General features: G+C 40.6%; 1 pseudogene; it reads left to right on the plus strand.

Moving 5' to 3' along the window:
• Window positions 1-36082: 36082 nt before the first annotated feature.
• Window positions 36083-36455, plus strand: LOC128572946 (60S ribosomal protein L35-like; annotated as a pseudogene).
• The last annotated feature ends 35634 nt before the right edge of the window (window positions 36456-72089 follow it).

A 72089-nucleotide genomic window follows, 5' to 3' on the forward strand; every position in this document is an offset into this window, starting at 1 on the left:
CTTTTCTGCATCAATTGAGAGAATCATATGGTCTTTGTTTTTTAATTTGTTTTTGTGCTGAATTATATTTATACATTTACATGTATTGAACCAGCCTTGAGACCCTAGGATAAAACCAACTTGGTCATGATGTATAATTTTTTTGATTTGTTGCTGGATTCTGTTTGTTAAGATCTTGATGAATATTTTTGCATCTATATTCATTAGTGATATTGGTCTATAATTTTCTCTTCTTGTTGGGTCTTTTCTTGGTTTGGGGAACAGGGTGATGTTTGCTTCATAGAACATGTTGGGTAGTCTTTCTTTCTTTTCTATATTTTGGAACAGGTTGAGTAATATAGGTACTAGTTCCTCTTTACAGGTTTGGTAGAATTCTGACATGAAGCCACCTGGTTCTGTACTTTTTTTTTTTTTTAAGGAGATTTTGTATGGTTGATGCTGTTTCAGAACTTGATATAGGCCTGTTCAACATTTTCGCTTGATTCTGGCTAAGTCTTGGAAAGTGATGTGCTTCCAAATATTGGTCAATTTCTTTTAGACTTTCATATTTTGAGAACAAAGTTTCTTGTAATATTGATTTAGAATTTTTTTGAATTTCTAAGGTGTCTGTTGTTATTTCATCATTGTCATTTCTGATTGATGAAATTAGAGATTTTACTCTTTTTTTCCTGTTAGGTTAGCCAAAGGTTTATTTTAATGACCTTTTCAACTGTTTGATTTATTAGTCTGTTGTATAATTCTTTTGTTTTCAATTTCATTGAATTCTGCTCTAATTTTGGTTATTTCTTTTCTTCTACTTGGTTTGGGGTTGGAATGTTCTTCCTTTTCCTGTTGCTTGAGATGTCCCATTAAGTTGTTAACTTCCTCTCTTTCCATTCTCTTGAGAAAGGCTTGCAGTGCTATAAATTTCCCTCTTAGAACTGCCTTTGTTTTATTTCAGAGATTCTGATGTGTTGTTCCAAAAATTTGGCAATTTCCTTCTTAATCTCATCTATGATCCAGCTATCATTCAGCAAAAGGTCATTTAACTTCTGTGTTTTTGTATGAGTATGTAGATTCATGTTTATACTGAGTTCAACTTTTATTCCATGGTGGTCCAATAAGATGCAAGAAATAATTTCTATTCCTTTAAATTTAGTGAGGTTAGACTTGTGACCTAAGATGTGATCGATTTTGGAGTATGTTTTGTGGGCTGGTGAGCAGTATGTGTATTCAGTTTTGGGGGGATGAAATTTTCTGTAGATGTCTGCTAAATCCAAGTGTTCAGTATTTAGGTTTAAATCTAAACTTTCTTTGCTCAGCTTCTTATTGGAGGATCTAGCCAACACTGCCAAAGGAGTGTTAAAATCTCCGACTATTATGGAGCTAGAGGAAATCAAATTGCTCGTGTCTGTTAATTGAAATCTCACCATATTGAGTATTACCCTTAACAAATATGAAGTGACCATTCTTACCCTTTTTTACTTTTGTTGGTTTAAAGCCTATTGTATCTGCAAATAGAATTGCAACACCTTATTTTTTCGATTACCAGTGGCCTGAAATATGGACGACCATCCTTTTACCACGAGTCTATATGTTTTAAGGTAAGATGAGATTCTTGTATGGAGCAAATATCTGGCCTGAGTTTTTGTATCCAGTTAGCCAACTTGTGCCTCTTTAGAGGACAGTTTAAGCCAGTCACATTAAGGGAGAATATTAATAAGTCTGGTAAAATTTTGGGTATCAAGTTTTTCCAAAAGTCCAGTGGACATTTTTAAAAGTTTTTTCCAAAAGTCCAGTGGACATTTTTAAAAGTTAGAGTTTGATCAAAAGTTTCTGAGAGAGTTTACTTTTGTGGAGGAGGATTGGGGTGGTCATTATGGAGGATAGGTCTGAGAATATCCTGAAGGGCTGGTTTGGTTATGGAAAATTTCTTCAACATGTGAATGTCATTAAAGTATTTAATTTCTCCATCATAAATGAAATTAAGTTTAGCTGGATACAGGATATGGGGTTGAAAGTTATTTTGTTTTAGGAAATTAAAAGTCAATGGCTACCCTCTTCTGGCTTGAAAAGTTTCAGCAGAAACTTTAGTTAAGATTAGTCTTTAACTTCTGACTTTAATTATCTTTAGTTTTAGTTAATATTAGTCATTCTTATATTCTTCCCTTTGTAGGTTGTGATTTTCTTACGTCTGGCTGCTTTCAGAATTTTCTGCTTCATATTAACTTTAGTAAAGCTAATTATGATGTGCTGGGGGATGTTTTATTCAGGTTGAATTGTGCTAGGGTTCTGAATCTGCTATCTAAATTTCAGAATCTCTTGGCATATCTGGAAAATTATTTTTCATAATTTCATGGAGAAGGGCCTCTGTGCTTTGTGAAGCCACTTCATCACTTTTAGCAATTCCAATGAGCTGGATATTAGCCTTCTTTGTATTATCCCAGAGCTCTCTGAGAAAATGATCCATTTTTTGCTCTCCATTTCTCTTCCTCTTTGAGAGTTTGGGAGCGTACAAAAGCTTTCTCTTCAATGTCAGAAATCCTTTCTTCTTTTTGCTTCACTCTGTTACTGAGGGATTGTACTGTATTTTTCGTATCTTTGAGGACTGCAAATTCTTGCTTCAATGTGTCAAAATCTTTGGTGGTTTTGTCTTTAAATTCATTGAATTCTTGAGACATCTTTTGAATTTCTCCTCGAGTTTCTAATTTTGACTTTTGAATTGCTCCTCGAATTTCTAATTCCAAGTTTTCCTCCATTCTTTTAATCTTGTTTGCAATCCAAATTCTGAATTCGATTTCTGATATCTCAGCCATCTGTTTATGAATGGGATCTTCAGTAACATCTGCCATATCTTTCCTTGGGGGTGGGATTGATCTACTCTGGTTATTCATGTTACTAGAGTTTTTTCACTGATTCTGCCCCATGATTATTTTATACTGTTTGACTTTTCTCCCGGAGCTTTGCCAAGGACCCGTATAGTGCTATGGCCTGAGAAACTGGGGACCTGTTTATTGGGGTGGGGCTAAGTGGCTGTGTCTTATTTTCAGCATTTCTTTGTCCGACCCTAGTGAATCAGTTACTCTGGGTTGAAGTCTCAGCTGTGGAGAAATACCAGCAATTAAGTCACTGCACCCCCACAGGCAACAATTGGAAAAGAAAAATCAAACCTTCGTACAACCGCACACCCAGGGCAACACTTGGATTATCCTCAGGTGATTGGCTCAGTTCAAAAGGTCCAAATCAATTGTCTCAGTCAGCACCTGTCTCAGGTTGAAGAGTTTAAAAGGTCTCTGGCAACTAGATCACAGGGGTCTGCTGACAACTTAAATATGATTTTCTCCAGTGCTCTGTGTGGTCAGGAGGACCCACCCAGCAAATAGATTAGTCTGGGAAGGTTGATGCCTCCTTCCCCACTTTGCACATATGTCACACCCAGTCACCGATAACCCTGCAGAGCTGTGACCCAGTTGCCTCCAATGAGCAGATATTCCAAGGGTTTGCAATGCTTGCATCACAAGGAAATCTATGTCTCCTCAGCCAGCCCGCTGCTCTCTGCCTATATCCGGCAGGGGGAGGTGAGGCCTGACAACCTCGGGTGCTTGATGGAGGCTGGGAGTGTTCACTCAGTTCCAGCCCTGCCCCTGATTGATGTTACTGACAGAACAGAACAACTTTGCAGAATTTGTTTCTGTCCTAGCTAAATTTCCCTGCAGAAGAGAAGCTGCGTTGAGTTCACAGAACTTGCGCCTCAGACCCTGTCTTTGCTGCTGCCTGGTAGTTTGTACTCGCAGCATGGGTAGCTGTCAGTTCTAGCCTCCTTCCCTCTTTTGTCTAGAGTGATGATCCCCTGGGGGCCAGGTGGTCTTAGGCTCAGTAAAGCCGTCCTATAGGTCAGCCCCTCCCTGGGAGTCAGCCAGCACTGCACTTGCGTTTTCTTGTCCCCACACTCCACTCAGGCCAGTACTGCCTCAGGCAAACCCTTTACTCATGGGGCCTACGTTTCCATCCCAGATCTGTTGTACCAGTGGTTGCCAACTGAAAAGATGTCTGGCCTTCTCTGGTTGCCCAGAGAGACAGGGGGTGTGACTCCAGAATATACAGGGGTGAGCCCTATTGGTGCCAAAAACGGCTGCTGCTCTGGCATGGTTCCCTCTCAGCCAACCATCCTATCCTCTCTCCCGTGCCACAGAATCAGCACTGACCACCAGCAATCCAGGCCCTGTCCACAACCCTGAAGAAATCACCCAAGCATCTGGACTCCTGAGGGACAGGCCTCCAGACCTCAGAGTGAGAGTGGAGGAGAGTGCTGGGAGCTCAGAATTGCAGGTTGACAATATATACAGTTTTACACAGTTTTATGCCTGGCAGGAGAGTGCCATGGCACCCTAGTAGGGGAAGTAGGTCCAGTTTTTAGAGGGTCTCTCCTGTGGAGTATAATGGGAGGACTTTTGAACTCTGCTCGTTTGTTTATGGATACTCCCAGCCATTCTCATGGGGGAGGGGACTCCCATCCACTTGGTGATGGATTTTGTACCTTTTGTTTGTATTTATGGGGTTGCAGCTCACCTCAGCAGGGTTGATGTGCATTCTTCAACCTTCTCTCTTTGTGCAGCAATAATCCGCCAGGTTACTTGCTAAATTTCTGTCCTTTAACTCTCCTTCTGGATGGGAGCCTTTGTGGAAAGCTGGCTTCAGTCCAATATTCTCTTCTTGTGTGTGACTTTCCAATGCTTCATCTTCATCTGTCATCTTATGTGACTCTTTCTTTGTCCTAGCTGACGTATGGTGAGCTTTCATTATAACTTTTTAATTTTCTGTTTTGGGTTTTTTTTTTAGAATATTGTTTATTACTGTTACCAGTGATCTTTTTTTCTTCAGTTTTTGGCCAGGGCCGGTTTTAAACACACCACGTCCAGTATATGGGGCACACCCCACTCCTTGAGCCACAGGCACTGCCCTATAACTATTTTCTTACATTTGAGACTGCTCAGTCATTTTCATTGTGCTTGATACCTTCATTTTTCTGATTTTACTTAGTTGACTGTATCATTCCTATTTGATACATTTAGAATTTTCAGGTAGATTATGGTGGAAACTCTTGGGGAGCCATTTTAGAATTTTGCCAACCATCTGGAATTAGCTAGCAGTTGAGGAGTGGAGCTGGACAGGGAGGACAGAGTTCTGACTACCCAGATGGGACAGGATGCTGAGTGTGCAGTGGTTCCCAGGCATAACCTTCCCATTAAAATGCACCATACATCTCGCCTTACTTCCGGGCAACATGAGGATAGACAAATTTCCGGAAGTCATCTGCACATGGTGTTGGAGTCACCTTTATTCAACTTCACTCAGGCATATAACCCAGTTCTATCTGCAGCCACTCACCTCACTCTGATGGGCTTGTGTTTCCAGCCCGTGTTTTCAGCTTGTGTTCCCATTAGATTCAGGTACTTAGCTGGGACTTCAAGGATTCAAGATTTCCTATACCATTCTAATATAACATGCAGATGATCTTTTACCATGTTCAAAAAAATGAGCAAAGCTTTGAAAAAAAAATTGTTCAGGTAAAGTATTAAGCTAATTTAGACATCTCTATTTTTGATGTTTTTTTTTTTTCGAGACAGATTCTCAAGCTGTCATCCTAGATAGAGTGCTGTGGCGTCACAGCTCACAGCAACCCCCAATTCCTGGGCTCAAGCAATTTTTCTGCCTCAGCCTCCCAAGTAGCTGGGACTACAGGCACCGGTCACAATGCCCAGCTATTTTTTGATTGCAGCTGTCACTGTTGTTTAGTGTCCAAGGCTGGATTCGAACCCACCAGCTCATGTATATGTGGCTGGCTCTTTAGCCTCTTGAGCCACAGGTGCTGAGCCCAGAGACATCTCTATTTTTTATGGTTAATTCCAGATTTTTTTTTTTTTTGGTTCTAAGGGTAATGTCCCCTAATATTTTGTATATGCCATAAGCTTTCATTGATATTTGAGGATAAGAAAAGCCACCTTTCACAAACTTTGTGAAATGGCTGCATCGTGCAAGATTCTGCACACATTGTACTAAAAAAGGGAGAACTGTACATTTGGACTGTGTTTTGCCGGTGGAAATGTGTGGTTATTACTTAGTGAAAGCATTTTCCACGTGTCCAATTTAGAGTTTCTCATCACTTGCTAGACCTGAATCTCTCTGTTACACTGGAGTCTCTCTGCTGCTATAATAATATTTTGCCTTTGAATTCAGCACCCCCAGTCTGTCTTACAAACTAGAGCAACATTCCTTTCAGCACTCTTACTGATGAGAGATAGCAACCTTTCTTTGGAAACACCTTCAAAAGCAAGAAGGATTAACACAGGAGTCACTCTTTTCCTTTTCAGGACAAAACTGGGATTTTGAAGTTTACCTCCAATAGAATGGGGACTATTCTATTTTAAAATATCAAATTCTGTGTTGGGGATAAATATGACAAACTTTTCTTTTTGTTCTATATGGCTCTTATTATTATTATTATTGATGACTTTTCCTTTTCTAAGTATATAAAATATGTAATATAATTTGTGATGTATATTCATTGGATTCTGATAAAAAGCCAGTAGCTAAAATTGTTATTGTTAAAATTTCTGGGTAGTGCCTGTGGCTCACAGGAGTAGGGCACTGGCCCCATATGCCCGTGGTTGTAGGTTCAAACACAGCCCTGGCCAAAGACTGCAAAAAAAAAATTTTTTTTTTTCTTTCAGCTCCATGTAATCATTCTACAAAAAAATGTTTGCAATAGCTGGGCACAAATATTTTATTACCACAGATTATCTTAATAAGATACCACAGCTGTGACCCCAAGAATTTAAACTTAACAAAAATATGGGGAACTATGTATGAGTGTAAGCAGCAGAAAGTATATTACACTGGACTTGACCAATGTTTAACAGCTACTCATAGTAATGTATTCCAATGTAGTAAATGTTTGAACATCTTCACACAATTGTGAAACCTAAATAGACATAAGATGATATGTACTGCAGAGAAAACTTCTAAATGTAAAGATATGGGAAAGCCTCCATCATCTCTTCTCACATTACAGAACATAAGATAACCCATATTGGAGAAAAACAGTACAAATGCAAAGAAGGTAGCCAAGTTTTCCAATCTTGCTCAAGACTCCATACTGAAGAGAAGCTCAACAAGTGTGAAAATGATGGCAAATGTGTTAGCCACACATCAAAATATTATAACTATGAGAATGTTGATACTGGAGAAAAACCCTGCAAATATAAGGAATGTGACAAACTTATCAAGCAGTACTTACATATTTCTGGATATAAAACAATTCATTCTGCAGAGAAACCCTACAAATGTCAAGAGTGTGGCAAAGCCTTTAAAGAGTACTGAAGCCTTTATGGACATTGAAGAATTCACTCTGAAGAGAAACCCTAGAAATATCAAGAATATGACAAAGCATTTAACCAGCACTCACACCTTTCTGAACAAAGAATTCACTCTGGAGAGAAACCATACAAATGTCAAGTGGTTGGCAAATCCTTTAACTATTACACAAACTTTTATAAACATCAAAGAATTCACTCTAGAGGGAAATACTACAAATGTGAAGAGTGTGGCAAAGATTTTAACTGTGACTTAAACATTTCTGTACAACAACGAATTCACTCTGGACATAAAACTTACAAATTTAAAGAATGTGCTAAAGCCTTTTACCTTAGTTCAACTCATAGTAACCATCACAGAATTTTTTGTGAAGAGAAACTCTACAAATGTGAAGAATGTGTCAAGGCATTTACGCTGTACTCAACAGTTTCTATATATCAAAGAATTCTCTTGAGAGAATATTCTTGAGAGAAAATCTACAAAGGTCAAAATGTAGCAAAGACTTTAATTAGTTTGTGAACCCTTGTAGACATTTAAGAATTTATTCTGGAGAGAAACATTATAAATATGGACAGTGTAGCAAACTCTAACTCACGAGAGGCGGAGCAAGATGGCAGCCGAGTAACAGCTTCCTTACATCTGGGCACAGTGAGTCTGGGGAGATAGGACTCCAGGCATCTCAGGCTGGTGGGATCTGCCGATCATCACCCCTGAGAGGATACAAGGAGTCAGCGAGAGACTTCTGGACCCCAAGAGGAGGACTAAAACAGTGGAAAACCGGCAAGTGGTTGCGTGTCTTCAATCCATCTAAACCCGCCCGCAACTGTAAGTTCAGTAGCAGCGAGACTGCAAACCAGAAAGACCTTACCTGTGAACTGTTTTGGTGTCTTTAGACCTGGCACTCAGCTGAATTGCTTTGAGGAGAGCCTGAGCGGGAGTGAGGAGAATTTTGGCCTTTGTCTAGGGCCCCAGTCTGAGCCGCTGAGCCAGACAGAGCTAATAGCGTTTGGCTCTGGGTCACAGGGAGCCATTGTGAGCGATCTGCCACTGGCAAGCTCCACCCTCAGGGTCGCAGAGCTAGAATTGGGTGGGAGCTGGTAACCCAGCGACCAAGTAGCCTAAGGGCGGGGTCTGAGCCGCCTTGCAGCCCTAACCCTCCGGGGCAGAGGGAGACCAGTTTTGACACACAGGGTAAGTGGATAGCCACTTCAGCAGTGATTCCAGCGACAAGCACTTCTCTGGGAAAGCTTCTGATCAGCAAGTGAACAAGTTCAAAGTGCCTTTTAAGTGGGCTGAAAAGAGATTTAGGGTGTCTACCTGCTGGGGTTTGAGAAACTAGCAGCCTCCAGTAATATCAGAACTGTGATTAACATCTCATACCCCAGAGGACCATGTGTTGCCCAGACAATATTCAATAACATACACATACTGCTTTGTTTTTCTGTTTTTTTTTGCTTTGGTTGTTTTTTTTTTTGTTGTTTATTTTGATGTTGTTGATTGTCTTTTGTTTTTTAAGTCAAACCTTTTCCATAAAGATCCTTTTTCTTTCTCAATTTTTCTAGTTTAATTATAATTTCCCATTGCTGCCTATTTCAATAATTAGAACTTCATTTTTTTAGTGTTTCTACCACTATTATTTGGTTTTCCTTCCAATTTTATCCCGTAAAGTTTTCTGTTTCCTTGTTTTGGTTTGATTTATAGCATTTTTATCTTTCCTTTCTACTTGGTGGAGGTGGGGTACTGTGTCTGATCAGGTTAGCAAAGAGCTGCTGACCTCAAGGGAACCACCCAACTGGGCACCCCCAGAAGGTGGGGTTTTTTTTAAGGTTGTATCAAAGTACCCTAGTGTACACCTATATTGCTCTGTCCCCTCTTTCTGTGCCTCTCTTCTTTTTGTCAATATTCCTTTTACCCAACCCCTCTCCTTTCTCTATTTTTCTTTTTTTTCTTATCACTCGGTCCTCCTTTCTTTCATCCCTTTTTTGCTCTTCAACCTTCTCACCCTTCTGGTCCTGTAACCCTTAGTCCACAGGCACAAGAACTTAAAGAGCAAGAGGAAGTAAAAGGAAAATTAGGGCAAGGAAACAGATAAAAGAAATCACTCATGAGGAATAATCAGCAGAAAACTCCAGGCAACATGAAGAACCAGTCCAGAACAACCCCGCCAAGGGACCATGAGGTAGCTACTGCAGAGGATTCCACCTATACAGAAATGTTAGGAATGACAGAAAGGGAATTTAGAATACACCTGTTGAAAACAATGAAAGAAATGATGGAAACAATGAAGGAAACTGCTAATAAAGTGGAAAATAACCAAAAGGAAATTCAAAAACAGAATCAAATAAGAGATGAACGATATGAAGAATATAAAAAGGATAAAGCAGAGCTGAAGGAACTGAAACAGTCAATTATGGAACTTAAAGATGCAATGGAATGTATCAGCAACAGGTTATACCATGCAGAAGAAAGAATTTCAGAGGTAGAAGACAAAGTTCTTGAGATAACTCAGATAGCAAAAGAGGCAGAAAAGAAGAGAGAGAAAGCAGAATGTTCACTGTCAGAATTATGGGACTTTATGAAGCTTTCCAACATACGAGTTGTAGGAATTCCAGAAGGGGAAGAAGAATGCCCCAGAGGAATGGAAGCCATACTAGAGAATATTATAAAAGAAAATTTCCCAAATATCACCAAAGATTCTGACACACTGCTTTCAGAGGGATATCGGACCCCAGGTCGCCTCAACTCGAACCGAGCTTCTCCAAGACACATTGTGATGAACCTGTCCAAAGTCAAGACAAAAGAAATGATTCTGCAAGCTGCCAGGAGTAAGAGCCAGTTTACCTACAGGGGCAAATCCATCAGAGTGACCACAGACTTCTCTAATGAAACTTTCCAAGCAAGAAGACAATGGTCATCTACCTTTAATCTACTTAAACAGAACAATTTCCAGACCAGAATTCTGTACCCTGCTAAGCTAAGCTTCAAAATTGACAGAGAAATCAAATCATTTATGGATATATAAACATTGAGGAAATTGGCCACAACAAGACCAGCTCTACAGGAAATACTTCAACCTGTTCTGCACACTGACCACCACAATGGATCAGCAGCAAAGTAAGAACTCAGAAATTAAAGGACAGAACCTAACCTCCACAATGATGCAAAAGATAAAACTAAGCAATGGACTCTGACAAAACAAGACTAATAGAACACTACCACACTTATCAATTATCTCAATAAATGTTAATGGCTTGAATTTCCCACTGAAGAGACATAGATTGGTTGACTGGATTAAAAAACACAAGCCATCCATTTGCTGTCTGCAAGAAACACACCTGGCTTCAAAAGACAAATTAAAGCTCCGAGTCAAGGGTTGGAAGACAATTCTTCAGGCAAATGGAATTCAGAAGAAAAGAGGAGTTGTAATCTTATTTTCAGATACATGTGGATTTAAAGCAACTAAAGTCAAAAAAGACAAAGATGGTCACTTTATATTGGTCAAGGGAAAAATACAACAAGAAGACATTTCAATTCTCAATATTTATGCACCCAATTTAAATGCTCCCAGATTCTTGAAACAGACCTTACTCAGTCTGAGCAATATGATATCTGATAATACCATAATAACAGGGGACTGTAGCACTCCTCTGACAGATCTGGACAGATCCTCTAAACAGAAATTAAACAAAGATATAAGAGATTTAAATGAGACCCTAGAACAACTGTGCTTGATAGACGCATATAGAACACTCCATCCCAAAGATAAAGAATATACATTCTTCTCATCACCCCATGGAACATTCTCCAAAATTGATCATATCCTGAGACACAAAACAAATATCAACAGAATCAGAAACTCTAACTCACATTCAATCCTCACTGTACATAGAAGAAATCACACAGGAAAGAAACCCTCCATATGAAGACTGTGGCAGTGCCTTTACCTGGTGTTCATAACATGCTAAGTGTAGAAGAATTCAAACTGGAGAGAAATCCTGCAAATGTGAACAGTGTCGCAATGACTTTAACCAGAGCTCAAACCTTACTACATATTGGAGAGAAATCTTACAAATGTGAATAATGTGGCAAAGGTTTTCATTGATCCTCAGTCTTAGTAAACATAAGAGAAACCATAGCAGGAAAAATGGTAACAATGTAAAAACGTGGCAAAGCTTCATGTCAATATGCACTGTTTTCTGTACACTGTAGGAATCAGGTTGAAGAGAAAATCTACAAATATGAAGAGCTTGATAACTGTTTAACTAGTGCTTAAACCACTGTATAAATAAGAAACGTATAACACAAAATTCACCTACAAATCCTATGACCAGTACTCATTTCAGTATATCACAAAATTCATAAAGAAATCCTACATATATAAAGAGTGTGACAATACCTTTAAATACATCTCACACTTTTCTAATCCTAATTCAAATGAAATAAATACTCTACAAATGTCAGTCATGTCTCACAGCCTTAAAGTTGTGCTTATCCTGTTATGTGGGGCTAAGGAGAGAAGGGGCAAATGATACTAGGAAATCCTTTGTCCATACTAAGAGAAACAAATTGAGCAGAGGTGATTTCCAAGAAAGAAAAGCTGACATTTCAAGAAGGCTTCAAAAAATTGAACTGATGTTTGTTCTACAGAATGAATGTCAGAGGTAGAGAGGCCACAATGTGGATATGTAGCCAAGGTCACAGAAAAGGTATCGTTGGAGTGGGCATTCAAGTAAGATGAAAGAAGGCTCAAGTGAACCACTTTCATTAACATGGTACAATTCACACCAGTTCTATCATACTCTACAATTATAATGACAAATAGTGCCTGTTGATTACAGGAATGGAAAGGGGAGGACTCTCCATTCTGAAAGGTTTCCCCATTTTCAAGAAAAATATTATTGATATTTTACCCCCACACCACATAACATAGAATTGGAAAATCCATGTAAGGGGAAAATCTTACTAATTCCAGGGTCTTCTCCACTTGAAAGTGTAGATGTGTTCCTTCTGTGGAGTGCACCGTCCTTTAGTAAACGTTGCCCTTTTGCACAATTGTATCTGCTTGTTCTGCTCATTTGTTTCACTGTCTTGGTTGTAATAACCTTTCTTTGGCACCTGGAACAAAAAAAAAGGAACACATACCTCACATCTGGTCCCCTAATATCGAACATTTTGGTGCCACTATCTAAGACGAAAATATGTATCTTCAGCCAGATAAGCTAAATGGAACAACAGGAATTCTGAATTCACTCTACCTGCTGGATATTACTTGTTACTCCTACGTCTCTCTGGCTGTCTTCACTTCCAGGTAATGGAGCTCCTTAAGTGTCCCTGCTTCATCTACATTTTTCTTCCTCAACTTGAAAATGAACTTCATCTCCCAGTTAGTGCTGATATTCAATACCTTAAAAAGGGGTCTCAGGCCCCACACGCAGAATGTTAAACCAGATTTTAAGGTATAGATAACCAGAATGAGGATGAATAGATAGTGAGAGAAAGCCAGGCATAAGCAGATCTTTTTTTTTTTTTCATTTTGTTTATTTATTTATTTTTATTGTTAAATCATAGCTGTGTACATTTGTGCAATCAAGGGGTACAATGTGCTGGTTTCATATGCAATCTGAAATATTCTCATCAAACTGTTCAATGTAGCCTTCATGGCATTTTCTTAGTTATTGTATGTAGACACTTGTATTCTGGGTTTAGAAAGTTTCGCCTGTACCCATTCTATGATGCGCTGTAGGTGTGGCCTCACCCATTGCCCTCCCTGAACCCTAAACCTCCCCCCTCCCTTCTCCTTCCTTGGCCCTTTCCTCATAGTCTTGTGCTATAGTTGGGTTATAGCCTTCATATGAAAGCTATGAATTAGCTTCATAGTAGGGCTGAGTACATTGGATATTTTTCCTTCCATTCTTGAGATACTTTCCTAAGAAGAATATGTCTCAGCTCCATCCATGTAAACATGAAAGTGGTAAAGTCTCCATCTCTCTTTAAGGCTGCATAATATTCCATGGTATACATGTACCACAATTTGCTAGTTCATTCGTGGGTCGATGGGCACTTGGGCTTCTTCCATGACTTAGCAATTATGAATTGGGCTGCAATAAACATTCTGGTAATGGTTCTGGGTGAACTGGCTGGCAATCTGTAAAAGACTGAAACTGGACCCACACCTTTCACCATTAACTAAGATAGACTGTCACTGGATTAAATATTTAAACTTAAGACATGAAACTATAAAAATACTTGAAGAAAGTGCAGGAAAACTTTTGAAGAAATCGGCCTGGGTGAATATTTTATGAGGAGGATTCCCCAGGCAATTGAAGCAGTATCAAAAATACATTACTGGGACCTGATCAAACTAAAAAGCTTCTGCACAGCCAAGAACATAGTAAGTAAAGCAAGCAGACAGCCCTCAAAGTGGGAGAAAATATTTGCAGCTTATACCTTTGATAAAGGTTTAATAACCAGAATCCACAGAGAACTGAAATGTATTAGCAAGAAAAGAACAAGTGATCCCATCTCAGGGTGGGCAAAGGACTTGAATAGAAACTTCTCTAAAGAAGACAGATGCACGATCTACAGACACATGAAAAAAAGGTCATCATCCTTAATCATCAGAGAAATGCAAATCAAAACTACTTTGAGATATCACCTAACCCCAGTAAGAGTAGCCCACATAACAAAATCCCAACACTAGAGATGTTGGAGTGGATGCAGAAAAAGGGCACACTTCTACACTGCTGGTGGGAATGCACACTAATATGCTCCTTTTGGAAGGATGTATGGAGAATACTCAGAGTTCTACAAATAGATCTACCATTCAATCCTATACTAGGTATATACCCAGAAGACAAAAAAATCACAGTATAACAAAGACATCTGTACCAGAATGTTTATTGGGTTTGTTTTTGTTTTGAGACAGATTCTCAAGTTGTCAAACTGGGTAGAGTGCTATGGTATCACAGCTCACAGCCACCTGGAACTCTTGGGCTTAAGTGATTCTCTTGCCTCAGCCTCCCAAGTAGTTGGAACTACTGGTGCCTCCTGCAATGCCCGGGTATTTTTTTTTTTTTTTTTTGGTTGTAGTTGTCCTTGTTGTTTGGAGGCCAAGGCTGGATTTGAACCCTCCAGATCTGGTGTATGCCACTTAAGCTACAGGCACTGAGCCCCATTAGCAGATCTTAAGAAAAGAAGGAAACTTTTGAAATGGTTACTATCACTAGGGAAGTAGGTTGTCAGGCACTGAGTTCCCCTAGAAGCTCAGGCAAGAAGACTTCAGGCCTGAGCCCTTCCCAGTTTTAGTTTCTTGAGTAAAAAATGGATCAGGAAGGGGCCTGTTTGAGGACTATGCCCTCTATTAAGAGAGGTGCAGTGGAAGTGACACTGCCCTCTCCTGGAGACAGAGAATCACATTCATCCATCCAGTGGTTCTACCCGTGGGTCATGACCCCTTTGTAACAATGAAAATACATCGTAGCATTAGGAAGGTTGAGAACCACTGTACACTCTGTGAAATCCCTGAACCAGCACTGACCCTCTGAATCTCTCTGTCTGATGGACAGACTGCAACTTCAGAACAAGCTCAGCTGGGAAGGCTGAGTGTTGGCAAGCTGTCGCTCTCTGTCATAGTAAACAAATTGGTGTGCATAACTTTAGCGCTTCTCCTCTGTCCTCCCTGGACATTCAGGGCCTCTGTTTCCTCTCCTATATCTCTCTTCAAAATGGAAGGTAAAATACAAACCCTTGTGATTGCTAAAATCCCTCTGCTCACTGGTTGATGGTATCTTTCTTTAACTCTTTTGATGCTTTTCAACCGCCCTAACCCATTGTTTGGATAAAGTTTTCTCTTCAGGCTAGAGACCTAAATCTTTTAATTCCACAGGTGTCCTTTCTCATGTTTTTATGAAGAAAAGGTTTAACTAGGATAAAATTTAATTTCAAAATAGAAAAGAAGCAGGAAGGATCCAAAATGTGGAGGTGAAATGTGAAGAAAGTCATGAGTATGAAAAACAATGGGTCATAAGGAACTTTAAAGGGATAGGGAATAATTTTTTATAGAACAAAAACTGGTATAGCAATGTTTGCCCTGAAATAAGTCATGCTTTAATAGAAAAAAATTTGGAATAAACACGAAGCTTCAGCATGTCAAAAATAGTGTATGTTAGGCATAATATTTGCAAAGGTGGATTTATCAACATTTTCTTTTTTTTTTTTTTTGAGACAGAGCCTCAAGCTGTCACCCTGGGTAGAGTGCAGTGGCATCACAGCTCATAGCAACCTCCAACTCCTGGGCTCAAGTGATTATCCTGCTTTCACCTCCCAAGTAGCTGGGACTACAGGTGCCCGCCACAACACCGGCTATTTTTTGGTTGCAGCCGTCATTGTTGTTTGGCGGGTTCGGGCTGGATTCGAACCTGCCAGCTCTGTTGTATGTGGATGGCATCTTAGCCACTTGAGCCACAGGCACCAAGCCAGATTTATCAACATTTTGTATGTCAACAAGTTGGTCTAATTGAAAGGTAGTCTCTAATTAAGAGAACAAAGTGGGCTGGGAGCCTCTAATTCTGCCACTCTAGGAGTTAAAGTTGACTGGATTGCTTGAACTTATGACTTTGAGACCAGCATGAACACAAGCAAGAGCCCATCTCTAACAAAAATAGCAACCTGAGGTAAGAGGATCTCTTGAGCCTAGGAGTTGGAGGTTCTGTGGACTATGATGCCACAGCACTCTACCTGGGGTGGCAGCTTGAGATTCTGTCTCAAAGAAATAAAAAGAAAAAATAAGACCACAAAGTATTCTTTTTGTTATAAGACCTTTTTAAAAACCTCTTCGGATTGCTCTGTATATATTGAAACTGGCAAATAAACTTCATCAATTATTCAGCATCAATCTTCCACTATGGAGTGAAAATAAATCTCCCCCTCTGTATGTTCTTCTGCCTGCCTGAAGCTGTATTTGATTAGTTATGGGTGTTGAGATCAAGATTATTGAACTGTTATCTCTACTTAAGGTCATCAGTTACTCCTTGGAAACCAAAGGAAGAAAAAAAGGAGCTAACTTTATCCTTTAAAATCCCACTCTTTTTTTCTCAACTGCCTGACATTTTCACTCGTTCCTCTGTGTCTTTCATTCAATCATCACACCTATTTGTTTTTTGTTGCTAAGCTAAGATGACAGAACATGTACACGTAACTTCTGCCAAACTTGAACAATAACATTTTATTTCACAAATGTGTATTCTGGCCACATTGCACCCTTTCTGGTTGTGGGACAAACTAGGGACTCCATGCCCTTATTGCTGCCCTTTTTGAGTTGTGACATTCTCTGTTAAATAAGGTGTTTGGACTAGATTTTTCAACTTCTGTATCACTGTGGTCTTTTATAAACCTACAGCCTTGCTCTTCTCTTGGCCTTACAAAAGCTCTCATTAGCCAACCCTCAAAGGAGGGAAATGCTCTGTGATAAACCTCTTCACAGACTCCCTAAGAAAGATCCAGGAAGACACTCCAGACTCCTCTCAGGTTGAATCAATAGACAGCCCTTTCACAGTGATCACTGGTAGAAATCAGAGAAGACAGGGACATCATCTGAGCAAGAGGACTGGGTGAGGCAAAGACTAAACAGAGGTGCAGAACCACAGGTAAATATGAAACTCATGTATGGAGGGTAGGAAGTGGTTAGATACTTGGTAACAGATGCCTCCTGCACCTGGAATCTGATGTGATTCTGGGTGGGAAAATGCAGGGCCTAGAGAACACTGGCCACCTGAGAAGGGCACAACATTGTCCACAGGAATTACTTGGTCCATGACAATCATGCTTTTTTGGGCAGGGACAATTTACCTTAATATCGGTAGGGATTCTTTGCCTAATGGCTAGTTTATACTCTCTTCCCACCTGTGGAAAGCTGTGGGCCAAGACTTTCTAACAAATGCTAGGGATGCATATTTAGTGCTTCAAACTGCACTCTCTCCTATGACTAAACAACCTGGTTCTGTGGCAGGAGTGACAGGACAGCCGGAACACAAATTCTTTCTTAAATTTCTTACACAATGGACTGGAATAAAAGATATGACTCATTTGATTCCTTCAGATGCTTGATTTCTTTGCTGTCTTGCGGAGGAGAGTCTTGTCTAAATTATGTACTCAGATTACCTTCTGTCCAGAGAACAGTAGCCTTCCACAAAGGTATAGAATTAATATGTCTGATAGGTGCTATTCCAGCATCTAGACAAGTGGTTCTCAATCTTCCTAATGCCACAAACCTTTGGTACAGTTCCTGTAGGTTGCGACCCACAGGTTGATAACTGCTGATCTACAGAAAGAGGATAAGTGGTCACAAGTAATCAAAATCCAGGTAAACTTCTCTACCTGGGAAGAGGATACACCTAGGAAAGCCCTCAGGATCACTGCAGTTGAGGCCCACTTAAAATCAGAAGCTCAACCACTTTAAAAAAGTCCATACTTTTTAAAACATGAAACAATAATAGGCATAGCCCCTTTGATTGACAGCTTCATAAGATGTGCGCTTATATGGCCCTGCCAATCTTTGCATAACTCCCCTATTTTTTTTTTTTTTTGAGACCGAGTATCACTTGGTCACCCTAAGTAGAGTCCCATGGCTCACAGCAGCCTGAAACTCTTGGGCTTAAGCAATTCTCTTGCCTCAGCCTCCCATGTAGCTGGGACTACAGGTGCCCACCATAACCACTATTTATTTTTTAGAGATGAGGTCTAGCTCTGACTCAAGCTGGTCTTGAACCTGACAGCTGAGACAATCCATCTGCCTCCCCCACCCAAGTGCTGGGATGAATGGTATGAGCTACCAAGTGAGCCAACACCCCTATTTTTATTGAAAAGCCTGGAATAGATGAACACTTATTGTCCAACACCTAAGGGTTGTGAATGAAGTTGTATTGACATTCATCTGATGGTACCTAACCCTTACATTATTTTAATTATAGTATCTTTAATGTACAATTACTCTGTGTCTCTGACTGTATTCCCAGGGGTACACGTTCCATTTGAAGTCCATTTTCTTCTTGACAATAGGAAACTTGCACACATAGGAGATTAGGGAAGGAGAGAAGTAAGACTTGGCTTTCTGTGTCCTCTGGTTTTCCCTTGGCAGTTGCTGGGTTTTGGAAGTGAGCTGGAAAACAATCCAAGATGGTGGCCAAGTAACAGCTTCCCTGCAACAGGGCATGGTGAGTCTGGGGAGATAAGACTCCAGGCATTTCTGGCTGGTGGGATCTGCCTATAATCATCCCATTGAGGATACAGTAAGTCAGCAAGGGACTTCTAGACCCCAAGAAGTGGACAAAAACAATGGAAAACTGGCAAGTGGTTGCATGTATTCGATCAACCTAATCTCTCTGGCAGCCATAAGTACAAGGAGCAGTGAGACTGCAAATCAGAAAGGCCTTACCTGTGAACTGTTTCAGTGTTTTTGGACTTGGCACTCTGTTGAACTGCCTTTGGGAGAGCTTGAGCAGGAGTGTGGAGAACTTTGGGCATTGTCTAGGACCCCAGACTGAGCCGCTGAGCTGGATGGGGCAAACAGTGTTTGCCTGTGGGCTACAGGGAACCGATGTAAGAGAACTGCCCCAGCAAGGTTTACCCTCAGGGTCACAGAGCAAGGATCGGGTGGGAGTTAGTAACCTAGTGACTGTGAAGCCTAAAGGTGAGGACTGAGCAGCCTTACAGCCTTAAACCTCAGGGGCAGAATGAGACCAGTTTTGGCACACTGGAGCCTCGGGCTGTTGCCCTAGGTAGAGTGTCGTGGCATCACAGCTCATAGCAACCTCAAACTCCTGGGCTTCATGCTGCCTGGACCTCCGTATGAGCTGTGCCGGGACCCCCAACCCACAACACACACATGATGGGCCTCTACATGCCCTGACCAGGAACTGCAGGAGCCGTGCAATGCTGTATCCTCCCTCCTGTAACCTTCCTGCCTCCACACAGGCCCGCCCATCTGGCCAGGGACTCTAGTAGCCACGTGCTTTTCGGAGCCCTCCCTGCCTCTGTGAAGAGCCCTGCTCCTAGCCAGAGACTTCTGGAGCCTTGGGCTCACTGTGCCAAAGCCACTGGGCACCAGAAACTCCCAGTACTGAGCACACCACCTCCTGCCCTGTTGCTGGATAGAGGTGTGTCACACTACAGAGCTGCTTACAAAACCAGAACTCCCTGGCTGGGGCAGCCCCAGAGAAAGCACACAAGGTCACTCCCTACAAAGATCCCGCAACAATAGAGTGATCCTGCTGGGGTCTAATCTTGGAGAGACACCTCCCCAACTCTGAGGATGGCCAAAGGCAACGGTGAAAAACAATCATGAGGCAAAATCAACAGAAAAACTCTGGCAATAAGAATAATCAGAGTAGATCAACTACCCCAAGGATCAATGTGGCAGACACAGCACAAGATCCCATGCACAAACAAATAGCCAAGATGTCAGAAATCAAATTCAGAATCTGGATAGCAAATAAGATCGAATTAGAATTCTAAGCAGTAACCCAAAAGATATTTCAAGAATTCAACAAATTCAAGGACCAAATGAACAAAAATTTTGGCAGATTGAGAAAAGATGTTGCAGCCCTCAAAGATCTGAGAAACACAGTAGAATCCCTCAGTAAAAGAACGAAGCAAGCAGAAGGATTTCTGACATTGAAGACAAAGCTTTTGAATGCTCCGAAACTTTCAAAGAGGAAGAGAAATGGAGGGCAAAACAGATCAATCTCTAAGAGAACTCTGAGAAAATTTGAAGAAAACCAATATTCATCTTATAGGGATCTGCGAAAGTGATGAAGTGACTTCACAAGGCAGAGTCTTTTCTCCATGAGATTATAAAGGAGAACTTTGCAGACATGCCAAGAGATTCCGAAATTCAGATAGAAGACAGTTTCAGAAATCCAGCATGACTCAACCCAAATAAGACATCCCCCAGACACATCATAATCAATTTCACTAAAGTTAATATGAAGGAGAAAATTCTGTAAGCAGCCAGACAAAAGAAAACCATCACCTACAAGGGCAAGAATATTAGAATAACTGCAGATCTCTTTGCTGAAACCTTTCAAGCTAGAAGAAGATGGTCATCGACTTTTATTCTTCTAAAACAGAATAACTTTCAACCCAGGATCCTGTACCCAGCTAAACTGAGTTTCATTTATGATGAAGAAATTATATACTTCAACAACATTCACATGTTGAAGAAATTTGCCATAACTAAATCAGCTCTCCAGGATATTCTCAGACCTATCCTCCATAAAGACCAGTGTAATCCTCCACCACAAAAGAAAATTTTGATCAAATCCCAAATTCCACAGTCACAAAAGGATTAAAAATGTCCACAAAACTCTTGCAGGGCTTATCAATATTCTCAATTAATGTGAATGATTTAAATTGTCCTCCAAAGAGGCACAGGTTTACTGACTAGCTACAAAAACTCAAGCCAATATCTGCTGCATAAAAGTATTACATCTTATATTAAAAGACAAATATAGACTCAAGGTGAAGGGATGGTGTTCTATATTCCAGGAAATGGAAAGCTGAAAGAAGCAGGCATTGCAATCCTATACGCAGACACAATAGGCTTTATACCATCTGAAATAAGGAAGGATAAAAATGGATACTTCATGATTGTTAAAGGTAATACTCAATATGATGAGATTTCAATTATTAATATTTATGCACCCAACCAGAAACGCATCTCAATTTATAAGAGAAACTCTAACAGACATGAGCAATTTGATTTCCTCCAGTTCCATAGTAGTTGGATATTTTAACACTCCTTTAGCAGTACTGGATAGATCCTCCAAAAAGAAGCGAAGCAAAAAAATTTTAGACTTAAACTTAACCATTCAACATTTGGATTTAACAGACATCTACAGAACAATTCATCCCAACAAAACTGGATATACATTCTTCTCATCAGCCCACTGAACACACTCCAAAATTGACCACATCCTGTGCCACAAATCTAACCTCAGCAAATTTAAAAAAAATAGAAATTATTCCTTGCATCTTCTGAGACCATCAAGGAATAAAAGTTGAACTCAATAACAACAGGAACCTGCATACCCATACAAAAACATGGAAGCTAAACAACCTTATGCTGAAGGATAGATGGGTTATAGACGTGATTAAGAAGAAAATTACCAAATTTTTAGAACAAAGCAACAATCAAAACATGGATTATCAGGACCTCTGAGATACTGCAAAGGCAGTCCTAAGAGGGAAATTTATTGCACTGCAAGCCTTCCTCAAGAAAACGGAAAGAGAGGAAGTTAATAACTTAATGGGACATCTCAAGCAACTGGAGAAGGAAGAACATTCCAACCCCAAACCCAGCAGAAGAAAAGAAATAACCAAAATCAGAGCAGAATTAAATGAAATTGAAAACAAAAGAATTATACAACAGATAAGTAAATCCAAAAGTTGGTTTTTTGAAAAGATCAATAAAATAGATAAACCTTTGTCCAACCTAACCAGGAAAAAAAAAGGAAAATCTCTAATTTCATCAATCAGAAATGGTAATGATGAAATAACAACAGACCCTCCAAAAATTCAAAAAATCCTGATTGAATACTACAAGAAACTCTACTCTCAGAAATATGAAAATCTGAAAAATATTGACCAATAGCTAGAAGTACGCCACCTATGAAGACTTAGCCAGAATGAAGTGGAAATGTTGAACGGGCCTATATCAAGTTCTGAAATACCATCAACTATACAAATCCTCCCTAAAAAGAAAAGCCCAGGACCGGATGGCTTTACGTCAGAATTCTACCAAACCTTTAAAAAAGAACTAGTACCTATATTACTAAACCTCTTCCAAAATATAGAACCAAAAGGAAAATTACCCAATACATTATGTGAAGCAAACATCACCTTGATCCCCAAACCAGGGAAAGACCCAACAAGAAAAGAAAATTATAGACTAACAGCACTAATGAATATTGATGCTAAAATACTCAATAAGATCGTAACAAACAGAATCAAACAACACATCAAAAAACTTATACACGACAACCAAGTCTGATTTATCCCAGGGTCTCAAGGCTGGTTCAATATACGTAAATCTATAAATGTAATTCAAAACATAAACAAACTAAAAAATAAGGACCATATGATTCTTTCAATTGATGCAGAAAAAGCTTTTGATAATATCCAGCATTCGTTCATGATCAAAACACTTAAGAAAATTGGTATAGAAGGGATATTTCTTAAACTAATAGAGTCCATCTACAGCAAACCCACAGCCAATATCGTATTGAATGGAGTTAAATTGAAATCATTTCCACTTAGATCAGGAACCAGTCAAGGTTGCCCATTGTCTCCATTGCTCTTTAACATTGTAATGAAAGTTTTAGCCATTGCAATTAGGGAAGAAAAGGCGATCAAGAGTATATACATAGGGTCAGAAGAGATCAAACTTTCACTCTTCGCAGATGATATGATCACATATCTGGAAAACACTGGGGATTCTATTGTAAAACTTTTAGAAGTGATCAAGGAATACAGCAATGTCTCAGGCTACAAAATCAACACCCATAAATCTGTAGCCTTTATATATACCAACAATAACCAAGCTGAAAAAACAGTCAAGGACTCTATTTCTTTCACAGTAGTGCCAAAGAAGTTGAAATATTTGGAAGTATACCTAACAAAGGACATGAAAGATCTCTACAAAGAGAACTATGAAACTTTAAGAAAAGAAATAGTTGAAGATGTTAACAAATGGAAAAACATACCATGCATTTGGCTGGGAAGAATAAACATTGTTAAAATGTCCATACTACCCAAAGCAATATATAATATTAATGCAATTCCTATTAAAGCTCCATTGTCATATTTTAAAGATCTTGAAAAAATAATACTTCGTTTTATATGGAATCAGAAAAAACCTCGAATAGCCAAAACATTACTTAGCAATGAAAACACAGCAGGAGGAATCACGCTACCAGACCTGGGACTGTACTATAAATCAATAGTAATCATAACAGCATGGTATTGGCACAAAAATGTCTGGAACAGAATAGAGAACCAACAGATGAATCCAGCTACTTACCGTTATTTGATCTTTGACAAGCCAATTAAAAATATTCAGTGTGGAAGTTTCCCTATTTAACAAATGGTGCTGGATGAACTTGCTGGCCATCTGTAAAAGACTGAAATGGGACCCACACCTTTCACCATTAACTAAGATAGACTCTCACTGGATAAAAGATTTAAACTTAAGAGACAAAACTATAAAAATACTCGAAGAAAGTTCAGGGAAAACTCTTGAAGGAATCAGCCTGGGTGAATATTTTGTGAGGAGGACTCCCCAGGCAATTGAAGCAGTATCAAAAATACACTTGGGACCTGATTAAACTAAAAAGCTTATGCACAAACAAGAAAATAGTAAGTAAAGCATGCAGACAGCCCTCAGAATGGGAGAAAATATTTACAGGTTATACCTCCGATAAAGGTCTAATAACCAGAATCCACAGAGAACTCAAACATATTAGCAAGAAAAGAACATGTGACCCCATCTCAGGGTGATCAAGGGAGTTGAAGAGAAACTTCTCTAAAGAAGACAGATGAACAATCTACAAACACATGAAAAAAAGCTCATCATCCTTAATCATCAGTGAAATGCAAATAAAAACTACTTTGAGATATCACCTACCCCCAGTAACAATAGCCCACATGACAAAATCCCTAAACCAGAGAGGTTGGCTTGGATGTAGGGAAAAGGGCACATTTCTACACTGCTGGTGGGAATGCACACTAATGCGTTTCTTCTGGAAGGATGTTTGGAGAATATTTAGAGACCTAAAAATAGACCTGCCATTCGCTCCTACAATTCCTTTACTAGGTTTATACCCATAAGACCCAAAATCACAATATAACATCTTTACCAGAATGTTTATTGCAGCCCAATTCATAATTGCTAAGTCATGGAAGAAGCCCAAGTGCCCCTCGACTCACAAACAGACTAGCAAATTGTGGTACATGCATATACCATGGAATATTATGCAGGCTTAAAGAAAGATGAAGACTTTACCTCTTTTATGTTTACATGGATGGAGCTGGAACATATTCTTCTTAGCAAAGTATCTCAGGAATGGAAGAAAAAGTATTCAATGTACTCAGCCCTACTATGAAGCTAAATTATAGCTTTTACATGAAGGGTATAACCCAACTATAGCACAAGACTATTAGGAAAAGGCCATGGAAGGGGAAGAGAGGGGGGAGGTTAGGGTGGAGGCAGGGTAATTGGTGGGGCTACATCTACTGTGCATCTTGTAATGGGTACAGGTTAAACTTACTAAAGGCAGAATACTGATGTCTACATACAATAACTAAGACAATGCCCTGAAGGCTATGTTGAACAGTTTGATGAGAATATTTCAGATTGTATGTGAAACCAGCATATTGTACCCCTTGATTGCACTAATGTACACAGCTATGATTTAACAATAAAAAATAATAAAAAAAACCCAGCAAGCTGGAGGCTCAGCACCTGTAGCTCAATGGGTAGGGCACCAGCCACGGACTCCAAAGATAACAGTTCTAACCCAGCCTGGGCCTGCCAAATAGTAATGACAACTGCACCCCTAAAATAGCCACGTGTTCTGCCTGTCATCTATAGTCCCAGCTACTTGGGAGGCTGAGGCAAGAGAATCGCTTAAGCCCAAGAGTTTGGGTTTGCTGTAAACTGTGTTGCCAAGGCACTCTACCGAGCACCACATAATGAGACTCTGTCTCAAAAAAAAAAAAAAGAAAGAAAGAAAGTCAATCTGTTACCCAAATACCAAATGGCAACGACCCTTACTTTTTGATCTTTTTCTCATTATAAAGAAATTGATTACAGATCTGAGAATTAACTTTGTGAACTTGCACCATACACTTACAGTGGCAGCACTGTACAGAAACTCAGAGAGGTTTCATAATCTTGCTGTATCACTGCCTCATGGTTGTGTTTTAATTGACATGTGGTGGTGTCTTGCTGTGTGGTGTTTATTTTTGTTCTTGTTTGAGTTTGTGTTTTGCAAGAATGTCAGAGCTTAAATTAGAGCAATGAACAAACTTTAAGAAATTTCTTGTTAAACTCTGTGACAGCAGTAGTGAAATCAGGAACAAGTTAGTACAAGATTATGGTCTTAAGGCCAAAAAGAAAATTCCAGTTTACAAATGGATTGAATGTTTTTCTGAGAGGAGAGAAACCTCACTGATGAAGATTGGTCAGGGCAGCCAGTAATAAGCAAAAGTTATGAAAACAATGCAAAAATTTATTTAAGGGGCTGTCAAAATGTTCAGCTGAATGTAAGAAGCATGTTGGAACATGGAAATGTCAAAAGGGAAAAAGTTAGGACAATCTCAACTAAAAATGTTAGCCTCCAACTCAAGGGTCTAGCATCATGATAGTACACTAGTTTACATGACCTTGTGTGTGAGGGAGTATTTAGCCAGTGAACAGATAACTGTATTGGAACACCCTCCTTTCTTTCATAATGGGGCCTACAATACATTTGTGTTACCTGAAGAGAAAGGAAATATTTTTTTAAAAAGGCATTTTATTGGCTGGCTGCCCGTAGCTCAGTGGTTAGGGTGCTGGCCACATACAACAAGTCTGGTGGGCTCAAACCCAGCCTGGGCCTGCTAAACAATAATGACAGCTACAACAACAACAATAAAATAGCCAGATGTTGTGGCAGGCGCTTGTAGTCCTAGCTACTTGGGAGGGTAAGGCAAGAGAAACATTTTACCCAAGAGACTGAGATTGCAATGAGCTATGACACCACGACACTCTACTCTGGGTGAACAAGTGAGACTCTGTCTCAAAAAAATAGAAAGAAAGAAAATGAAAAGTAAAAAAAAGAAGAATTCCAAAACTGCTTTGAAGGGTAGTGAGGTACTGGCATCCATATATAGCTTCCCAAGGGGAGTGCTTTGAATATGACCATAGTGATATTTATTTATTTATTTTTATTTTTATTTTTATTTTTTAGGTAGAATCTCACTTTGTCATCCTGGTAGACTGCCGTGGTGTCACAGCTCACAGCAACCCAAGCTCCTGGGCTTAAGTGATTCTCCTGCCTCAGCCTCCCAAGTAGCATGGACCACAGGCACCCACCACAAAGCCTGGCTATATTTTTGTTTTAGTTGTCAGGGTTGTTTGGCAGACCCAGGCCAGGTTGGAACCTGCCAGCCTCAGTGTGAGAATTTATGAAATAGGCCTCAGTACTGATCTCAAACTGAAACATAAGACAAGTAACTACACGTTGGGAAACATCAAATAAAAGAACATTAGAGAGTGATGCCATTTATTCTTACAAAAATGTATGTATTCTTACAAAAATGTATGTATGTAGGAAGTATCCAGAAGAATAAACACTAACGGTTAATAGTCTCTTCTGTGTAACGAGTGACATTGGAGGAAAGAGATTATCCTGAAGATCTATATAACTTGACTTTATTTTTAAGACAGAGATAGTGGCTGAGCTACAGGCACTGAGCCCATAGTGATATTTAGTAATGAGGTATGTAGCTGAGTCATAGTACCATCAAAAGTCAAGTTATGGCTCGGTGCCCAAAGCTCGGTGAACAGGGCACCAGCCACACACACCAAGGCTGGCAGTTTCCAGCCCAACGTGGACCAGCTAAACAAAAGGACAACTGCAACCAAAAAAAAAAAAAAAAAAAAAAAAATAGCCGGGAATTGAGGCAGGCTCCTGTACTTCTAGCTACTTGGGAGTCTAAGGCCAGAGAATTGCTTATGCCCAAGAGTTTGAAGTTGCTGTGAGCTGTAACACCACTGCACGCTCTACCCAGGGTGACATAGCTAAACTCTGTCTTAAAAAAAAAAAGTCAAGTTATATGATCTTCAGGACAATCTCCCTTTCCTCCAATGTCACTTGATACACAGAAGAGACTATTAACAGTTTGTGTTTATTCTTCTGGATACTTCCTATGAATTTATAAATACACACATTTTTGTAAAAATAAATGATATCACTCTCTAATGTTCTTTTATTTACTATTTCCCAATGTGTAGTTACTTGTCTTCTGTTTCAGTTTGAGATCAGTACTGAGGCCTATTTCATAAATTCTCAGGCCTACTCTCTATTGTAGCTAAACAATTCTTACTTTTAAACTTCATTTTAAACTTCATGTCTCAACACAACTGTAATATGTAAGTTAAAAATGTTATTGCACATGCAGGCACTTGTATTTGAAGACACATTCTGATTTTAAACTGCTTTCTCATTAAATTGTTCTCATTCACTGAAATGATAAAATGCTATTTTACAAGTACAACTGTGGATTTGGGAAGCTCAAGATGAGGATGAAGAAGTAAAGAGAAATCAGACCTCTAATTCACACATGCAGTTACACCAAATTTTATTGTATCCAATGCACAATTACTTAAAATTTAAAATACTCAAAAACATTAATGTTTATCTCATGCTCTGTAATATGGAAATTATTTGGCAAAGTAAAACAAAAGGCTAAATACTATTATTTTTTTCTACATAAAAATTAAATACACTTATAAATATTGCATGATTTCAGTGTAAAGTGCCAATAAAAATAAGGAAATAGAATACACCAAATGTGGCCAGGAACAGAGGCTCTCACCTGTAATTCTGGGAGTGGAGCACTCTGGGAGGCGGATGCAGGAGGATTGCTTGAGCTCTGGAGTTTCAGACCAGACAGAGGATGGAGGAGACCCTGTTTCTACTAAAAATAGAAAAACTGGCTTGGCTCCCATAGCATAGTGGTTATGGTACCAGCAGTATACACTGAGGCTGGCAGGTTCGAACTCAGCCTAGACCAGATAAACAACAATGACAACTGCAAGAGAAAAAATAGCTGGGCATTTTGGTGGGCTCTTGTTGTCCCAGCTCCTTTGGAGGCTGAGGCAAGAGAATCCATTAAGCCCAAGAGTTTGAAGTTGCTGTGAGCTGTGACACCACAGCAGTCTAGCCAGGGTGACAGAGTGAGATTATTTCAAAAAATAATACAGCAAAGTCACACAAATGGCAATACCTAATTATATTTAATATCCCACAATAAAATAAGATAGATCAAAGTTAATTACATGTAAGAAAGTTTAAAATTAGGTAAATAATATTAACCAGGTAGAGAATGTTTGTTTTCTTTTTGTTAGCGACCAATATTAAAAGTATAGAAGGAAAACACAATATAAAAAAATTACTTACTATACCTTGTCTGAGATTTTATACAAAGAAAATAAAAAGTAAATGATAATAATAACATTATTTCACCTTGCTGTTGTTATTTATTTATTATTTTTTTGAGACAGAGTCTCACTATGTGGACCTCAGTAGAGTGTATATCTTCATAGATGACAGCAACCTCAAACGCTTGGGCTGAAGCTTGTCTGTTGCCTCAGACTCCCAAGTAGCTGGGACCACAGGCACCCAGTACAATACCTGGCTATTTTTTGGTTGTACTTGTCATTGCGTTTTGGAAGGCCCAGGCTGGGTTTGAAGTCGCCAGCTCCGGTGTATGTGGCTGGCACCTTGGCTGCTGAGCTACAGGTGCCAAGCCAGAATGTGCTGATTTTCATTACAAAAATCATTTGAAAATTGGAGACTTCCAACTTGAGTCTTCTCCTTTGCTAGAATCTCTGGAACTTTTTTACTCCTTCTTATTCATTTCTGTCTAATGAAATCCTACCTTGTCACTGATCTGTGGTCCATGGGCCATTCTTGGAATCCCTGAGACCAAGGACCTACTGAAGGAAGAAATCCAGTAACATTTTGGGGCCACCTTCCAGGATTGAAGATCTGGGATGGGTAACACATTCTCTCGCCAAGAGAACACCCCACTGGGCTGCATTCTGAAGCATGGGGACCAATCTGATCCCCTGATGATGAAAAAGGAAAGCAGGTTTTCTTTTGCACCCAGGTCTGGCCTCCTTATCAACTTGCTAAGGATCAAGAATGGTCACCAGAGGGTACTCTACATCATGATACCATTTTTCAGTTAGATATATATATATTTTTTGAGATAGAGTCTTATTTACCACCCTAGGTAGAGTGCCTAGGTGTCACAGCTCACAGCAACCTCCAGATCCTGGGCTTAGGCAATTCTTTTTCCTCAGCCTCCCAAGTAGTTGGGCCTAGAGGCGCCTGCCACAACACCTGGCTATTTTTTGTTGCAGTTTTATGGGCCGGGTTTGAACCCACCACCCCTGGTGTGGAGCCAGTGCCCTACTCACTGAGCCACAGTTGCTGCCCCCATTTAGAATTTTTTAGTAAAGAAGAAAAGTGTTCTGAAGTGCCCTAGGTGAAATTTTTCTTTTTTCTCAGAGACAACCCCCAATTATGTAAAATCTATCAGATAGATCCATCTCTCCTGGCTATAATAACTTCCCAAAATGGCCAGAGATTCCAGAAAAAGATTCTATCACCACCCATTTCAAACACACCATCTACTTCTACACCTTTACCTTCCTCTATGCCTTTAGAAAACCCCAAGAAGGAGTCTGTTTCAAGAGTTTCTTTTGGTCCTGTTGGGACACCCAGAAAGCAACTATATCCTGCTTTGTGACACTTGGTTGAGACTGCAAGTGGTGAAAGGGGAATATGTGAGTATTCACTCTATTTTATCTAGCAGGCTTAAAACATATTAATTTAGGAAAATTTTCTGATGACCCAGATAGGTACATATATGTTCTCCAAAGGTTAGGACAAAGCTTTGTCCTGTCTTGGAAAGATGTAATGCCACTACCAAATAAACTTGAACTTTGGCTGAGAAAAGTCTTGGATGAGGCTAGAAAGTGGGACAAATTGTGGTTTATGTCCAATAGTGACAGTAGTATGTTCTATGAGGACAGGAACAGATACCCAGGTGAAGACAGTTCCCTTTAAGGATCCTGAATGTGCCCTGAGAAACAAGGTGACTGGTGGCGTAGATATTTTCTAACATGTATCATGGAAGGTTGACATTGATCCAAAAAAAAGTCTCTAAATTATTCAAAGTTGTCTACCATTTACCAGAAACAACATGAAAATCTTGTCCTTTTTTGAATGGATTATGGAAGCGGTGAGCAAACACAGCAAATTTATTGCCTGACTCCTTAGAGGGCCAGATTATTTATTTTATTATTATTATTCTTTTTTTTGAGACAGAGTTTCACCTTGTGACCCTTGGGAGAGTGCTGTGGCATCACAGCTCACCACAACCTCCAACTCCTGGGCTTAGGTGACTCACTTGCCTCAGCTTCCTGAGTATCTGGGACTACAGGCACTTCCCACAATGCCTGGCTACTTTTTGTTACAGTTTGGCCAGGGACAGATTGGAACCCACCACCCTCGGTATATGGTGCTGCACCTCTACCCATTAAGCCACAGGTGCCACCCAAGGGTCCAGATTATTTTAAAAGAAACATACGGGGGGACTGGCCATCTGTTGCTCAGTGGTGGGTGGGTTCGAATTCAGCCCGAGATTGCTAAAAAGAAAAGTAGCCAGGCACTGTAGCAAGCTCCTGGGGTCCCAACTACTAGGGAGGCTGGGACAAAAGAAACACTTGAGCCCAAGAGTTTGAGGTTGCTGTGAGCTGTGATGCTACACCACTCTACTGAGGGTGATGTAGTGAAACTGTCTCAAAAAATAATAATAAAAATAAAAAGAACTATATAGAGGGTGTTTTGAAAGCCGTTTACCAAATTATCCTCTCAGCATTTAAACTGAAATTTGGGCGACTGGCTGTTCTCTCCTGCCTTTCTAATCATGACTGAGAGTCCTGCTCCCCTTTTGGGGAGGGATATACTAACTGAAGCAGGAATAACCATTTATATGAGTATAGGACAAGTACTGCTACTGTGACTTCCCTTATTAGAGACACAAATTAACCCGAAGTATGGGCTACTGAGGAGAAGATGGGAGCAGAAAAATAAGCTCAATTGATCCAAACTACCTCATGGATTTAGAGACAGCCCTCACTTGTTTGGACAAGACTTAGCCCAACACTTGAGTCATTTCTCATATCCTACAGTGACTCTTGTTCAGTATGTAAATGACATTCTTTTGGGAGCACCAGATGCAGATGAATGCCACAAAGCTACCCAAGCTCTATTAAACTTTCTAGCTGATTGTGGGTACAAGGTTTCCAAGGCTAAAGCCCAATTATGTGTGCCTGAAGTACACTATTTGGGTCTCCAACTTTCACACGGTAAGAGACCTTGAGCAAAGAAAGAATAGAACCCAAATCTTGGACTCTCCAGGCTTCTTAGGAATTACAGGCTTTTGCAGACTCTATATTCCTGGATGTAGTGAAATATCTAGACCACTCTATTTAATTAAAAATACTCAAATAGTGCCTGGTCACTCTAGAATGAGAACTGAGGCAGGTAAGGCATTACAACAGCTGAAAAATGCCCTTTTACAGGCTCTGCATTAAGTCTTCCTACCAGACAACAATTTAATCTATATGTTACAGATTATCCTAGGAGTCTTCTTTTCTTCTTCTTTTTTTTTTTTTTTTTTTTTCGGAGACAGAGTCTCAAGCTGTCACCCTGGGCATCACGGCTCACAGCAACTTCAAACTCTTAGGCTTAAGCAAATCTCTTGCCTCAGTCTCCAAAGTAGTTGGGACTATAGACACCCACCACATTGCCCAGCTATTTTTTGGTTGCAGTTGTCATTGTTGCTTAGTTGGCCTGGTCTAGGTTTGAACCCGGCACCCTAGGTGTATGGGGCCAGCGCCCTGCCAATTGAGCTATGGGAGCCTCCTATCCTAGGAGTCTTGACCAAACACTGGGGTCCAGTTTTACAACCTTTAGCTTATTATAGTAAAGAAATTAACACCATGGCTAAAGTATAACCCCACTAATTACAGGTGGTATCGGCCATTGCCCTCTTATCCCCAGAGGCAATTAAAACAACTTTGCAAAGAGACTTAATTGTTTATACTTTTCATAAACTTTCTGGACTTTCAAATTCAAAAGGCAAATGTTAGTCAGATGATGTGCTAATCAGATTCCTGTCTTCCAGACATAAGATCATCAGGTCATAAAGAGTGAAAGAAGTTCCAGCCCAAGACCTGATTTTGTTGCAGACCCTTAGATCACCCTTTATCTGGAAAAATCCTAAATCTCCCCTTCTATTGATACAGGGTTCCCCCATTCAAGCCTGAACAATGGACTCCAGTTTCCTAGGCCTGGACAATTTCATGAAGAGCATACCCTGACATTTCATCCCAAGCTAGAGGGATCAACCTGTATTTCCAGTGGCACCCACAAATCAGTGGGTAAGGCGCAGGCCACATATATTGAGGCTGGTGAATTTGAACCCACCTGTGACAGCTGAAAAAACAACAATGACAACTGCAACAAAAAAAAAAATAACTGGTTTTTGTGGTGGGCACCTATAATCCCAGCTAATTGGTTGCCTGAGGCAAGAGAATTGCTTAAGCCTAAGAATTTGAGTTGCTATGAACTGTAATGCCATGACACTCTACCCAGGTGATAGCCTGAGACTCTGTCTCAAAAAAAAAAAAAAAGAAAAGGAAAGAAAAAAAATATATAATATATGTATATTTCTAGCTGATTGTGGGTACAAGTTTTCCTCATATATATATGAGGTTTCCCTTTCATTCTGTTTTATGTCTCTGAGCTTAATTCTGTGACTGAGTGGAAATTCTGTCCTTAGTCTCTGTCAATGGGGGGGAGGGGGGAGGAGGGAGAGGCTGTTTTGTTGGAAACTCGTCAGGTGGCCAATCTTGAAAGAGTGGGAGTCAAAGACACATGAAATTCTCAGCAGCACACTGTGTGTACCAAACATGTCAAGCTCTGAGGAGTGAGTCTTTTTGTTACTGTCTACTCTATAATAAATCGATTTCTCAAAGTGAATTTTAGGAATGGGAAATGTCTCCTCTAAGCCCTCTACAAGAATACCTCTAGCTTCTATGGAAAAAACTTCCTCTAAACCTGGAAGAGTACCACCTGGGCTTTCTATAAAGAGACTTATTGGATTGAGTCACTTTTGGAATATATATACCATAGGAAATTCTAACTATGACTGGCTGGAAGATGGATTCTTTGAGCTAGAAAATCTCCTTTATTAAAAGAAAATTTTAGAGAGGTCTCATCTTAAGCAATTGCCTTATTTGTATTTATGGGAAAATCAAACTGAAAGAAAAATATCAGTGTTGTGGCTTGCTTTCAAAACTCCCTTAAAAAAACTGAAGAGCAGAAATATAAATTAGGACAAAATTTAAAATCTGCTTACACCTTCAGCTCTCCCTCAATTTATATTCCCCTCTATCCCCAATTGCCTGTCCCTGATCCTCAGAAGATCTTTTGGATCACTGGGTTTCTGGTCAAAACCAACTTCAAAATCCAATCCTCAACAATTGTCCTTAGGAGCTATTAAAACTATGTCGATGCCAGCTTTTTAAGAAAAAAATTTTAATAACCAGTTGCATACTTTAATCTCTGTATTTCTCCAAAATTTATAGAAGGCACTCAGGCCTGATTTAAAATCTCAAAATATACAGATGCATATATTGATGCATAAAAGCTGATGACCAAGAAGTAGGCAGTTACAGAGCGAAAGCAAAGCTCGGTTTTCTGTCCCCTATAATGCCTCTTATTCTCCCAGCACTGTGTAATCGAATTTCATCACCTCCCTATACAGTGCTCTTTAAGAATGTATCCAGGCCCTCACCCTGAGAATTCATGTTCCCTGGACTGCAGCAGATCTTCTGAATTACAAAACCCCTTTGCCCGTGCTTTCAGAAGATCTCACCAAATTTAGAGGCAAATTAGAGAGGTTTGTAGCCATTCATAATCCCACTCACCGGGATCTTGACTTGTTGCTAAGGGGTGTTCTTCCCACACATGATTATACTGCAGTCATTAGACAAGCTAGAGAGATTCTAGAAGATCCTATCCATAGAGGAAACAGATGGCCAGATCCTCTTCCTGGATCCCCTACAAATGATGAAGAAATTGCTCAGCTATATTCTGGCATTCAGAGTCTATTGGAAGCAAAATTAGAGGCTTTCCCTCCTAAAGTAAACTGGTCTAAAGTTGAATTATGTGCTCAGAAGAAGGGAAAACATCCTAAAGCCTTCATTAAAAGATTTATGAAAGTTTTCCAGAGACATACATCATTTATTCCTGAAGCACCAGAGTATAGAAATCCTTTGATTTTTGCCCTGCTTGGAAATTTACTTCCAGAAATTAAAAAAAATAAAAATTCAAAACAGTAGAGTTGCTCTTTCTTTACCTGGCCAACCATGGGTTGCTATCATGTGAGTTGATATTCACCACAACAAGAACCAAAAGATTTATCACATAGATCATTTACCTAAGGCTGCTGGTCAACCTGTACAGGTTTCTGTCCAGATAGACCAACTCTACCTTAAACCAGGTGGTCCTGAAGATGTTGTTTATGAGTCACACCTGTTAGTCACCACTTTCTCTTTCGTGGATGATATAGAAGATGAAACTTCCTGGCCAGGAAAACAAAACAGCTGACTTTTGGGGGACCATAACTGATGTTGTGTGGGTTCCAGAATTTACCAGCCTGAGAATATGTGCCTTGTGCATGAGCAGCTAGGCCTTCACCCCCATGCTCAAGGCTGGGGACAAGATCCTCACCTTCAGCAAGCTGGCCCTGGACTCTCACAAGTGCTGTGGCACAGTCCTGCTTTCTGGTCCTCACAAGGGCTGGGAGGTATACCAGCATTTTGGCAAGGATGCATGAACCTCACTAAGGCACACCAAACCCTATGTGCACTTGAAGGGCTGGAAGTTCAAATGTGCCAGAGGCTTATGGGCCAACAGAAGCTACAAAAACTTACCCTGGAAACTACTGTCTTATTAAAAAGATTTTGGATGAAAAAAACAAACAAACAGAAAACAACAGTGTACTTGGTGGACTGCTCAACCTCTAAGTATTATAGTAGAAACAGCTACACAGTTTTTTGAAAATAACTTACAAGAGAACAAGAAAAAGAAAGATTTAAAAATTTCAGTCCTTACTTTAGAAATTGAATCACTGCAAAAGCAAAAACAGTTCTCTGAAAGTAAATTAAGGTCATCTTGTTTTATTCCTCAAGATATGTGTAGATCCTGCAGAAAATCTGGAAATTGGAAAGTTAACTGTCCCGTCGTTAAAAAAAAAATAAAGTCTCAATAAGTTAATTTTTTTGTCTCCGTGCCCATAGCACAGTGGTTATGGTGCCAGGCACATACACTGACACTGGTAGGTTTGAACCCAGCCTGAGCCAGCTAAAACAACAATGAAAACTGCAACAAAAAATAGCCAGGCATTGTGGCAGGTGCCTGTAGTCCCAGCTACTTGGAAGGCTGAGGCAGAAAAATCCCTTGGGTGCAGGAGTTGGAGGTTGCTGTGAGCTGCGATGTCATAGCACTCTACCGAGGGCAACATAGACTCTCTCTCAATTAAAAACAAAAAAAGGTAGGTAATTTTTCTCCTGTAGGACAGTGTTGGGGTCTTAGGGAAACTTGCCCTTTCCTCTTAAATTGGTTCATTGAACAGATCGACTCAAATTTATGGCAGATTAATAAGAGAAAGATTTATTTCCAAATACCATTCTCAATTTCTTGAGAATCAAGAATGATTTCTCAAAGTCCCAGTGATAGTGGCTTTTAAAGATGCCTTTTAGAAGGGAAGGGGGACTTCCTCTTTTTCTTGTTCCAGGCAGCAGCGGCAGAGGAGGCTTGTGCAACAAATGGCCAAGTTTAAGGCTCGGGACCTTCGCAGCAAGAAGAAGGAGGAGCTCCTGAACAGTTGGATGATCTCAAGGTGGAGTTGTCTCAGCTCCATGTTACCAAAGTGACAGGCGGAACTGCGTCCAAACTCTCCAAGATCAGAGTCATCTGTAAATCCATGGATTGCCCATGTTCTCACCATCATTAACCAGATTCAGAAAGAAAGTCTCAGGAAGTTCTACAGGACAAGAAGTATAAGTCCCTGGATCTGTGGCCTAAGAAGACACGTGCTGGGCGTCACTGGCTCAACAAGCATGAGGAGAACCTGAAGACCAAGAAGCACAGCACAAGGAACAGCTATACCCACTGCGGAAGTAGGCCATCAAAGCCTGAGTCTTATAGAGTCAATAGAAACACAAAACTGGCAAAAAAAAAAAAAAAAAAAGGGGGGGAGGGGTAGAGAAACTGAAAAGTATAGGTGTAGTAAGTGGCTGCTAGGAGGGATGGGTAGATGGAGGGGAAACAGAGAGACAGATATTGTGCTTCAAATAACCTTATTACAGGTCTACTAGTATCTGATGAGGAGTCTAGCAGCCCTATAAGATAGAGAAAAGTCTTCTTTTAAAGTTCCCTGAATGTGGGCAGCGCCTGTGGCTCAGCAGGTAGGGCACGGGCCCCATATACTGAGAGTGGCTGGTTCAAACCCAGCCCTGCCAAACTGCAACAACAACAACAGAATAGCCAGGTGTTGTGGGCGGGTGCCTGTAGTCCCAGCTACTCGGGAGACTGAGGCAAGAGAATCGCCTAAGCCCAGGAGTTGGAGGTTGCTGTGAGCTGTAATGCCACTGGCACTCTACCGAGGACAACAAAGTTAGACTCTGTCTCTACAAAATAAATAAATAAATAAAATAATAAGAATAAAGTTTCCTGATTCTGAATAACCTTTAATTCAAAATAATCTTTGTACCAGGGAATCATATTTGGGGGTGAAATTTTCTTAGCTCCTTCATTCCCCTCATCTGGAATGTCCCTAGAAGTTTCACACATTAAGAGCTGACTTAGTAACTCTGGAGAGAGAGACCAGGTTAGTAATTTAGGAATAAGATGTTTTAAAAGAGATATAAGAACATAAATTAGAATGAGAATGAATAAGCAGAAAATAACAGGTCTGAGCATATTTCCCCACACCCTATTAAACCAGTCTCCCATTCCCGGGAAGAGGTCAGTCCAAGAGAATGGTTTGCTTCATTAATTTGATGAAGAATGTTTATCTTGTCCTTTAAGAGATGTACATCAGTCTTTATTTGCCCTCATTGATTTACATAAAAACAACATTTTTCCCCAATAACAGCACAAGTTCCTTCTTGTTGAGCTGTCAAGGTGTCCAGGATGTGGGAATTTTGAATTACAACCGATACTAAGCTGTTAATCTCTGGTTGAAGTGTTCTCAATGCCTGTATGGTGATGTTGATCTGTTGTTGTATTACTATGGAGAAGTTCATGACTGTTCAATTCATAAGTTCTGAATGCTGGGTAAAGGATCCTGAGCATTGAAAACAACTTTGAGTTATGATATACAAAAGATTATTTTATAATGTTATGTTTTATATGCTTATAAGGTACAACCTTATGAACAAAAAATTGCAAGGTGGTAATTTGACTGGTATTTTAAGTGGAGTACTTGGTAACACAGGGTGTCAAATAACTAAGTTCACGGCATCCTGACCATTTGGGTGGGAACCATTTGTATAACTTGTTACCACACGAGATAAAAAGACAAGTGTTATTTATGGGTAGAGTCAGGTTAGAACCTGTGACTTTCCAGCCTGGAGTTTGCTGTGTTTTATTCTTCTCACTAGCACATTCACATATCCAGTTGTCATGTGTTTTTGTTAATTTTATAGGAACAAAACATGTTGATGAATATTTGATGTAAAATCAAATACCTGGCTTTGACATTTATACGGTTTGCTGCTGTTGCCTAACCAAGTCAGTCCAGCCTTTTGGTCTATCCAGATATAATTGTTAGTGCCTGGCAGTTTATCGAAGGAAGAGAGTGAACTATTCCAAGTTTCACAGGCCTGGTCTGTGGGCTGTTCATAACAGATGGTGATTTGACATGTATTGTCAATATGTAGGTTAGTGTCGGCATCATCTATGATCTTTTTGAGAGGTACAAGAATGCCATTTGTGCAATTAAAACGTAGAGTTTAATCAGAGTAGTGTTCCAGGATATCACCTAGAAAAGATTAAGCATCATTCCTATTTTCAATGCAGAGGGGAAATTTCTTTTCTAGTGATTTTACCCGAAAAAAAGACAGTTCCACACTTTTTCTGTTTCCAGTTATGCCACGAGCATGTGAAGTCGGAAGTTGCTGCTTCTCTGGAAGTGGATGCCACATCTTATCGTTCATCCATTTTCCACATTGGTTCTACCGGGCTCTCACAACAGTAGAGATAAAAATGAATTCAGGTCTCTTTGAACGATCTAGATGTTGACATAACCAGCAATCAGATTGATTAGTTAGTGTGGCTGGCCAGGGTTTGAAAGCCTGTTGCAAAGGGGTGTTGGGTCTGAGCTTGCCCTGCTAGAGAAATAGTAAAAGTTAATATGAGTAAGGTATACCTTGAAAGAAGAGCCATAGTGGAAGATAAAAGAAGAGAGAATGGAATAGATTGAAGCAACTTTCATTCAGCTTTCAATATGTTAACTTCTGAGAGTGGAGGGGGATGCTTAAAGAAAAAAGTGTTCAAGAGTGACTATTGGGGATTTTAAAAGCAAAGAATATAAATTTAAATGAGGTTTCTTGATCCACGATCTTGGGGACAGTGGTCTACTTTGTGCAGTCATCTCCTTCATGGACCTGGGGATTGGCCCTGGAAATCCTTACTTTCAGGTCACCTGTAGGAATCATCTTTCAACCATCTTGGTGCAATCCAGCATGGCTCATGTGAATCCAGAAGGGTTTTTCTTTTGCTTTTATGTCAGTATATGTGTTTAGCAGTACTTCATAAGGGTCTTCCCAGCAGGATGACAGTGTATGTTTTTTTCTAAAACCTTTGATATATACAAGATCTCCTGGCTGAAAGAGATGGCAAGGCTTATCAGGTGGCGGAGGCCATGCTCTTTTCAGCTGTTGATGATATTCTCCAAGTACATAAGTTAGTGCCTGTATATAGCTGGTCATGCTATCAAATTGTTCGCTCAGATTGATAAACTGAAAGAGAAGCAAGCCTAATTCCATTTTGTTATAGTTCTTGTTCATTAGAATCAGTGGGAAAGCAAAGCAGGTCTGATTCCATCCTGTTATTTTGTTACATTTTATTGCATTTTGAAAAACCAGTTCCACTTGCCTCCCCTCCCATTGCATAGTATTTTAAGTATACTTGGTTAGAACTGTTAGAATTATTAGTATTATGTAGAAATTCACTAACTACCTTTATAACAACAACCCTCTTGATTATGTTAAAGTGGTCTCCATGCCATATGTATATGATATGGAAATGTTAAAAGAACAAGTTTAACTCCATTTTACTGTTTACTCCTTTTCTGTTAAACTGATTTCTCTTGTTTTCCCTCCCATTGTATATCTGTGAATGCATTCAACTAAGATTGTTAGTAATGTAAGTTACTGATGGCACTTGTGAATATATCCCTGGTGGTGATCGCTTTTTATAATCATGCTGTTTATGACCCTCACCTGCGAGTCCCCCACCTACACTATTTTAGGACATTGTAGACTGTGCCTGTTTTGTAAAGAAAAATTACTAATTGCTCTCATGATCATAGCATTGTATAATCTGACTAAGCCTCCTTATCCTCGTGACTTCCTCTGACTGCTGTTTTCACATCTGTAACTATGTTTACTTGCCCTCTGGAAAAATTTTGCCTTATAAAAGTCAGAGCCTTGAGGTAGCAGCTGTAGCTCAGTGAGCAGAGTGCTGGCCCCATATACTGAGGGTGGGGTGGTTCAAACCTGGCCCCAGCCAAATTGCAACAACAACAACAAAAAATAGCTGGGAATTATGGCAGGAGCCTGTAGTCCCAGCTATTCGGGAGACTGAGGCAAGAGAATCACCTAAGCCCAAGATCTGGAAATTGCTGTGAGCTGTGACACAACAGCACTCTACTCAGGGTGATAAAATAATACTCTGTCTCTAAAAAAAAAAAAAAAAAAAAAAAGAAAAGAAAGAAAGAAAAAGTCAGAGCCTCAGCCAACTGAGGGCTGCTCTCAGAAACCCCACATAAGGACACTGAAGCAGTTGCCTGCCGGCTCTTCAATAAAGGGACTCTTCTTTAAATTTGACTCATCTGGTGTTGTAGTTTTGGGGGGACTCCTGTGCATAACAAGATCCCTATACTTTCCAGTCAGTCCAGGAGGTTTAGAGTTACCAGTAGACATAGGATGACCAAACACTATTTCAAAGGGTGTTAATCCATGTCTTCTCTTTGGGGTATTATGAGTTTTTATAAGGGCCAGAGGGAATGATTCTGGGCATTTAAGTCCAGTGTTTTGACATATTTTTGCCAAAGTTCTCTTTAGTCAAGGTTTTTACATTTCACCTGTCCTGAGGATTGAGGGTGACATGGGGTATGACATTTTAATAGGTACCGCAGAGCCTTTGCTAGTAGATGATTTATTTCTGCTGTGAAATGCATTCCTTGATCTGATTCAATCCATAAAGGTATACTAAATCAAGGAATAATTTCAGTTACCAATTTTTTACTACCGTTGTAGCATCTGCACGTCTGGTTGGGTAACAGTCAGACCATCCACTAAACATACACACTTTAACTAAGCAATGGAAAAAGCCTAAAGCTGGAGGTAAATTTATAAAATCAATTTGCCATCCCGCAAAAGGCAATGTGGGTCTTTGACGGCTTCCTAAAGAGTATTTGTCTCCTTCAGAGATTTGGTTAGAGTTGCAAATGGTACACTTGAAAATAATCTGGTGAGAGATTTTGTAGATTCTAGGGCAGAACCAACTATTTTTTAGTTCTTTAATTATCCCCCATTTGCACATATGTCCCATTTGGTGTGAGATAAGTGCAAGTCTAAAAGTTAAAAGAAAAGGAGCTACAGGGAGTCCACTTGTCCAATATATAATCCATTTGATAATTGTTTAACACCATTATGTATACTTTTATCTTTTTTTGATTGTGAAGTATTAATCTGATGACAAATGATGTTAGATAAGGATAAGGAGAGGGTAATAAGTTGAATGGAAAAGGGATGTGGGTGCTATTTGGTGGTATGTTTTACAGCTCTGTCTGCTCTGTCATTTTCTAAAGATACAGGATCTGTTTCTTTAATGTGGGCTGGGTAATGAACAACAGTAACTTCAGAGGGGAGGTGAATGGCTTCTAATAGGGAAGTAATTATAGGCCCATTGGCAATAGGGGTGCCAGGTAATGTTAAGAAACCATGACATGGGCGGTGCCTGTGGCTCAGTGGGTAGGACACTGGCCCAATATACCAAGGGTGGTGGGTTCAAACCTGGCCCCGGCCAAACTGCAACAAAAAAATAGCCAGGCATTCCAGCTATTGGAAAGGCTGAGGCAAGAGAATTGCCTAAGCCCAGGAGTTGGAGGTTGCTGTGAGCTGAGATGCCACAGCAGTCTACTGAGGGCAATAAAGTGAGACTCTGTCTCCACAAAAAAAAAAAACAAAAAGAAGAAGGAGAAGAAGAAAGAAAAAAGAAAGAAATAAAAGAAACCAAGACACTTCCAAATTGTGCCTGCATGACAGACTCCAAAGGTGTAGTGACAATTTTTCCTTCCGCCAAAGTACAGGCTCTAGTGAGAGCTGTAAGTTCAGCAGCTTGTGCTGATATTATAGCAGGTAGGGAGTATGCCTCCAAGGTTTCATGTGGGGAAACTATAGCATAACCACCTATTATACTTCTTTTGAAATCATGTTTGCAAGAGTCATCACAAAAGAGAATTAAGTTTGGGTTGTCTAAGGGAATGTCTGAGAGATCTTCTTGTAGTTTTGAAACCGTATCAACAGTTGTAAAGTAATCATGTGAGATGGAGTGGGGGTCTCCATCATTAGGAAGACGTAGGAGTGTCACTGGTTTTAAGGTGTTACAATGGTGTAAGATAATGGAGGGGTTGTTTAGTAGGGCTTGTTCATAGGTTTGTTATCTAGTGGAGAGATGCTGTGTTTTGTGGACTTGTAAGAGAGCAGACACACCATGGAGAACATACAGATGATAGGGGAACCTAATGTGAAGGTGCTGGCTTTGTCAATTAGAGTGGCAGCTGCTGCTACTGCATGTAGACATGGGGCATGCCAGAGGCCACAAGATCTACTTGACATGAAAAATACACTATAGAATGTATTTGAGAGGAAAAAGTTTTTCCTAAAATACCAGTAGCAATTCCATTGTTTTCATGGCAATATAGATGGAAAGGTTTATTAAAATTGGGTAAACCTAGAGTAGGAGGTGTGGATAATGCTAATTTAAGAATTTTAAAAGAATCTAGGCTCAGCACCTGTGGCTTAAGCAACTAAGGTGCCAGCCACATACACCTGAGCTGCTGGGTTCGAATCCAGCCCGGGCCCACCAAACAATGATGGCTGTAACCAAAAAATAGTGAAGCACTGTGGCGAGGGCTTATGGTCCCAGCTACTTGGGAGGCAGAGGCAGGAGTATCGCTTGAGCCCATGAGTTGGAGGTTGCTATGAGCTGTGGTACCACAGCACTCTACCCAGGGCAACAGCTTGAGGCTCTGTCTCAAAAAAAAAGAAAAGAAAAAAAAGTTTTAAAAGAATGTAATGCCTCTGGGGGCCAGAGGATAGGCTCTTGGATACTGTGAGGGGAGGAAGGAATATAATGATTTAGTGAGGGCAGTAAAAGTTAATGGCAGTAACCAGCTGCTCTTAGACATTTTTGTAGTTGTTTTTTAGTTTTGGAAGGGGGATAGACAAAATTGACTCAAGGCATTTGGGGCTGAGTTTTTGAGTGCCTTGAGATATTTCATGTCCAAAGTAACAGTGGTCTGTACCCACTGCAGTTTAGACTTAGAGTCTTTATGGCCTTTCTTAGCTAGAGCTTTAAAAAGAATGAGAAAGTCTAAGCGAGCACCTTGTTTTGTTTGATTACAGAGTAGATCATCAATGTGTTGATGGTGAACCTGTACTTAAAGGTTATAGAGTCTAGATCAGCCTTGAGAACTTGAGAAAATATTGAGGGAGATTCACAGTATCCTTGGGGTATTCAGGCCTAAGTTAATTGTCTCCCTCTGAAAGTAAAAGCAAAAAGACATTGTGAGTCAGGGTGTAAGGGAATTGAAAAGAAAGCCGAGCAGAGATCAATTACTGTAAACCAGGGTGTATTAGCAGGAATGGAGGTAAGTTTTGTAGCCGGATTATGAACAAGTGTGTGGAGGGATCAGAAAGGGATTTATGAAGCTCTCAGATCTTGTACAAACCAGTAGATCTGGTTTCTATCTGAATCAAAATTTCCTTCTTTTTTTCCTCATAGAATAGGAGTGTTACAGGGTGTGGTAGTGAAAATGAGTACTCTTCACTGTAGAAGGATCTATTATAGGCTCAATTCCCCATTCTGTGTCTCATGAGAGGGGGTACTGAGCTACTCAAGGAAAGGTTGTTTTGTTTTTGTTTTTCCAAGAGATGCTTACAGGCTCTGTGCTTAGTAGTAACCTAAATTCATTTATATATTTTGCCCAAAGGCTGTCCGAGACATCTTCTAGGATTGTGTCATTATAGGAATTTAAATTAGAATGTGTTTCTGCTAATAAGAGTAAGCAGTTTGGAGTTTGATCTGAGGGTAGAGAAATAAAGATAGCATTTTCATTACATTGTAAGATAGCATTAAATTTACATAACAGATGCCTACCACAAAGGTTTGCTGGTGAAGAATCAGATATTAGAAAGGCAGGGTGAGAATTTAGAGGACCTAGAAATACAAGAATGGTTTGAGAGATAGGTAATGAAATAGGCTGTCCAGGAATTCCAATAGCTTGAATAGAATTACAGGTAGAGACAATGCTTCTGAGCAAATGGTAGAAAATGTAGCACCAGTGTTAATTAAAAATTCCAGTTCCCGATCCTCTACTTTTAAGTTTAATGGGGGCGCCTGGGGTGTAACTGAGGATCATTTTTTTCCCCATTAATCAACTGGATATTGTAGTATAGGAGAAAAATTAACTTTCTGATATTTGGGGAGGTTTATCTTTGGGTTTTTCTTTTTTTAGAGACAGAGTATCACTTTTTGCCCTCAGTAGAGTACTGTGGCATCACAGCTCACAGAAATCTTCAGCTCTTGGGCTTAGGTGATTCTCTTGCTTCAGCCTCCAGAGTAGCTTGGACTACAGGCACCCACCACAATGCCTGGCTATTTTTGTTGTTGCTGTTGTTGCAGTTTGGTCGGGGCCAGGTTTGAACCTGCCACCCTCAGAATATGGGGCCAGTGCCCAACTCTCTGAGCCACAGGCGCCACCCAGGTTTTCCTTTTTTGTAATTTTTTGGTCATTGATAGGGGGTCCAGGAGAAGGATCTGGCCACTTTTCCCTCTATGGATAGGTTTTCTCCTAGAGGCCTTCTGGCTTGTGTAATGACTCCAGTATAATCATATGTGAGGAGAACACCACTTAGCAGCCAGTCAAGATCTCTGTGAGTGGATTTATGAATGGCTATAAGCCTCTCTTAATTCACCTCTGAATTTGATGGGATCTTCTGAAAGTGTAGGCAAAAGGGTTATGTAATTCAGAAGATCTGTTGCAGTCCAGGGCACATGAATTCTCTGTAGCAGAAAGCCTAGATACATTCTTAAGGGACACTGTGTAGGGAGTTCTGGGACTGATGGAGTTATATTACACAGTCCTGGAAAATAAGAGGGATCTTGTGGCACAGAGAATCGAGCTTTACTTTGTCTCTGTACCAGGTCTACTTCTTGCTTATCAGCTTTTATGCAATCAACCTTTATGTTCCAGGATTGCAAATCAGGCCTGAGGGCCTTCTGTAAATTTTGGAGAGATATAGATTTTAAATTAGTCAACTGGTTATCAACAAGTTTCCTGGAAAAGGTGGGGTTGAAATACTTTTACTATCTCCTAAGGGTGATTGTTGAGGAATTTGGATTGGATTTTGAGGTTGATCTTGACCAGGAACCCCGTGATCTAAAAGATATTATTGGGGATCAGAAACAGGTAACTGAGTGTAGAGAGGAGTATAAGTCTCAGGGGGATTTGAGATGGAAACAGATTTTAACTTTTGTTCTATTTTAGATTTCTGCTCTTCAGTTTGTTTTTTTGTTTGTTTGTTTGTTTTTTTATTGTTGGGGATTCATTGAGGGTACAATAAGCCAGGTTACACTCATTGCAATTGTTAGGTAAAGTCCCTCTTGCAATCATGTCTTGCCCCCATAAAGTGTGACACACACCAAGGTCCCACCCACCTCCCTCCTTCCCTCTTTCTGTTTCCCCCCCATAACCATAATTGTCATTAATTGTCCTCATATCAAAATTGAGTACATAGGATTCATGCTTCTCCATTCTTGTGATGCTTTACTAAGAATAATGTCTTCCACGTCCATCCAGGTTAATACGAAGGATCTAAAGTCTCCATTTTTTTTAATGGCTGAATAGTATTCCATGGTATAAATATACCACAGCTTGTTAATCCATTCCTGGGTTGGTGGGCATTTAGGCTGTTTCCACATTTTGGCGATTGTAAATTGAGCTGCAATAAAGAGTCTAGTACAAGTGTCCTTATGATAAAAGGATTTCTTTCCTTCTGGGTAGATGCCCAGTAATGGGATTGCAGGATCAAATGGGAGGTCTAGCTTGAGTGCTTTGAGGTTTCTCCATACTTCCTTCCAGAAAGGTTGTACTAGTTTGCAGTCCCACCAGCAGTGTAAGTGTTCCCTTCTCTCCACATCCACGCCAGCATCTGCAGTTTTGAGATTTTGTGATGTGGGCCATTCTCACTGGGGTTAGATGATATCTCAGGGTTGTTTTGATTTGCATTTCTCTAATATATAGAGATGATGAACATTTTTTCATGTGTTTGTTAGCTATTCGTCTGTCGTCTTTAGAGAAAGTTCTATTCATGTCTCTTGCCCATTGATATAAGGGATTGTTGGCTTTTTTCATGTGGATTAATTTGAGTTCTCTATAGGTCCTAGTTATCAAGCTTTTGTCTGATTGAAAATATGCAAATATCCTTTCCCATTGTGTAGGTTGTCTCTTTGCTTTGGTTATTGTCTCCTTAGCTGTACAGAAGCTTTTCAGTTTAATGAAGTCCCATTTGTTTATTTTTGTTATTGTTGCAATTGCCATGGCAGTCTTCTTCATGAAGTCTTCCCCCAGGCCAATATCTTCCAGTGTTTTTCCTATGCTTTCTTGGAGGATTTTTATTGTTTCATGCCTTAAATTTAAGTCCTTTATCCATCTTGAATCAACTTTGTGAGTGGGGAAAGGTGTGGGTCCAGTTTCAGTCTTTTACATGTAGACATCCAGTTCTCCCAACACCATTTATTGAATAGGGAGTCTTTCCCCCAGGGGATGTTCTTGTTTGGTTTATCAAAGATTAGGTGGTTGTAAAATGTTAGTTTCATTTCTTGTTTTTCAATTCGATTCCAAGTGTCTATGTCTCTGTTTTTGAGCCAGTACCATGCTGTCTTGAGCACTATGGCTTTGTAGTACAGACTAAAATCTGGTATGCCCCCAGCTTTATTTTTGTTACAGAGAACTGCCTTAGCTATACGGGGTTTTTTCCGGTTCCATACAAAACGCAGAATCATTTTTTCCAAATCTTGAAAGAACGGTGTTGGTATTTTGATAGGAATGGCATTGAATAGGTAGATTGCTTTGGGAAGTATAGACATTTTAACAATGTTGATTCTTCCCATCCATGAGCATGGTATGTTCTTCCATTTGTTAATATCCTCTGCTATTTCCTTTCTGAGGATTTCATAGTTTTCTTTATAGAGGTCCTTCACCTCCTTCGTTAGGTATATTCCTAGGTATTTCATTTTCTTTGAGACTATGGTGAAGGGAGTTGTGTCCTTAATTAGCTTCTCATCTTGACTGTTATTGGTGTACACAAAGGCTACTGACTTGTGGACATTGATTTTATGCTCTTCAGTTTTTTTAAAGGAGTTTTGAAGGTTAGTCATAACACTGATGTTTGTTTTTCTTTCAATTTGATCTTCCCATAAATACAAATAAGGCAATTGCTTAGGATGAGAGCTCTCTAGAATATAAATTAAGGAGTTTTTCTAGTCCATAGGATCCATATTCTGGCCATTTATAATTAGAATTTTCTATGGTATATTCATACCAAAAGTGACTCAACCTAATAAGCCTCTTTATAGAGAGCCGGGGCGGTAGTCTCACAGGGCTAGAGTAAGTTTGTACCATATAAGATAGAGGTGTTCCTGGAGAGGGCTTAGAGGAGGCAGTTCCCATGATTTCCAAACTTCACTCTCAGAAATAGACTTATGTTAGAGTAGACAAGGACAAAACACTCACTACTCAGAGCTTGACACGTTCGGTACACACATGTCTCAGACTCCCGGTCTTTTCAGACTGGCCACCTGACATGTTCCCGACAAAACACACCCTCCTTTAGCACACTTGTATCTGTTTGTTCTACTCCGGATGGCAGAGACTGAGGGGAGAACTCCCACTCTGTCACAAAGTCACGCTCAGAGACATAGAACAGGACAAGAGGGACACTTCATACAGTTTTTGGTTCAGTGACCCGCAACAAAGTTCATCTTATAAGACACCATCCCAGCAGGAGTCATCTAACTGTTGGTATGTGGGGCCTAGTCTGAATGTTGGGCTAGAGGAGGCTAGGCCCAAGTTTCACCATATGATAAGTGTCTTTAGACAAAACGACACAGAAAGACAAGAGAGAAGACAAAAAATGACAATAACAATAAAAGCTATTTCTGAGAGGAGATGGAATCAAACAATATGAATATTCATACACCACAGAATATACCAATACCAGAGTTGCTTACAAGACTAGTCACCAACAAAAACATTTCTCTTATCAATATTAACTATGTAAAGAACAAAAGATCTTTTACAGTCTGCTCAACCAGAGCCCACAGAGAGGAAGGCTAGGTGGTGACTGGTAATATATCACCATGAAATATATCACCATGTGTCATCTTGGGTCTGTGCCATCTGGGGTCAGCATTCCAATCCTTCCACTGTGGCCTTACTGTAGCATTCTGGGAGAGCAGTCCAATTTTGAGGATCCTGCTCACAGTGCCTGAAAGTGGGGCACTCAACCGGCAGAGATCTCACAGATGACCAAAGGTTGTATGAAAGGTCTTTCTTGGTGAGGGGTGCTGCAGAACAGCACTGAGGAGCAGAGAAAAGAGAGAGAGTGAGTGAAAGAGAGAGTGAGAGCAAGAGAGAGAGAGAGAGAACAGGGAGAGAGAGAGCACAAGAGAGAGAAAAGAGAGAGGGAGAGAAAAGGGAGAGAGAGATTGCAAGAGAGAAAAGAGAGAGAGAGTAGAGAGAGACCTATCTTTATATAGGTTTAGTTAGGGGAAGTCTCAGAATAGTGATGGGACAGTAGAATAGCTAAGAAGGAGTTACTGCTCTGGCAGGAAGAGCCGTTAGGGGCAGGCCATAAGTTTGAAATTTATTTATTATTATTTTTTTTTATTAAATCATAGCTGTGTACATTATTATGATCATGGGGCACCATACACTTGGTTCATAGACCGTTTGACACATTTTCATCACACTAGTTAACAGAGCTTTTGTGGCATTTTCTTAGTTATTTTGCTAAGACCTTTACATTCTACATTTACTAGGATTCACATATACCCTTGTAAGAAAGCAGGTAGCTGTAACTTTAAGAGTGAGACAGCTAGTCTTGGTCAGTCAGTCAGGAAAGGGCTTTCTTGGGGAAGGGCTTTCTCTGGGGCAATTACTAACATTCCTCCCTTCTTGATATGTTAAAAATAGGGGGTTGGCCTTGGGATAGGGGACGTTGAGTTCTCTCTTCTGTAGCTGCTTCCTGCTGAGAGGAGCCAACTAGAGGATAATTATGATTTTTTTCGCTGGGAGGATGTAAGATTTTGCTTTCAGACTGTCCTTTTAGCGGTGGTTGTTTAGAAGTGGTGTTCAGGAACGACGTCTTGTGGACTGGAGTAGAGTGTAGTCCATTCACAAAGAACAGTTTCTTTTTGTTGTGGGTTGGGAGTTGTATCTGGAATGTAGGTTTGGAGTACCAACTGAGTAGTTACCAACTTTGAGAGTTGAGTTTGAATCAAATGAGTTATTCATGGAGCTACAGTCATCAGCCCAAGGATGATAACTATAGGTGTGAGGAAAGGTAGAAGTGCAACCCAGTCTAAGTGAAGTTGAAGTGAAATATTGGTTAAGGTAGATTTTAGGGATCTGTTAGACTTTTTAATTTTTCCTGAAGATTGAGGATGGAAAGGAATATGGAAGTGTTATGGGATACTTAAGACTTTGGTTAAAGTTTGAGAAATGGTGGAGGTAAATTTAGGTTTATTGTAGGATTATAAAGAATAGGGTGCCTGTGGCTCAGTGAGTGGGGCACTAGCCCCATATGCTGAGGGTGGCGAGTTCGGACCCAGCCCCAGCCAAACTGCAACAGAAAAATAGCCGGGCGTTATGGTGCGTGCCTGTAGTCCCAGCTGCTTGGGAGGCTGAGGCAAGAGAATCGCGTAAGCCCAAGAGTTAGAGGTTGCTGTGAGCCGTGTGATGCCAGGGCACTCTACCCGAGGGCAGTACAGTGACACTCTGTTTCTACAAAAAAAAAAAAAAAAAAAGAATTGGGAATTCCAAAGTGGGGAATAATGTTTTTGAGTGTTATAGAGGTAACAGTGGTAGTCCTCTTGTTTGTAGGAGAAAAGGCTTTAATTTAACTTGAGAAGGTATCTACTAATACTAAGAGGTATTTATAACGTTTGATCTTAGGCATGTGTGTGAAATTAAGTTGCCAGTTTGTTCCAGGAAGAAGTTTCCTAGCCTGGTGAGTTGGAAAGGGAAGCAAGACTTTCTTTGTGGGTTGGAGCCTTGGTCGACTTTACAGGATGATATAAGTTGATTTAGAAATTCTGAATTTATCTGTGAGAGGAAAGAAAGCTTTGAGAAATTGTAGTAAAGTTTGAGAGTTGGGGTGGAACAACTTGTGCAGATAGATGAGGAGTTACAAGTGGGAGGTTGATTTGTTTCCTTTTCTGTAGCAGTAATAGGAGTACAGAAAAGTAGGAGGTTAGAGGAGGTGTCAGGAGATGAGTGTTGGAGAGTAGTTGTACGTGCTGCACACAACTGTCGGCTCAGTTGTTACTCTCTGATATAGGCAAGTGGTCAGGTTGATGTAATGCCTATAGTTTTAGGCAATTTAGAAGTTTCTAGTAGTTTGATAATAAAGTGAGAGTTAAGAATAGGGTTACCTTTGGTGTTACCTAAGCCTCGCTCTTTCCATATAGCTGCATGGGATAATAATATGTAAAATGTGTATTAGAGTCAGTATAGTGAGAGATTTATTTCATGCGACGGTGAAGGTTGTGGTTAGTGCTATTAGTTCTGCTTTTTGGTTAGTGGTGGAAGCGAAAGGAAAGTGTGCCTCAATGATTTCATTGGAGGATGCAATTGTATAGTCTGCTTTACTAGTTTCCTTATATATAAAGGAACTGTTATTTGGAAATTAGAGGAGATTAGTAATTGGAAGAGGTCCTTGTTTATGTTGGAGAGGTAAAGGAGAAGAGTATTTAGTGTTTGAAGGTAATCGTGAGTGGGTGATGAGCCAGAGGGAGTAGGCAAGAGGGATGTAGGATTTAGTGTGGGACATGTGTTAAAAGATAATTATGGGTCAGGTAAGAGAGATTTGAAGGTTAAGAATGTAGTATGGTGGTAGGGTTTGAAGATTGTTGTATGTCAAAAGATTAGATAGAGAATGAGGGGATAAGACAGTAGTAGGGGAATTAAAAGAGAGTTTCTTCTATTCTTGTATTACAGTAACTGCGGCTTTCAATGTCTTGAGACAAGGGGTCCACCTCAAACAGTGTGATCTAATTGTTTTGAGAGACAAGCAACTGGAGTAAAGGCGGGGCCTAGCTGATGTCCAAGTAAACAAAGAGCAAACCCACAGTTTTCTGTAATATATAGGAGGAAGTGGCGAGAAAGCTTAGGAAGGTGGAGGGCTGGAGCTTCTAATAAAGCATGCTGTAGAGATTTAAAAGAAGTGGAAATGGAGGTTAGGAGAGGCTTAGGAGGGTCATCTCAAGTAGCATTATATAAAGGAGCAGTTAGGAGAGAAAAGTTGAGAATTCATGTTCTGAAGTATCTAGCTAATCATAGAAAGGAGAGGAGTTTTTGTTTTGTGGTGGGTAGAGGAAAGTCGCGAAGAAGGCTTTTTCTGTCTATGGTAATAGCTTTGAAGCCTGGGGACAAAAGGATATTAAGGTAAGTGACTTCTTGTTGGAATAATTGAATCTTTGAGAAAGAGACTCGATATTCACTATTTGCAAGGAAATTAAGAAGGGAACAGGTGTTTTGCTTAGAGTTATGTAAGATGGGACTACAGAGCAGGAGTTCATCAATATACTAAACTAAGGTTGAAGTAGAGGGATCATAGGACTGGAAGTCTCTTGATAATGTCCGGCCAAATAAGAGGGGGCTTTCACAAAATCCCTGGGGGAGTATAGTCCAAGTAAGTTGAGAAGAAATTTGAGAAGTAGGGTTAGTGCATGTGAAGGCAAATAGGTATTGGCATGGCCCTTGGCAATTAGGATGTAAAGGAATGGAGAAGAAGGTATCTTTGAGGTATAGTACAGAGAAATAAGTGGTTTGAGGTGGGATGGTTAATAGGATGTTTATGGATTAGGGACTACTAGGTGTATAGGAATGACTGTAGAGTTGATGAGTCTTAGATCTTGTACTAATAGGTGCCATTAGCTTTTTTAATTTCTAGTATGGGAGTATTATATGGTGAGTAAGTAGGTCATAAAAACCCTTTTTCTAGGAGATCCTGTTTTCTGTAGGAGACTAGATTGAGGTAGTGGACATTGAGGTTGAGAAGGAAAAACAGAGGGGTCTTTTAGTTTAATAAGAATTGGAGAGCAGGAGGCAATTGAGGGGGTTTTAGTATCTCAAATCTTAGGATTTACTTGTTCTGGTGGAATGGGCTAGGGCGAGGGGTCTTTGATGGCTTGGGAAAGGATGAGGCAGAGTGAGGCAGAAGGAGATGGGTCAGTATCTATCAATTTAAGATCAAAAGTGAGGGTGGTAACTAACTTGAAACCAATGTCATGTCCTAGAAGGGGAACCAGACAGGAAGGCAGCATCTAAAAGGAATGTATAAATGGGAAATTGCCAGTCATGCAGTGTAAAAAAGGAGTTTGATGTGAACGGTGGGAAAAACCCTCTACCCTGACAATAGAGGTGGGTGACAGGGAATTAAGACTGCTGAACTCTTTAAGAACTGAGAAGCTAGCTCCTGTGTCTAATAGGAAGGTGATCATCCTACCTGCCACCATCAGGGTTACCCTTGGCTCCACAGAGATGATCTTCGGTGGGTGAGAGATGTTAGAGTCCCGTCAGTCTTCAGAAGAGGCAAGCGACAGCAAGTCTGCTGTAGGGGCCACAGGTTGGTTGGCCCCATGTTCTCCCTGAGCCAAGGGGCGGTCAGCCTTCCAATGGCCCTTTCTTTTGCAGAGAGGGCATTGCCCTGCCAGGGGCCTAGGATTAGGGCAACATCATACCCAATGGCCTTCTTCACTGCATTTGTAGCATGGTCCAGGTGGTTGAGTCATGAAGTGGCCTTTGGTCCCTGATGACTTAGGCAAGTTAGGAATGATGGCCTCAGTGACACTGTTTGTAATGTTTTGAGCTACTATTTGATTATTTGGTGTTTGAGGTTTTTTATTTTCCATTCAGAAAACATCATCTTGCCCCATATAAATCTTAAAGGCTGTGTCTAAGATCACGGCCTGGGGTGTTAGGGGACCGTGCTCCAAGCGCTTTAGTTTAAGTTTGATGTTGGGGTAACTTTGGTTAAAGAAATAAGTCATGAGAACATTTTTTCCCATCTATTGTTTTAGGATTTAAGTTAGTATACTTAATAAAAGCCTTGGTAAGGCATTGAAGGAAAGCTGAAGGATTCTCAGACTTAACTTGTATAACTTTTCATAATTTATTATAATTGATAGTCTTTTCAGTGGAAGCTCTAAATCTGTAAAGAATGCAGGTAATAAAAATGTTTCTACTTTTTCTCTCAGTATTATTATTATTATAATTTCAATTTGGCTGGGAGTTAGGGACTGAGGTGTCACCTGCAGGATGCTCATTGTTTGACATATGAAATTGATCTGCTGCCTCTTTCACCCTCTCCCGCTATTAGTGGCCGCTTGTTTGCACAGCGAAGGTTCATCTGCCGGGTTGAATAGGTTTGGTTCAAGGAGATAGAGGTTAGGGTATTGGTTAAAATAATAAAATCATCATGTCAGGTAAGTTGATAGGACATAGAAATAAATTGAAACTCTTGAATAATATAAGAAAGATTAGAAGTACAGGAACTTAGTCTAACCTTAAGGTGTGTGAGTTTAGTTATGGGAAAGAAATATAAATATAGATTATACCATCAACTCTAGCTATCTTAAAGAGCAGGGCAAGGAAGTGAGAGGGAGCTGAAGTTTTCTATAATTTTGGAGACTGATGGGAGCAGGAGTGAACAAGGGGGCTGGAGAAAAGTGATGGGTGAGTAGTGGATGTAGTAGAATTAGTTTGCAATTTGTCTACATTATTACACAATGGCACTGTAGGATCATCATATGGAGGAGCTGGAGGAAGAGAGGAGGAAAGAGGTCCAGAAGTATTTCTTGGAGCAGTCAGTGGTGGACTGAGAGAACACACTGAAGAACTCTGAGGGCTAGTTGGAGGGGAGGAGTTAGGAGATGAGCTCAGATTGGTTGACGGGGAAGTAGGAGGGACAGAGGGTGGAGGCAACTGTGTGATTAAGGGAGGAGCTGAATATGCCAGAGTTGGAAAAGAAATTACTCTGGTTTTGGAATCGGTGGCCACTTGTTTGCACAGCAAAGGTTCATCTGCCAGGTTTAATAGGTTTGGTTCCGGGAGATAGAGAGTAGAAGGACCCTTTGCTACAAGAATTTTGGAATTACCTGAACATAAATTAGGCTTGGTTCTAAGATATGAGAAGCCCTGAACATAGGGGACCTCGTTCCATTTCCCAAGGCGCTCACAATAGTTATATAAGTTTCTAATTAAAGAAAAAAAAATGAACTATAGCTTGGCCAAATACTCTGGTTATTTAGCTTGTAAACTGGCCAAAACTGGGTAGAGACTTTAATTAAGTTTTTTGGCTTTAAGTTTAATCCTAATTCTACCAGGTGGTGTAATAAGCATCCCAAGAGGGAGTTAGGTGGGATAGAATGGCCTGCACCCATGGCGATTCATCACAGGAATAAAGTGTGAGCAGAATCACATGAGGACCAGGACAAAGGGTGGACATCTCCGCTGCTTTTTTGCTGGCCGTGAAGATGAGAACACAGTCTAGAACAGTCATCACTGCACCCAGATCAGTGTCAGACCCTTGGGGCTGAGGAAAGCTTGAGACCTGGTGCCAGGAATTTTCATGCAAGGTGTGGAAGCTCTGGGCTAGGCCACGCAAGGTTAATGGGAATAGGGAACTCAAGCCTCAAGAAACAGGTGAAAGGGCGGCTCCTGTGGCTCAGTGAGTAGGGCGCCAGCCCCGTATACCGAGGGTTGTGGGTTCAAACCCAGCCCCGGCCAAACTGCAACAAAAAAATAGCCGGGCGTTTTGGTGGGTGCCTGTAGTCCCAGCTGCTCGGGAAGCTGAGGTAAGAGAATCACATAAGCCCAAGAGCTGGAAGTTGCTGTGAGCCATGTGACGCCACAGCACTCTACCGAGGGCAGTAAAGTGAGACTCTGTCTCTACAAAAAAAAAAAAAAAAAGAAAGAAAGAAATGTGTGAAATGCCAGGAATGTAAGCAACCCTGCCCACGGTTAGGGATAACTCGCTCTCATAGGGATACTCACCAAGTCTGGATGAGGCCAATGTTGAGTGCTGGTTAGAGCGCTTTGGTGAATGGACATAAGCCAATGGGGTGGTGAGCGCCAGGAGTGTGAGAAGAGGATAGGGAGCCCCCTGGAGCTAAAACCCAGTGGAAGGGGTGGAAGCTACCCTTGGGAGCGTTCCCTAATTAGATCCCACTTAATATGCCAGATGAAAAGGGGGCACCTAACCGGCAGAGATCTCACAGACCACCAAGCTTGTACAAAAGGTCTTTATTGGCGAGGGATGCTGCAGAGCAGCACCAAGGAGGAGAGAAAAGAGAGAGAGAGAGCAAGAGAGAGAGAGAGAAAAGTGAGAGAGAGAGCGCGCAAGAGAGAAAAAAAGAGAAAGAGGAGAGGAGAGAGAGACCTATCTTTATATAGGTTTAGTTAGGGGAAGTCCCCGAATGATGACGGGATGGTAGAATAGCTAATAAGGAGTTACTGCTCTGGCGGGAAGAGCCATAAGGGGTAGGCCATAAGTTTGAAACTTTCAGGGAGTAGCTATAACTTTAACAGTGAGACAGCTAGTCTTGGTCAGTCAGGAAGGGGCTTTCTGGGGGAGGAGCTTTCTCTGGGGCAAATACCTAACAGTGCCAAAATTGGTGGGGTTGCAAGGAAACTTGACCTTTCCCCAAAGTTTGGTTCGCTGAAAAGATCAACTCACAGTTATGGTAGATTTATAAGAGAAAGATTTATTTCCAAATACCATGCACAGGGGGGGAACCACAAGAGTGATTTCTCAAAGTCCCAGTGATAGTCAGTGGCTTTTAATGATGCCTTTTAGAAGGGAGGGGGGAGAGAAACTGGAAAGTATAGGTGTAGTTAGTGGCTGCTGGGGGGGTGGGTAGATGGAGGGGAAACAGAGAGAGAGAGACAGATATTGTGCTTCAAATAACTTTATCACAGGTCTACTAGCATGTGATAAGGAGTCTAGCAGCCCTTAACATAAAGAAAAGTGTTCGTTTAAAGTTCTTTGATTATGAGTAGCCTTTAATTCAAAATAATCTTTATACCAAGGAATATTTGGGGGTGAAATTTTCTTAGCTCCTTCAACAATATCCAGTTGATTGACAGGAACAGCTAATCCTCAGTCCCACCCCAGACCCCACCATTAACCTTAAAGTAGAGGATGAGGAGCTGGAATTTTTGATTGACACTTGATGATTTTCTATCATTTGATCAGAAGAATTATCTCTACCTCTCACCTTTGATTCTATTCAAGCTAATGGAGTCTCCCGACAACCTATTTCATTATCTCTGAGGTTAGTCCTATATCTCTAGGTCCTCTTAACACTCACCATGCTTTTCTAATATCTGATTCTTCAACAACAAACATTTTTGGTAGAGACCTGTTATTTAAAATGAATGCTACCTTACAATGTAATGAAAATAGGATCTTGGGCTGCGCCTGTGGCTCAGTGAGTAGGGCACCGGCCCCATATGCTGAGGGTGGCGGGTTCAAACCCAGCCCCGGCCAAACTGCAACAACAAAAATAGCCGGGCATTGTGGCGGGCGCCTGTAGTCCCAGCTGCTCGGGAGGCTGAGGCAAGAGAATGGCGTAAGCCCAAGAGTTAGAGGTTGCTGTGAGCCATGTGACACCACTGCACGCTACCCGAGGGCGGTGCAGTGAGACTCTGTCTCTACAAAAAAAAAGAAAATAGGATCTTTATGTCTCTGCCTTCAGATGAAACTCCAAACTTCTTACTCTCCTTAATGGAAACCAATTCTGTTTTAAATTCCCTTAATGAGGTGGCACCTGTGGCTGAGTGTGTAAAGCACCAGCTTCATATACTGTGGGTGGCAGGTTAAAACCCCGCCCCGGCCAAACTGCAACAAAAAATAGTGAAGCGTTGTTATGGGTGCCTGTAGTTCCAGCTACTCAGGAGGCTGAGGCAAGAGAATCACCTATGCCCAGGAGTTGGAAGTTCCTGTGAGCTGTGATGCCACGACACTCTACCAAGGGTGATAAAGTGAGACTCTGTCTCAAAAATAATAATAATAATAATAAAAATAATTATAAATTTCCGTAATGAGACTATCCTAGAGAGTGTCCCAGACAGCCTTTGGGCAAATCATGTAAATGAAATCTGACAATTACTAAGTGCAATGCCTGTAAGCCTCTCCTGAAAATAAATAAATAAATAAATAAACAAACTATTCCCTCAGCAGCTGAATACCCCCTCTTATGAGATGCAGAATGGGGAATTACACCTATAACAGACTTTCTTTTACAGCAGGGAGGACTCATTTTTATCACCTCACCCTGTTAAACCCCAATTGTACCAGTAAAAAAGGAAGGAAACTTTTGAATCACATGGGAATCAAATCTACCATTTTGTTTAAAATCTGAGAGCCATACACTCCTTTGTAATCCTCTCATAATCTGTTGTACCTAATTCAGCTACAATCCTTACCTTGATTCCTGCTAATGCAGCCTGGTTTACAATGACTCATTTCTGCTGCACTTTCTTTTCAATCCTTTGCACCCTGATTCACAATTTCTCTTTGCATTTACCTTCAGAGGGAGACGATTAATATAGACCTGAATACTCCAAGGATATTCTCAATCTGCCTCAATATTCACTTAAATTTTCAAGGCTGATTTAGACTCTGTAATCTTTAAGCATGGGTCCACTCTGATTCAGTACATTCATGATCTTCTACTATGTAATCAAACTAAACAAGGTGCCCTCGTAGACTCTCTCATTCTTTTAAAAGCTCTACCTAAGAAAGGCCATAAAGCCTCTTATTCTAAACTCCAGTGGGTACAGACCACTGTTACTTAGTTAGGACCTAAAATATCTCAAAACATTCAAAAACTCACCCCAAAACACCTTGAGTCATTTTATCTATCCTTCTGCCCAAAACTAAAAAACAAATACGTAAAATTTTAGAGGCAGCTGCCTACTGCCGCGGATGGATTCCTAACTTTGCTGTCCTCATTAAGTAATTATATTCCCTCCTTCCTGACTGTATCCAAGAGTCTATCCTCTGACCCATAGAGGCCTTAGACTCCTTTAAAACTCTCAAAATAGCATTATCCACACCTTATCTGAGCTTACCCAATTTTGATAAACTTTTCCATTTATACTGCCTTAAAAATAATGGAATTGGTGCTGATATTTTAGGACAGCCTTTTCCCTCTCAGATCTGTCCTATAGTGTATATTTCATGTCAATTAGATCCCATGCCTGCAGGCATGTCCCCATGCCTACCTGAAGTAACAGCAGGTGCCACCCTAGTTAACAATGCCAGCACCCTCACATTAGGTTTCCCTATTCATCTACATGTTCCCCATGTTCTCTTCCAAGTCCATTAACACAGCATCTCTCTACTAGCTGGTGAACCACCTCTGAACAATCCGTACTAACCAACCTCTCCACTATTTTACACCATTGCAACATTTGTGTGTGTGTGAGGCAGAGTCTCAAGCTATCACCCTGAGTATTGCACCATGGAGTCATAACTCACAGTAACTTCAAACTCCTGGGCTTAAGCGATTCTTTTTCCTCATCCTCCCAAGTACCTGGGACTACGGGAGCCTGCCACAACTCCCGGCTATGTTTTGTTGTTGTTGTTGCAGTTGTCATTGTTGTTTTAGCTGGCCCTGGCCAGGTTCAAACCCAGCGGCTTTGGTGTATGTGGCCGGCTCCCTACCCACTGAGCTATGGGTGGTGCCACCATTGAAACATTTTAAATCCAGCTACACTCCTACCTCCCCCTGATGATGGAGACCCCCAGCACATTTCACATGACTGCCTTGTAGCTGTTGATGTGACTTTAAAACCATGAGAAAATTTCTCAGGCATTCCTTTAGACAAACCAGACTTAATTTTCTTTTGTGAAGGTTCTTGCAAACATGATTTCAAAGATAGTGTAGGGATCATGGTGAAAATTGTGCCTTTCCCTTGGTTGATTCACTGAAAGATCAACTCACAATTATGGTAGATTAATAAGGAAAGGTTTATTTCCAAATACCATGCGCATGAGGCAAAGCACAGGAATGATGATCCAAAGTCTCAGTGATAGTCAGAGACTTTTGTAGATGCCTTTTGGAAGGGAGGGGGGAGAATATGGAAAGTATAGGTGCAGCAAGTGGTTGCTAGGGGGGAGTGTGTGTAGATGCGTAGAAACATATTTATGTGTAAATTAAACTGAGAGACAGGTATCCTGCTTCAAATGACCTTGGGGCAAGATCTATGAGCATTATAAAAAGGAAGTCAGCACCCCTTTCTGATTCTCAACCAGGCTGCTGAGATTTTATTTAGATAGAGGAAAGGCCTCCTTTAATGCTTCATGATCATGAATGGCCTTCAACTCAAAATATTTTTTATACCAACTAGTCATATTTTGGGGCAAAATTTCCCTAGCTCCTTCAATTGTATAATATCTGGATATGCTACAGTTTCTCCATATGAAACCCTGGAGGCATATTCCCTGGCTACTATAAAATCAGCACAAGCTGCTGAACTTATTTATAGCCCTTACTAGAGCTTGCACATTAGCAGAAGAAGAAACTATCACTATTTACACAGACTCTAAATATGCCCTTGAAGTCTGCCATGCAGTTGTCATGATTTGGAAATCTTGTGGTTTCTTAACATCAGCTGGCACCCCTATTGCCAATGGGCCTATAATTGCTTCCCTATTATAGCCATTCACCTCCCCTCTAAGGTTACTCTTATTCATTGTCCAGCCTGCACTAAAGAAGCAGGTGATAGAGCAGGCAGAGCTGCAAAACATGCTGCTGAAATGGTCTCCCTTATCCTTTTTCTATTCAAGTTATTACCTTCCCCTTATTCTTATTTGGCATCAGTAATCATCAGATTAATACCCAACATACTTAAAAAGATAAATGGATACATAATCGTGCTAAACAGTTATTAAATGGATTATATATTGGGCCAAATGGACTAACCGTGGCCCCCTTTCCTTTAACATTTTGACTTGCACGTATCCCTCACCAAATGGAACCTATGTGCAAATGGGAGATAATTAAGGAACTAAAAAATAGTTGGTACTTCCCTGGGATATACAGAATCTATGACCAAATTATTTCCCAGTATACTGTTTGTAAATATCACTAAATCTCTCGAGGAGACCAATAATCTCTAGGGAGTGCCCAAAGATATATGTTGCCATTAGTGGCACTCCAAATCGATTTTATAGATTTACCTCCAGTTTCAGGCTTTTCTCACTGTTTAGTTATTCTCTGTGTTTAGTGGGTGGACTGAATGCTACCCAACCAGATGTGCAGATGCTCTGAAAGTAGTAAAAAATATTGATACTTGAAATTATTCCTTCATTTGGTACACCCTTATGGAATAAATCAGATCAAGGAACACATTTGTCTTCTATTATTTCTTTCTTTCTTTCTTTCTTTCTTTTTTTTTTTTTTAATTGAGACAGAGTCTCACTTTGTTTCCCTCTGGAGAGTGCTATAGCCTCATAGCTCACAGCAACCTTAAAGGCTTGGGCTCAAGCAATTCTCTTGCCTCAGCCTTCTAGTAGCTGAAACTACTGGCACCTGCCACAACACCTGGCTTTTTTGTTTGTTTGTTTTTTTGTTTGCTTGTTTGTTTTCCACTCCTGTACTGGGTGCCAACCTAAAAGCCCCTTGCACATGGCCAGTGCCCTAAACATTGAGCTATGGACACCACTCAAGGAACACTTTTCACAGCAGAAATAAACCATCTGATTGCAAAGGCTCTGGGGTACTCATTAAAATTTCATGTCCCATATCATCCTCAATCCTCAGCACAGGTAGAATGTAAAAACCTAGACATAAAGAGAAGGTTGGCAAAAACATGTCAAGATATTGGACTTAAATGCCCAGAAGCACTACCTTTGGCCCTTATAAAAATTCATATAGATTTTTGCTCAAATAAAACAGCTCAAATAGAACACATGGATTAACACCCTTTGAAATAGTGTTTGGTCACCTAAGACTACTGGCACCCCTAAACTTCCTGGGCTGACTGGAAAGTATAGCCATCTATGTGAACAATTTGATACAATGACTAGCTATATACAGGCACTGATTAATGTACTTGGAGCATATTATCAACAGAGAGAAAAGCAGGGACTCCAACAACTGATAAGCCTTGCCATCCCTTTCAACCAGGAGGTCATGTATACATCAAAATTTTTAAAAGAAAACATGCTCTGTCACCCAGCTCAGAAGTCTGTGACAAACTACTCTTAACAGTACCAACACTGTCAGAAAGATAAAAAGAATTCACTTGACACACTCCAGAATTCACCCAGACAGTTGAAGATCGACCCCTACAGGTGACCCGAAAGTATTTCCAGGGCCTATCCCCAGGCTTCTGAAGCAGATGACTCCAGGAAGTAGACAGCTATTTCCCAAGATCACATATCAAGAAATCTCCTTTAATCTATATTCCTTGCCTTTTAAACACCCCAATGGTCACTTTTAAACAATTTTTCCTTTAGGCATCCCTCACTTCCAAAATCACACATTAGAAGTTTTGTAGAAGTTGCCTTAATGTATCCCATTCTCTCTTTTATCTTCCTCTATAGCTCTTCTTTCAAACTATGCCTTACTCTTACTAACATTTACTGTTTTTCCAGCAGGTCAAGCGCACACCTGGCACCCTTTTGTACCAGTCTTTCAAAACCAGGGCACACTAACTAAGCAGTTTGATTTCTGGTTATGCCAACATCTAGATCATACAAAGAAAACAGAATTTATTTATTTTTTTTTTATTTTTAACAGAATTTATTTTTATTTCTGCCAACACGAGTATCTTGTGAAGCCAATCTGGAAAACAGAAGTATGAAAGGATGTGGCATCCACAGCCAGAGAAGAAGCAACATAGTCTTCACCTAATGGTGAGACAACTAGATATAGAAAAAGTTCTGGGAAAACTCAAGAGCTCTCTTTTGTTCAGGTAAAGTCACTAGAAAAGAATTTTCCCCTGTGCATTTAAAATCAAAATGATGCTGGATCTTTGCTAGGTGATATCCTGGAACAATATTATGATCAAACCGTATGGTTTGATTCCACAAATGACATTCTTAGACCTCTCACAGAGACAGTTCATGGTGCTGACACTAACCTTCATAATGACAATACTTCTCAAATTACCATATACTGTGAACAGTCCACAGGCCAGGCCTATGCAACTTGGGATAGTTGACTCTCTGTCCTTCTTAAACTGCCAGGCATTAACAATTACATTAGGATAGACCAAAAGTCTGGATGAACCTGGTTAGGTGACAGCATCAAGCCATATAATTGCCAAAAATACACAAAAGGCCTTTTATATCAAATATTCCTTAACTTGTTCTGCTCCTAGAAATTGACAGGGACCACTGGATGCAGTGGCTCATGCCTGTATTCTCAGCACTTGGGAGGCCAAAGTTGGTGGATTTCCTGAGCTCATAGGTTTGAGACCAGCCTGAGCAAGAGTGAGACCTCGTCTCTAAAAGTAGCCAGGTGTTGGCGGCACCTGTAGGTCATTCAGTAGGTCACCGGCCACATACACCCAGGCTGGCAGCTTCAAACCAGGCCTGGGCATGCTTAAAAAATGACAACAGCAAAAAAAAAAAAAAAAATAGCCAGGCATTGTGGCAGGCACCTGTAGTCCCACCTACTGGGGAGGCTGTCAAGAGAATCAATTGAGCCCAAGAGTTTGAGGTTGCTGTGAGCTAAGAATCCATGGCACTCTACCCAGGGTGACAGCTTGAGAATCTGTCTCACAAATAAATAAATAAGTAAATATTAAACATAAATAAATAAAAACACCAGGCATTGTTGCAGGCACCTCTAGTCCCAGCTGCTTTGAAGGTTGAGGAAAGAGAATCACTTAAGCCCAGGAGTTTGAGGTTCCTATGAGCATAATGCTTTGGTACTCTACCAAGGATGACAAAGTGAGATTCTGTCTCAAAAAAAAAAAAAAATTCACAGGGGCACATGACAACTAAATATGCGAAAGTGCCAGTGAGAAGGAGAAGACACAGCAAACTCCATGATGGAAAGTCACAGGTTTTAACTTCACTCTGTCTATAAAGACCACTGGTGTTTTTCATCTTCTGTAGTAGTAACATATACAAATGATTTCTACCTCAATGGTCAGGACACTGTAGACTTAGTTATCTGACACACTCTGTTACCAAGTACTCCACTATAAATGCCAGTTGAATTACAAACTTGGCCTCTTTTGTTCATAAGATGCCATTTTATAGACATACAAAATGTGACATTGTAAAAAATCCCCTTGTATATATAAGGATCATGGCAAAACCTGCCTTTGTCCCTTGGTTGCTTCATTCAAAGATTAACCCATAATTGTGGTAGTTTCTTTTTTAATTTTTTTTTTGTGTGTGTTTGTGTCTGTTTACAATTATGATAGATTAATAAGAGAAAGGTTGAGCAGTGCCTGTAGCTCAGTGGGTGGAGCACCAGCCACATACACTGAGGCTGGCGGGTTTGAACCCAGCCAGGACCAGCTAAAACAACAATGGCAATATATGCATTACAGTGGGTGCCTATACTCCCCACTACTTGGGAGGCTGAGGTAAGAGGATCATTTGAGCACAAGAGTTGGAGGTGGCTGTGAGCTATGACGCCATGACACTCTACCCAGGGAGACAGCTTGAGACTCTGTCTCAAAATAAATAAATAAATGAGAAAAAGGTTTAATTCTAAATACTATGTGTATGGGTGGAAGCATATGAATGATTACTCGTAGTTTCGGTGATGGTCAGATACCTTTACAGACGTCTTTTGGAAGTGAGGGGGGAGAATGTGGAAAGTATAGGTGCAGCAAGTGGTTGCTGGGAGGAGTGTGTGTAGATGGGTGGAAACAGATTTATTTTTAAATTAATGTCAGAGATAGGTATCCTGCTTCAAATGACCTTGGGGCCAGATCTATTAGCATGTAATAAGGAAGTTAGCAGCCCCTTTTGATTCCCAATGAGGTTACTCAGGTTTTATGTAGATAATAAAAAGGCCTCTTCCAATGCTTCCTGATCATGACTGGCCTTTAATTGAAAATATTCTTTATACCAAGTGTTAGGCCTAAGTGGGCCTAGGCTAAACAGATAAGTGTCAGGCCTACGCTAGAATGGAAAAATACTAGTTAACTCCTGGCAATTTCCAGACTGAAAGTTTTCAAAAAAGAAATGAAATAAGTCTAGTTCACCCCCAAGATAAATGAGAAAGTACTAATTGTTTTACTTCTACTTCACTCCCAGTTTCTTGCTTGGCTATCTCCCATGGGAAACAAACCAACTCTGAACGACCTTTAAACAATACCAGGTGGAGAAAATACCGAGACAAAGATGTATGAAACTAATATGTACACGGGGTGTATGACGTATAACTAAGTCAAAAAATTCTGCTTCTGTACAATGCTTGCTTCCTATCCTGCCCGGATGCACGTGGACAGCCTGCGTGCCAACCAAGATGCAGATCAAGGCTTTAAAACCAACCCCTTAAATACTGGGGGCTGCTCTCAGAAACACCATGTTGAGACAATGAGGCAGTCGCCAAGCGGCTCTTCAATAAAGGGACTCTGCTGTGAAGTCAACTTGTTTGGCAGTGTGGTCTTTGTGGAACTCCTGGGCACAACACAAGGAGTCATATTTTGGGGTGAAATTTCCTTAGCTCCTTCATTTCCCTCAACTGGAATTTCCTTAGAAGTTTCACATGTTAAGAGCTGAGTTGGCACCTGGGGAGAGAGAGAGCTTGGGTTAGAAATCTAGTCATAAGATGTTTGAAAAGAAATACAAGAACATAAATTAGGATGAGAATGAATAAGCAGAAAAGAACTGATCTGAGCACATTTCCCCACAGCCCATTAAACTAGTCTCTCATTCCTGGGAATAGGTCAGCCCAATGGAATGGTTTCATTAATTTGGTGAAGTATATTTATCTTGTCCTTTAAGAGATGTAGATCAGTATTTGTTCGCCCTGACTGATTTATGTAAGCACAACATTTTCCTGCAATAACAGTATAAGCTCTTCCATGTTGAGTAGTCAAAGCATCTAGGATGCGTTGGTTTTGGATTACAACAGGTGCCAGGCTATTAAGCTCTGGTTGAAGTGTTTCCAATGCTTGGTGCATGTTGAGCTCTTGTTCTATTACTATGGAGAAATTCATGACTGCTCTTTCAATTTTGTAAGTTTCAAATATTGGGAAAAGGATTTTGATCATTCAAAAGAACTTTGAATTATTATATAGAAGGGGATTTCTTATAATGGTGTATTTTGTATGTTTATAAGGTACTATCTTATGAACAAAAATAGCCCAAGTTTGTAATTTGACTGGCCTTTAAAGTACAGTATTTGGTAACAGAGGTTGTCGGACAACCATGTCCATAGTATCTTGACCATTGAGGTGGGAACCATTTGTATACTTTATTACCTCATAAGATAAAAAGAGCAGAGTTATAGACAGAGTCAGGTTAGAACTTGTGACCTTCCAGCCTGGAGTTTACTGCGTCTTCTCCTCTTTACTGGCACCTTCACATATCTGGTTGTCATGCGTCTCTGAGCAAAGATATTTCTTGATTTTTCACAGAAGTTTTTCTATGTTCAGTTGTCTTTTTATCTAGTGAAGCAGTATGTTTTTTCTTCTTTGGCTGTGGATACTACGTGACAAGTCTATTTTCCAGATTGGTCTTACCAGGCACTCATATTAGCAGAAATAAAAATAAATTCAAGTTTCTTTATATGATCTAGATGTGGGAATAAACAGCGATCCCACTGAAAAGTTAATGTAGCAGGAGTTTGAAAGAGTTGGGTAAAGGGGTGCCAGGTCTGTGCCTGAATAGGGCTAGTAATATTAAGGTATCATTTGAAAGAAGAGGTATAGTGGAAGATAAAAGGGAGAATGGAGTAGATTGGGGCAATTGTTACTTAGCATCTAATGTGTTTTATTTCTAAAAGAGGGGTGTGCTTAAAGGAAGAAGTGATTAAATGTGACTATTGCGTTTTTTGAAAGGTAAGGAATATAGATATAAACGAGTTTACTTTATTTTTTATTTATTTAGAGACAGAGTCTCACTTTGCTGCTCTTGGTAGAGTGCTGTGTCATCACAGCTCACAGCACTTTCAAATCTTGGGCTTAGGCAATTCTCTTGCCTCAGCCGCCCAGGACACAACGCCTGGCTAGTTTTTGTTGCAGTTGTCACTGTTTTAGTTGGTTACACCGGTTCGAAACCACCACCCTTGGTATTTGGGCCCACGCCCTACCCAATGAGCCACAGGGGCCACCAGGTTACTGAGTTCTTCACGTGCATGTTTTTACCTAGAAATGGCCATATGTATCAAAAACACCTTCACAGCAGAGTCTAACTCCTATTTAAATAATAGGTACCCAAGCCTCACACACACTGAAGACTCAGTACAAAGAGTTTCATTCCTTTGGTCGAAATTTGTTAAATAGTTACTATATGGCAAGCACAGTGGCCCTGGAATATAGAGATGAATAAATTCCTGATCCCTGCCCTTAAATTTAAAAAAAAAAAAAGGAAAAAAGAAGAAACTGCTGTGGAGAAGAAACTATTAGCATAGTTTCATGCCTCTTCCAGTCTCTTCTTGGATGGTATTCTTGTCACTCAAAGTCAGAGAGGTGGGCTCTTAGGCTGTATCCAATCAGGGATGCTCCAATATGAACTGTCCAATCAGATGCACAGAAAGAAAAAGGCGGAATTCTGGGCAGCGTTTGTCTTTTGAGCTGGGCTCTGAGCTGCTGTCTCTTCTTCTGCTGTTCCATCCCCTGGAGATCCCAAGTGTCTCTGCATCAGCCTCTGTCACCCTGTAGGTACTGGGAGATCTGTAGGGAGGACACCGGGACATCCCAGGAGCTGGGAAATGGTGAGTATAGGAAACTGGGTGTCCTGAGTGGGGTGGGGGGCATGGTTGGAGGCAGAAGTGGCTGTGGCGGGACCGGGCAATTTCCTATCAGTTTTAGAGTCTTCAGAATCAAGTTTGCCACTGGCATCTCTTGGCCCACGGTCCTCACTTGGCAAAAGGTGGAGTGGGACAGGGAGTTGGGACCCTGTTTCTCCAAGCGTTTCTGAAGCTGTTACTTGCACCACACCACAGAGGGCCCAGAGCTCTCTGAGCAGCTGGGTGCCTGCAGCGCCCGGCATCCTTCGTGGTGAAGTTAGAAGGATCCTCAGGGAAGAATCCCAACTGAGTGTGTGTGGTTGTTCTTGAGATGGGCTGTAGTCTGTGGGGCTCTCAACCCCTCCATTCTTTTGTTAAATAAACTGAGATCCCGATGAGGTGGCTCACTCTGTTGTGGAACTGCAATGGCTCGGTTACCTGTAGTTGTAGTTAAACACGGGGACTTTATTATGGGCTTTATTATGGAACAGGCTAGTAATTCCGGAGAACAGCAAGAGTAATTTCTAAATGCTGTTTTTTCTATGTAACAAATTTTAATAATTTATATAGGTAATAATTTCTCAAGTATACTAGAAATATGCTTATATGTTAACAATATGTAAACAAGTTAAATACATATAACAAAAAACTAATCAAATATCATCATCAATAAAACATCATTAAACATGCTATTAACTTGTTCTATAGTGCATCATTACTTCCTCGTTTTTTGTTTTCTTTTCAAGATTATTATCTTTATTCCCTATTTCTGGTTTGGCCTATTTGACTGACTGCCTCTTCCTATATTTTAAAATGAATTTTCAGTTCAGAAATAGCTAAGACAGGTTGTGGGGGTGTCTGTGTCTACCACATTCTCACTTTGATTTATTTTATTTTCACATCTGTGAAATTGATTTAAAATGAAAATAATTATAAATAAATTTAAATTTGTTATGGTTAGTTAAATTGACATTCAGGCTGTGCTGGTTAATTTTGTTTGTGAAATTTGTGAAACATGGCTGAGCACGGTGCTGATGCCTGTAATTCTAGCAGTCTGGGAGGCCAAGGCTAGTGGATTGCCTGAGCTCATGAGTTTGAGACCAGCGAGATCCAGAGCTACCCCTCATCACTAAAAAAAAAAAAAAAAAGAAAAGTGGGCATTGTAGCCAGTACCTATAGTCCCAACTACTTCAGAGTCTGAGGTGAGAGAATCACTTAAGCCCAAAAGTTTGATGTGGCTGTGAGCTGTGATACCAGGCACCCTACAGATGATGACAAAGTAAGACTGTCCAAAATAAAATTAAAAAAACAAAAAAGAAATTTGTGAAACAGCGGGTACATATGAATGATATACATTGTATTTTGTAGCATATTAAGAGGCTTATAATATATAACATGAGAATAGCTATAAAGGTACAGACAGGTAATGTTGGGTAATTATGACAATTCTTTAGATAGGAAGTATTGCATATCTGAAAAATCTTGTTTATTTGGACTATGTCTTTTATACATGTTTACTTGTTTTTAATGAGTTGGGAACTGTTAGATACATTGAAGCAGTATATAGATTTTAAAGTTTTTACATCTATGATTGTGTTTTAATAATCAATAATGGCTGCTTGATTTTTTAGTATAGCTTCTCATACTTGTTTTAATTCAATGCTCAGAGTGTTTTTGGCTTGAGAAGTTGTATGAAGGGCCTTGACGATGGCACAGGAAAGGTGGACTGATTTTCAGATTGAATCGAATAGCTATTGTTGGTATGACAAAAATGGCTAAAATGTATTTAGTGAAAAGTTCTGGACCCAAGGATAAAATCATTACGAGAGGCGAGATGAAAGGAAAAGGGAGATCCAGTTCATGCAGTTAATGCAGCCTTTATTCCACCTCGATTACAGGTGGGCTGATTCTTGACTGGGAGAAATCCACACGTGGGCTGTGGCGGAGGTATTAGCAGCAGCTGCCATTTACTTCCCCAGTTAAAGCCACATTTGCCAACATGATAAGCTGAGGTGTGGCCATCTCAGCTTTGGACAGGTTGTGTGCGTCATACAGGTCGTTAGGCAATGCCATGCCAATGCTGCTGCTGCCAGTGAACAGCCCTTTTTGCTCCAGAGGACTGCCCCATTACCTCGGTGGCCGTAAATGTATTCCTCCTTCCTCAGCGAGGTGAGATGGGCCACGCAGCATCACAGCTCTTTCTCCCACTACTTTTCTTTGTTGCTGGAGTTGCAGGGAAGGGAAGGGAGACGGTGTACATTTTGGGCACAGGGGCCCTGGTGGCCCATGAAGGCCCAGGAGTGCGACTGCCGAGGGTGCTCAGAACACTGGCCCTCGGCCCTCTCCCACCTGGACGAGCAGCAGTGGCCATCGCCACAGCCGGTGTCTGGGGCCCAGGGCCTCAGTGGTGTTTGACTTTACCTCGTGGGAGCTGCACATACTAGCACCTTATTTTCAATAATATGTCAGAACATGGTGACAGTTTATGACATTTTTAATTCAAAAGTTAAGATCCCCGACTGTTCAAGATGGGCATCTTTAGGGTGGGAGCTAACTTTAAAAACCAATAAGGATGAGAGACAGGTGGGAAGGTCACATGGGACCTAAAACCACCAGAGTGTCTGTGTCCTCTAGGCTCTAGGCCGGCTGACTCCATCTTCTTCTCACTACATGTGCTTTCAAGAGGTGTGAAAAAGCTTATTTGCTAAGTGGGTCCTGCACATAGGGTGACAGAAGAATTTCTTTAGGTCAAAATTAGGATACAAAAGTATAGGGTTATTTTATATTAGAGAATGGGTGGAAGCCATTAGAAAGCGCACAGAGCAGGTTGTGAGTGAGGAGAAGATAGGAGTGGAAAAGAAAGCAAAAGACAAAGCGTAGTATCCCAAAGGAAGCAAGGAAGAATGTCCAGGCTGAGGTCAGATGGGTGTCTGGATTTAAGTGGAGTGGGGAGTTAATGCAGCTGATTTCACAACGTGTTGTTTCTGTGAACGGTGTGTCCATTTTTCCTCAGCAAAGGTTGATGACAAACATTTTTCAAGGTGTTTTCCATCCTTAGCGGTGATTGTTCATAGTTCCACGTGGGACACTCAGGAATCATTTTGAGCCATAAAGGAACAAATATTGAAAGACAAAATAGCTCAGAAAATGTAAAGAAAAAGAATTTCCATTTTCTTTTGCTTGATTTGTTGGGTTTATTAATGGTTTGTGAAAACAGAAATGCACAGAGGTGAGCGAGCTGGAGGCAAGAGAAAGGAGGTCCGCTGAGAGATTTTAGTCCTTCCTGAAAAACAATGAATTTTTGTCTCTGTGTGTGTTTCTATGTACATATCTATATACAGATATGTATATATACTTTTTGAGAAAAGAAAATGATGTTTCATATATTTAAAGAGGCCGAGTGCAAGGTTCAGGTCTCCCATCCTATCTCTCTGGAAGGCTGAGGTGAGTGGATTGCTTTAGCTCAGGAGTTGGAGATCAGAAGGAGAAAGAGCAACACTGTGTCTCTACTAAGAATATAAAAAGTAGTCAGTGTTGTTGGGGGTGGGGCTGTAGTCCCAGCTACTTGGGAGACTGAGACCTGAGGATTGCTTGAGCCCAGGAGTTTGAGGTTGCTGTGAGCTATGACATTCCTACACTCTAGTTTGGGGCAATAGAGTAAGACACTGGGCCTAAAATAGGTATTTAAACAATGAAAATACTAAACAATTGTTTTATTTTTGCATCTTCTCTCTCTTTGTAAATTTTAGATTAAAATGAGGGTAGAAATGATGAGTTACACGGTTTGTGTTTGTGTGGTCAAATCCCTGTTGTAGATGTGCCCCTTACATTGGAGGTGTGCCATATACTTTTTTTTTTTTTTTTAGAGACAGATTTTCACTTTATGACATACGATAGAGTGCCAGGGCATCACACAGCTCACAGCAACCTCCAACTCCTGGCCTTAGGCAATTCCCCTGCCTCAGCCTCCCTAGTAGCTGGGAATACAGGTGCTCATTCAACACCCGGCTATATTTTCCTTGCAGTTTGGCGAGGGCCGGGTTTGAACCCACCACCCTCAGTATATGGGGCCAGCACCCTGCCCATTGAGCCACATTTGCCGCTCCCCCTCTTTTTTGTTTTTAGACAGAGCCTCAAGCTGTTATCCCACCCGGCCATACAGTTTTACATTGCGCCTCACAGCAACCTCCAACTCCTGGGCTTAAGCGATTCCCCTGCCTCCACCTCCCAAGTAGCTGGGAGTACAAGTGCCTGCCACAGTGACCGGCTATTTTTTGTTGCATCCATCATTGTTGTTTGGCAGGCCAAGGCTGGATTCGAACTTGCCAGCTCAGGTGTATGTGGCTGGATTCTTAGCTGTTTGAGCCATAGGTGCCGAGCTGTTGCTGTTGTTGGTGTTTTCTTTTTTTTTTTTTTGTAGAGACAGAGTCTCACTGTACCGCCCTTGGGTAGAGTGCCATGGCGTCACACGGCTCACAGCAACCTCTAACTCTTGGGCTTACGCCATTCTCTTGCCTCAGCCTCCCGAGCAGCTGGGACCACAGGCGCCCGCCACAACGCCCGGCTATTTTTTTTTTTGTTGCAGTTTGGCCAGGGCTGGGTTTGAACCCGCCACCTTCGGCATATGGGGCCGGCGCCCTACTCACTGAGCCACAGGCGCGGCCCGTTGTTGGTGTTTACTTAAGACAGAGTCTCACTTTGTCTCAATCCATAGAGTGCTGTGACGTCACAGCTGACACGAACCTCCAACTCTTGGGCTTAGGCGATTCTCTTACCTCAGCCTCACAAGTAGTTGGGACTACAGGCACCTGCCACAATGCCCCTCTAGGTTTTGTTGCAGTTATCACTTCTGTTTTAGCTGGCCAGGCCCAGGTTCAAACCCACCACCCTTGGTGTATGGGACCGCCGTCCTACCCACTGAGCCACAAGCATCACCCTGCCATATACTTTTACACTGTGCCTCTTAGGTGAGAGCACAGCGATCTCCCTTCCACCTCCCCTCTAAATTTTGTATGATTTCACTCTAAAGACCAAGGATTCTTGCAATTTATAATAATAAATTGGAGTTGGATTTTGCTTTCATAACCTAGGAATGCA

This window comes from Nycticebus coucang, chromosome 20 (assembly GCF_027406575.1).
Source record: "Nycticebus coucang isolate mNycCou1 chromosome 20, mNycCou1.pri, whole genome shotgun sequence".
Taxonomy (NCBI): Eukaryota; Metazoa; Chordata; class Mammalia; order Primates; family Lorisidae; genus Nycticebus; species Nycticebus coucang.